This window comes from Chanodichthys erythropterus, chromosome 3 (assembly GCF_024489055.1).
Source record: "Chanodichthys erythropterus isolate Z2021 chromosome 3, ASM2448905v1, whole genome shotgun sequence".
NCBI lineage: Eukaryota > Metazoa > Chordata > Actinopteri > Cypriniformes > Xenocyprididae > Chanodichthys > Chanodichthys erythropterus.
Window position 1 is genome coordinate 34,578,113 of NC_090223.1, and position 62,950 is coordinate 34,641,062.

The window sequence follows — 62,950 nt, forward strand, 5'->3', positions numbered from 1 at the left end:
AAAGTTAAAATCAACCTAAACTGGTTGACCACTAGGTGAGAAAAGCAAATAAGCTTAGGCTGGTTAGGCTTTCTTTCTTTCTTTCTTACCCAGAAAGTTACACAAGCACAAGCAGTATTTATGACATAATACCGGAAAAACTAAATGGAATATTTAAAAATATAATTGTCAAGTCCCTCAACAAAGTGACTTGCATACAAATAAATGATGGAAAAACTGGGTGATCAGAATATAGAAAAAAAGTTCCCTATCTGTCAGTCACTTCGACGTTGTGTCAATGTGATGACACTAGAGGTCGCACTTGGGAGCCCCAAACACCTCTGATCATAGACATTCTCCCTGCATCCCAATGTGCATATATCCACCCTGTCTGCCCTAAATAGTATTGAATATTACTAATGTCACATACTATTTAGGATGGATATAATGCGCATTGATACACAGGCTCTTTCTTTTTTTCTCTTAGAGTGCATTATGGGTATTCTCTACCCATTGAATTTTCGGCTGCATCCGAAAACCTAGGCAGCTGACTTGTTGCCTCGTTGCCCTCTCAGACAATGACTTGTAATATATAACGATGTGCATAATGGCACCTCACGAAACTGATTTCAGACAGACTTCTGAGGCAGCGTAACAGTTTAATGATCTACAGCAAAATAGCGCGAGCTTTGGTGAAAACTAAACAAATATTTAATTACTACAGTAGTAATAAATGACATCAAAAGTGGAAAATGTTTGTCAAAAACATACATTTACACACAAACTGACCAGCAAACAACTTTCGGACGCCATCTTTATTTTTCTAGCTCAATTGTCACAGAATGGAAAGCACAGGATGGTGGGATATCAAAGGCAGTGAAGGATACATCTATCAAAGCCACTGGAAGACAAGCCTGCAAACTTTAGTCAAAAAAACATAGCGGCTAATAACGCTCCACTTCTGGAGGTACACAGTGAATGAGGACCAGAGGCCGTTTTTTGAATGGATGTCAATGGATGATATAGGCTTATGCTGATTAAACAGCTTTTGTGGGGAAATAGCTAATCATTTAATTAATCGACAGCCTGTTCGCTTCAGCATGTTTTACACTAAAAATTACTTTAGTTAGGAACTATATGTAGATTATGAGCTTGATAAAAGTGTATTTTTTAAGAGAAGACAAACTAGGGAATGTTGCGACAGGTAAGACTCATTTACGGCATTACCAACAGCAAATGTGCCACATTACTTGCGGCACATTGGCATTAATTGCTTAATGGCAGATAGAACAATAGATGTTATGTAAAAGCCACTGGAAGGCAAGCCTGCAACTCTTAGCCAAAAAAGTGTAACAGTCAGCTAATGCTAAGGCTCCGGCTGTGGCGGTACGCAGGGAGGAGTTTTGAACGGCTGGCAGTGATGTCACTGCCATTACAGAATAGGCCGAGGTGCCGCATGTGATTAAGTTAGCCGTAACGCTTTCTCCAATGGTAAGAGATACAGACCCTCTCATCTCCCTATAATAATACGATCTCTGCATCTATCCTGCCTTCAAAAATCAATCAGAGGAAGGTATCTCAGGAAACAGGAAGTGAACCTAACATTGGATTTGGATGTGCCTTGATGCCTACCTTGAAATGTGTGCTCCGAAGGCAGCATTTTCCAGTTTTCGGACACAGCCTACATCGGTTTTACACTCATTATTGCAGTGCATTGTGGGATTGAATTAGTGCACTCGATAATGTCCACTACAAATGGGTGTCCCATCAAATAGTGTCCTATTTAAGGGTATAGAGGGAGATTTCGGACACAGCTACTGTTTTAATGGCTGTGTCCCGATTCAGAGGCTGCACCCTTCAAAGGAAGTTGTTAAATGGTACGGTCAACATTTGAACTGATTTAAAGGTTGTTTTTTTTTGTTTTTTTACATTTGTATCATTAGATATTTGAGTTTTAGTTGAAGTTGAAACTCAATACAGTTTAAAAGATCCTGCTGTCACCAGTGCATAATGAATTCTGGGGTAGGCAAGGTAGAGAAGGATCCATCTGTTGTATCCTTCATTTCACAGGAAACGAAGGATCCATTTGGAGGCCACATTTGCAGAAACCTTCGAATTGGGACAACCTTTGTCATGCCGCAGTGACGCACTCAGCCTTCGAAGGATGGAGCTTCTGAATTGGGACACAACCAATGAGTGAGCCATTATTAATTCAGTAACAAAGCAATTGAATCATTCTCTTCATTCGTTTAAACATTGGAACTTTGCAAAATAGAGCAAACAATACTAACAATACTGTTTAAAATCTACTGTTTAAAATCGAATGATGCAACCGACCCTCCAGCCAGTGCTAAGAACCCCAGATGGGCTTCAAAGCACTCCTAATGTTTGACACACACATTGTCGATGCATCTGGCTCTCACCCTAACGACAGCCAAACATCGAGCGCTTACAGCGTAAGAATTATGAAAGCGAGCACCTCCTTAGGTGCAAAGATGGCAAATACAACGTGTCCTGAGGACTTGCAGCTTCCTCAACCATTACAGACAGATCCTTGGAACAAGGTAGGTGTCTCAACATCTTTACAACCTCAGCCACAAGATATGGAAGTGAAGTTTCCTGACGTGGTGGCCTCTGCTTCGCCTTACCACTATTCTTCCACCATAGGTATGTCAAAAACTGTTGTTCCCTTGGTGCCCCTTGGTTAGAGATAGGAACCTTGGTTAGCACTTCCAACCCATCACGCTGGCTCATCAGAACAATTTGACTTGGCTGTGTGGTTTAGTTTGACAGGTGCACAACCAGGTTCAAACTGCCTCCTTTTTGCCTTGGTGCAAAGCAAAGGCACTTCCATCAAAGCCTGTCCCTACTGGGGAGATAAAGGACGGGTTTCACAGCACTTACGTCATAATACTAAAGAAAGGTGGAGGGTTGCGGCCAATCTTAGATCTGTGAGCATTTGAGCCCTGCATAAACAGGGCCTACACAAGCTCCTTTTCAAAATTTTGACATGCGTTCAACATCAAGATTGGTTTGCGGACACATATTCTCATTTCTCCCTCAGTACAGACCATCCCTATGGTTAGGTCTCTTTGCTCCTCGGCACAAACCTGAATAAGTGGATGCAAGCCACATCCTTTCATGCCTGCATGTCCAGTGGAGCGGCATGTAAATACCACTCGCCAATTGCCATTTTTGAAGTATCAAATGTGTTTGGGGTTCCCCAAGCACCCTAGTGTCAGCACGTTGACACAACGTCTCATTCCCTCCATCTGGGAACAGAGGTTACAGCAGTAACCAAGATGTTAATTGACAGTATTTGTCTACTTATTTGTGTATATGCTATATTTTTATAAAAATACAAAATAAATATTAAATACATTGTATATATTTTATTTTTAACCATTTTAATAAATTAATTTGAAAAAAAAAAGAATAAATTTGAATTACAGTATACATAAAAGTAAAAAAAAATGAAAAGATACAAAAGAAAATAGACAATTCTCTTTTATTTCTCTTTTAGAACTGACAAGGTTTCAGATCGGTCACATTTTTACTTATAAAAATCTTGTAGTCATCTGTCACAAAGCTCAATCAATATAACAGTTAAAACCCAGTAAGCATTTAATTCAGTAAAGAAGGCAATTACTCAAATAAAAGTAAAGATAAAGACTTGCATAGGGAAGTTACGCAGGAAATATATTATCTGGTCTCTAAAGAGGTTTATTTAATGCTTTTCCTTATCCAGGGCAATGTAGTCATAATCACAAGACTGCATGATGTCAAGTCTGAAAAAATGTAACACGAAAACCAGAGAGGCCTGTGACATTTGTACATGGCAAATTATAATAGCCGGTGTGTAAATTCAGTCACTAAAGATCATCTAAGCGTCTTTATGTGTTACATCTTTACACTATTTCATAGTCAAATTAATCTTCTGATAAACTGAGCAGTAACCAAAAAACTGGAAACTATGCAAAATTATGAACACTGTGTACACACTTTACAATAAAATTCTATTCTTAAAATGTACAAATGGCTCAATGGCCAAAACATAGTTGGTATTACTGATAGACAATGGAAACAGATCTTAACCATCATAGTCAGCCCTCATCGAACTTTCCCCCGCTAATAAAATCAAACTTTTAGAGTAAACTGTCTGATTATCCCTGATTAGTACTTTGAAATGTAAAAAAATTTAAATCTGACACTTGGACACTTTATAAGTAACCCAGGTGTTTTTTTATAGAGTTGTAGCTCGTTTCTTTTTGGAGAAGAACACCCTCCAGCTGTCCCAGTTGTTCCACTCAAAGCCTACAGCTGGAGTACAAACTCCACCCGCGCCACATTTGTATCCAGCAGGGCAGCAGTGTTTCATATCATCACAGCACTCCGCCTTTAGAGAGTGATAACAGAGTAAAGAATGGAGTTAAGGTAGAAGGACAAGATAAACATTTACATTTTGACTGCCATTTGAATTTACAATAAAGTCAATAGAACTGAGATCAGTGTGCACATTTCCATTCATATATTCAAAAGAAATTCATTCTTCGATGCAGCTACTGTACACTGGAACTCTAAATGAAGATTTTTAACACATTCTTAATTATTTTTTTCTGAGACACTCGGATGTGGCTTTTGGCCACCAATGTGGGCAAGTGGGACTCTTTCCATATACAGCCAGGCTCATATAACCACAACCATAATATATATATGCTTATAAACAATGAACAACTATTTGCTAATGGGAAAAATACATTTAATTTAAGATTTATTCTCTTAAAATAAGTATTTTTATCTTCTCAAGTAACACATGAGGGTGAGTAAATGATGACAAATATTTGGGTGTCAGCTATCAATTTATGGTTTAATACTTTACCATAGAAGACGGGCAACAGCCCCAAGAGGTCTGGGAGGTTGGACAACAGGTCTGACCATCTTGGCAAGTATATCCACCACCACACTGAATGTCTTTTCCTGAGACATTTGGGTGTGGCTTTTGGCCACCAATGTGGGCAAGTGGGACTCTTTCCACGTACAGCCAGGTGGTCTTTATGCAGGAGTGTCTACGCAAGTCACACTTGTAGCCTCTGGGACAACAGTGCTGCTGGTCTGGGCAGCACACAGCCTATGGCATGTAAGAGGTGTATTAAATATATTAAACGTGATTAAATCTTCTTTAGCCAGTGCACATACACATATTTTTACCTGAGGAAGAGGGCAGCAGCCCCACTCTCCTGTGGTTAGACGGCAGCAGGTCGAATCTGTGGAGCAACTCGACTGCTGATCGCACTTATTGGTGCTGAGATGCGAGTTCGGAGTTAGTGAACTTTGAGCAGCAATTTTATTGTACCAGGGGATCACCACATCTCCCTTGATGCAAGACACACGGCTCACATCGCACTTATAGTAAGCCGGACAACAGTGTTCCCCATCTGTGCAACATACTGCCTGAAAATGAATGAGAAATACATTCAAGGTGAAAATACTGACCTTCACAACATTATCCTTTAAAGGGTTAGTTTACCCAAAAATTTAAATTCTGTCATAGTACTCATCTTCATGTCGTTCCAAACTAGCAAGACCTTAGTTCTTCTTCGGAACACAAATTAAGATATTTTTGATGAAATCTGAAAGCTTTCTGTCCCCCTCATAGACAGCAATGCAATCAATGCAGGTTGAACCAACGAAAATATTTTTTTTGTGCACAACCAACAATTTCTTCTCCTCCGTATCAGTCTCCGATGCTTTTCACGTTGTAAACACAGTGCAGTGCTTCCAGGTTCTACATCAGAACGCCGGCTCAGTATTGGCCGTTTCCTGCATCAGAATCACACGAATGCGTCATGCTGCTCACGTGAACAGAGTCCGAGACTGACACGGAAGAGAAGATATTTTTGAATACAGTTCTTTTTTTTGTGCACAAAAAGTATTCTTGTCACTTTATAAATTTAAGGTTGAACCACTGTAGTCACACAGACTATTTTAACAATGTCTTTACTACCTTTCTGCACCTTGAAAGTGGTAATTTCATTGCGGTCTATCAGAAAACTCTTGGATTTCATCAAAAAATATCTTAATTTTTAAGATGAACGAAGGGCTCACAGGTTTGGAACGACATGAGGGTAAGTACTTAAAGAAATTTCAATTTTGGGTGAATTAACCTTTTAAGACTGTTTTTGTTTTGAAAAAAGTCTTATTCTCATTTACTGCTGCATTTACTTGATCAAAAATACATTAAAAACAGTAATATTGTGAAATATTATTAAAATTTAAATAAACTGTTTTCTATTTGAGTATATTTTAAAATGTAATTTATTCCTGTGATGTAAGCTGAATTTTCAGCATCATTACTCCAGTCTTCAGTGTCACATGATCCTTCAGAAATCAGTCTAATATGATGATTTACTGCTCAAGAAACATTTAGTATTATTATCATCAATGTTGAAAATTGTTTTGCTGCTTAGTATTTTTGTGGAAACCATGACAATTTTTCATGGTTTTGATCACTGATTTTGATCACAAACAAACAAACAAAAACAGACCCCAAAACTTTCAACAGTATTGTATTTAGGATCTATTTTCTAGTCAGTGAGAAGTGTGCTTAATATCTGTTACAAGCACAAGGAAGTATCTGGAAATATATACACTCATCAAAACAAAGGGCCCTATTAATACTGTAGATGCAATGTCATGATAAAACCAGAAAAACAGGCTCCAGAGTAATATGTAACAGGCAACCTGCAGAACATGTTTTTAGCAGAATTTAGAAGATGTTTAGCACAACTAAACATCTCTATTTTGTATATAACAGAGTCACACTCACTTTAGGCAGAGGGCAACAACCCCATTTGTTGGTTTTTGCAATAAGACAGCAAGTGGTGTAATCTGGGCAGGAAGTATGTGCATCACATGGAACCCTGATATACTTCCCCACGTCCTCTTTCACTTCCTTGTGCTGTCTCTGTTCCTCCTTATCTGAGGCTGAGATTATGACTGACATAGGTACAGAGGTGGTGTTGCCATTACAGGTGAGTGTTACAAGGTTGCAAGTGGTGCCGTGTGGACAGCAGTGGAATTTATCCCTACAACACACACCCTGCAGACAGAACAACCTGTCTTTTAGTAATTTTTTAGATTAATTCATTATTATAATAATAATAATAATATGTGCACTATTAGTATTTGCTAATGAGAAAAACAATTCACGATATACATTACCTGTCAAAAAGTTCAGTACAGTCAATAAGATTTATTTTTTTAATTAAATGAATACTTTTATTCAGCAAGGATGTATTTAACTGATCAAACGTGACAGGAAACATTTATAAATGTACAACAAAATATTTATATTTCAAATAAATTACTTCCTTTTGAACTTTTATCAAAGAATCCTGAAAAAAGTGTATCACCGTTTCCACAAAACTATTAAGCAGCACTGATTTTCAACACTGATACCAAGAAATGTTTTGATCAACAAATCATCATCATAGAATGATTTCTGAAGGATCATGTGACACTGAAGACTGGAGTAATTATGCTGAAAATTCAGCTTTGACATCACAGGAATAAATTACATTTTAAAATATATTCTAATAGAAAAGTTATTTGAGATTGTAGTAATGTCACAATATTAGTGTTTTTACTGTATTTTGATCAAATAAAAGCAGCAGTGTGCATATAAGAGACTTCTTTCAAAAACAATCATAAAAAAAAATCTTACAGACTCCAAACTTTTGAATGGTAAAGGATTCTCAGAAAATTATGTCTGAAAGTCTGAATATAAATTCTGAAAGTCTCAAATAAATGTTGCTGGGCACTTGAACATCCTTGTAAAAGAGGGACTGAGGGATATCACCAAGAGCAATAAAATTCAAAGTTGAAAACAAGAGTTTTCTCATTTGGTTACTCATGCAAGATTAGATTAGTATTTATCCTCTGAGATAATACTCTACCTCAGGCAAAGGACAGCAGCCCCAGTCTCCATCGATGTTCTTACAGCAAGTGTTGGATTCAGGACAAATGTGACTAGAATCGCAATTCACGTTCTTAGTTGACCTTTGAACTGCTCTAGGGCGAGCAGGTACCTTCTCCAACCAGGGCGTAGAGCCTGAAGGATCATCACATGACCCGGCATCAACGTTACAAGTGGTGTCATGAGGACAGCAGTGGATGAAGTCGTCACAACACACGGCCTACAAAGAAAATGAACAAACACCTTTAACTTTACCCAGTACACATCTCTACATCAGGATTTGCTGTAGATGTAACTGTCGAGCTACTTGTCATTTTGTGATTTACCTCTGGAAGAGGACAACAGGCCCATCCTCCTTCTTTAGTCTTACAGCACGTGCTTCGATCTGGACAATAGGTGGTGTCATCAGCACAGAGAGCATCATAAGACGCTATAAATGATAGAAACAGTTTAAGAACATTTAAAATAGTGATTTAATATTGTGTTTGTGTACGATGTATTCAGTGCTTTGAACTACCTTGTGTAACAGCCACTTTTTGACTGCTGATCTTTTGGATGGGCAGCTTCTCCAACCAGGGCGTAGAGCCTGAAGGATCATCACATGACCCGGCAGCAACGTTACAAGTGGTGTCATGAGGACAGCAGTGGATGAAGTCGTCACAACACACGGCCTACAGAGAAAATGAACAAACACCTTTAACTTTACCCAGTACACATCTCTACATCAGGATTTGCTGTAGATGTAACTGTCGAGCTACTTGTCATTGGGTGATTTACCTCTGGCAGAGGACAACAGGCCCATCCTCCTTCTTTAGTCTTACAGCACGTGCTTCCATCTGGACAGGCCGCAGTGTCATCACAGCGAACATCTGAAGACACTAGAAATGATAGAAACAGTTTAAGAACATTTAAAATAGTGGTTTAATATGAAGAGTTCAGATGCAAAAGCCTCTAAACGCCATCTCTGTCAAAAATGAGATAATGACATTGAATGAATACTTACGGCACGTAGTACACGTTCAGCAAATCACATGCTTCAAATCCTCTAAATCGCAGAGTCAGCCCATTCAGAAATATCGGTTTGTTGGCAAAAGCCTCTAGACGCCACTTCCCTTTGGCAGCAAAAGCCGCTATATTCCGAGAACCAATCAGAAGGCGCGAATCGAATCATGATTCCGAGCGGTTTCAATATAGCGGCACGCTGAGGAGATTTTTTTAGATTCAGATTCAGATTGAGATTTTTAAAATAAAAGATGGAGTACGATGAAATGGATCAGACTGTCCTACTAATATTGAATGGCAGAAGAAAACGTTATTTACCTCAAAACTCCGCCTGTCTTAAGGCAAAATAGCCTACAGTGGAAATGGCTTGGTCGCAATTGTATCATGCACTCATAACAGTTCTTTGTGCAGTGCGTTACTTTGAAGGAATCGGATTTATTACACATCAAACAAAAGACAAACCAAAGACAAAGTCAAACAAGAAGCTATTCTTCTGTCTCATATGGAAGCTGTGCCACATAAACGGAGGAGGCAAAAAGTGGAGGCTGAATAGAAGAGACGTGTTAGATCCCTGTGTAAAGAGGTTTGTCTACTGTTTAGTTTTTAAGTGATAAGTGCTCTCATCTTTTTCAGGGTTTTTAGTTGCATCTTTAGTGATTTTTCAACTATTTACCATGTCTTGTCCCAAATAGGTGGATTTAGAGGTTTTTGCAAAAAAAGCACAAGTGGATTTAGCTGGTTGACGCAAAAGAAAATCGAACTTGTTAAAAACCAATAAATTGTCTAGAGTGACATTTTTGAAAAAAAGTTATTTTATTCACTAGCTCATAACCTCATCATTAGCTTTAAAATGAAACTCCTGAACTTGATCGTAAAAGCCTGGTCAAAAATGCTCATTTTAAAGAAAAGAAGTCTGATGGATTTAGAGGGTTTTGCATCTGAACTCTTCATATTGTCTCTGTGTACGATGTATTCAGTGCTTTGAACTACCTTGTGTAACAGCCACTTTCTGACTGCTGATCTTTTGGACGGGCAGCTTTTCCAACCAGGGCGTAGAGCCTGAAGGATCATCACATGACCCGGCAGCAACGTTACAAGTGGTGTCATGAGGACAGCAGTGGATGAAGTCATCACAACACACGGCCTACAGAGAAAATGAACAAACACCTTTAACTTTACCCAGTACACATCTCTACATCAGGATTTGCTGTAGATGTAACGGTCGAGCTACTTGTCATTGGGTGATTTACCTCTGGCAGAGGACAACAGGCCCATCCTCCTTCTTTAGTCTTACAGCACGTGCTTCCATCTGGACAGGCCGCGGTGTCATCACAGCGAACATCTGAAGACACTGAAGAAAAATGATAGAAACAGTTTAAAAACATTTAAAATAGTGGTTTAATATTGTGTCTGTGTACGATGTATTCAGTGCTTTGAACTACCTTGTGTAACAGCCACTTTCTGACTGCTGATCTTCTGGACGGGCAGCTTCTCCAACCAGGGCGTAGAGCCTGAAGGATCATCACATGACCCAGCAGTATCGTTACAAATCTTGCCATGAGGACAGCAGTGGATGAAGTCTGCACAACACACGGCCTACAGAGAAAATGGATTTATCCTCACAGCAGTTCTTTAAAATATCTTCTTTTGTGTTCCACGAAGGAAGAAAGAAAGGTTAACAGAATTATTCATTTTGATGAACTATTTTGTTAGTTCATCAACATAGATGAGGTGATTTACCTCTGGCAGAGGACAACAGGCCCATCCTCCTTTAGTCTTACAGCACGTGCTTCCATCTGGACAGGCCGCGGTGTCATTACAGGGAACATCTGAAGACACTGAAGAAAAATGATAGAAACAGTTTAAAAACATTTAAAATAGTGGTTTAATATTGTGTATGTGTGTGATGTATTCAGTGCTTTGAACTACCTTGTGTAACAGCCACTTTCTGACTGCTGATCTTTTGGATGGGCAGCTTCTCCAACCAGGGCGTAGAGCCTGAAGGATCATCACATGACCCGGCAGCAACGTTACAAGTGGTGTCATGAGGACAGCAGTGGATGAAGTCGTCACAACACACGGCCTACAGAGAAAATGAACAAACACCTTTAACTTTACCCAGTACACATCTCTACATCAGGATTTGCTGTAGATGTAACGGTCGAGCTACTTGTCAGTAGGTGATTTACCTCTGGCAGAGGACAACAGGCCCATCCTCCTTCTTTAGTCTTACAGCACGTGCTTCCATCTGGACAGGATTTGGTGTCATCACAGCGAACATCTGAAGACACTAGAAATGATAGAAACAGTTTAAGAACATTTAAAATAGTGGTTTAATATGAAGAGTTCAGATGCAAAAGCCTCTAAACGCCATCTCTGTCAAAAATGAGATAATGACATTGAATGAATGCTTACGGCACGTAGTACACGTTCAACAAATCACATGCTTCAAATCCTCTAAATCGCAGAGTCAGCCCATTCAGAAATATCGGTTTGTTGGCAAAAGCCTCTAGACGCCACTTCCCTTTGGCAGCAAAAGCCGCTATATTCCGAGAACCAATCAGAAGGCGCGAATCGAATCATGATTCCGAGCGGTTTCAATATAGCGGCACGCTGAGGAGATTTTTTTAGATTCAGATTCAGATTGAGATTTTTAAAATAAAAGATGGAGTACGATGAAATGGATCAGACTGTCCTACTAATATTGAATGGCAGAAGAAAACGTTATTTACCTCAAAACTCCGCCTGTCTTAAGGCAAAATAGCCTACAGTGGAAATGGCTTGGTCGCAATTGTATCATGCACTCATAACAGTTCTTTGTGCAGTGCGTTACTTTGAAGGAATCGGATTTATTACACATCAAACAAAAGACAAACCAAAGACAAAGTCAAACAAGAAGCTATTCTTCTGTCTCATATGGAAGCTGTGCCACATAAACGGAGGAGGCAAAAAGTGGAGGCTGAATAGAAGAGACGTGTTAGATCCCTGTGTAAAGAGGTTTGTCTACTGTTTAGTTTTTAAGTGATAAGTGCTCTCATCTTTTTCAGGGTTTTTAGTTGCATCTTTAGTGATTTTTCAACTATTTACCATGTCTTGTCCCAAATAGGTGGATTTAGAGGCTTTTGCAAAAAAAGCACAAGTGGATTTAGCTGGTTTTGACGCAAAAGAAAATCGAACTTGTTAAAAACCAATTAATTGTCTAGAGTGACATTTTTGAAAAAAAGTTATTTTATTCACTAGCTAATAACCTCATCATTACCTTTAAAATGAAACTCCTGAACTTGATCGTAAAAGCCTGGTCAAAAATGCTCATTTTAAAGAAAAGAAGTCTGATGGATTTAGAGGGTTTTGCATCTGAACTCTTCATATTGTCTCTGTGTACGATGTATTCAGTGCTTTGAACTACCTTGTGTAACAGCCACTTTCTGACTGCTGATCTTTTGGACGGGCAGCTTCTCCAACCAGGGCGTAGAGCCTGAAGGATCATCACATGACCCGGCAGCAACGTTACAAGTGGTGTCATGAGGACAGCAGTGGATGAAGTCATCACAACACACGGCCTACAGAGAAAATGAACAAACACCTTTAACTTTACCCAGTACACATCTCTACATCAGGATTTGCTGTAGATGTAACGGTCGAGCTACTTGTCATTGGGTGATTTACCTCTGGCAGAGGACAACAGGCCCATCCTCCTTCTTTAGTCTTACAGCACGTGCTTCCATCTGGACAGGCCGCAGTGTCATCACAGCGAACATCTGAGTCTGAATATTCAAAAAAGTAAACTGACAGTTTTATGTTAAATGTGTACATGTGTGTTTGGTTTCAGATCTTTGGATTGTTTGTTGACCTACTTTTTGTGTCAGTCACATTCTGACTGATGACTGGTTGGATGGGCACCTGCTTCACCCAGGGCACACCTGAACATGAAGGGTCATCACATGACCCAGCAGCAACATTACATATCTTACCATGAGGACAGCAGTGAGTGAAGTCCTCACAACACACAGCCTACAGAGAAAATTAAGGTGCTTTAACTTAGTACACAAAAATTTCAACGTTTACAAAAAAAAAAGGTGCTGGATGACTACTATATCTATAAACCATGGTATTTGCATGATACTCCAAGGTGTTTCAAAAAACAGTTATTTTAATTTATAATATTTCTCAATATTACTTTTTTTACTGTATTTTTTTTATCAAATAAATGCAACCTTGGTGAGAAAATGAGACTTCTTTAATAGAGAACATTACAAACTTTTGAACGGTAGTGTATACTGTCAAATTATTTACATTTTATCTAGAAAATATATTTACTTATTATAGGAATAGAGCAGGTGAGGTGATTTACCTCTGGCAGAGGACAGCAGGCCCATCCTCCTTCTTTAGTCTTACAGCACATGCTTCCATCTGGACAGGCCGCGGTGTCATTACAGGGAACATCTGAAGACACTAGAAATGAAAGAATCAGTTTAAGGGGGTCATGAAAGGGATAGTTCACCCAAAAATGAAAATTTGATGTTTATCTGCTTTTACCCCCAGGGCATCCAGGATGTAGGTGACTTTGTTTCTTCAGTAGAACACAAATTATGATTTTTAACTCCAACCGCGGAAGTGATGTCTAGCACTCATTGAAGTATATGCGCGAGACATCACTTCCGCTGTCAGAGCGTGATCAGACCTTACTAAGCGAGTGCTGAACGCAGTTGGACATAGTGGTGTTTTAAAGGTAAAAAATTATATAAATACTGTTCGGTTTCTCGCACAAACTGATCGTTCCATGTCTTAGGACATCAATGTGTCGTCACGAGCCGCAGGGTTTAATTTGGATTTGTCTATGCAAGGTTTTTCAACTCTTATTGATCCAAGTTCCCATCCACTCGCATTATTTGACTGACAGACGGCAGCGGTTGGAGTTAAAAATCATAATTTGTGTTCTACTGAAGAAACAAAGTCACCTACATCTTGGATGTGCTGGGGGTAAGTAGATAAACATCAAATTTTCATTTTTGGGTGAACTATCCCTTTAATGGCATTTTTAAATAATGTTTCCTAAGGTGAACTTATAATGTTTACATAAAAAAATTCTCATAATTTAGAAATTCAAGGCAATTTTCTGCCCTGATTTTAGCTGTGTGATTTGACCATTCTGTTGGAAGAGGCGTGTCTGCGGTGAAAATTCAGTGTAAAGCCCACTAGTACGATTGACTAACATCTTTGCATATGACATAATATTACATGTGGATCTCTCTCAAAAACTTTTACTACGTTTTTACTATTACAGCTGTTGAGATTAACGAATCATAAAAATTGTTGATTATAGCATCATACTACTTCCGTCACATGAAAGGTTGCGGCGATGAGCATTGTAGCCGATGACAGACATTATTTACCACCCAAAAAAGCACGTCTTAAACCAGATGCTTACAGGTAGATTGTGTTGTTCATTATGGAAATGATCTGGCTGCATCTGTGCTCTTTAATGCTCTTTAATGTGCCGAGCTTTCCAATCCCATCTGCGTTTTTTTTTTTTTTTTTGTCATTCGGCTCTCACGCTAATTTGCCCTGTTTAGTAAATCTGGCCCTTGGCATCGAAGCCAGTACTTTTGACAACACTAGAATCCTGATTCTGCAGAGGCGTCTTTCATCGCACTTTTACATCATAATGTGACAAATCCGAAAGGAGACATCTTTAGAGCTTGGTTTGAATAAAAGCTGTTTTTGGACTGACAAGTTTTTTTAGTTCTAAAAATTACAGGATGTTTTAATAGTACAATGACCTCTTACATGTCAATGAAACTTTGATTTCTCATTTCATGACCCCTTTAAGAACATTTAAAATAGCGGTTTTATACTGTGTCTGTGTGCGATGGATTCAGTGCTTTGAACTACCTTGTGTAACAGCCACATTCTGACGTCGGACGGGCAGCTTTTCCAACCAGGGCGTAGAGCCTGAAGGATCATCACATGACCCGGCAGCAACGTTACAAGTGGTGTCATGAGGACAGCAGTGGATGAAGTCATCACAACACACGGCCTACAGAGAAAATGAACAAACACCTTTAACTTTACCCAGTACACATCTCTACATCAGGATTTGCTGTAGATGTAACGGTCGAGCTACTTGTCAGTAGGTGATTTACCTCTGGAAGAGGACAACAGGCCCATCCTCCTTCTTTAGTCTTACAGCACGTGCTTCCATCTGGACAGGCCGCGGTGTCATCACAGCGAACATCAGAGTCTGATAATGACAGAAAGAGTTTGGGAAGTGTTATATTTTATGTGTGCATATAATGAATTTATTGTCATCTACAAATTTCAACATACTCTCTTGGAGTGCACCAGGCAATGTAGTCATTTGGTTTCCAGCAGTAGTGATTTGTCTGGTTGTAGTGACTTCAGCTTCAGCCCTCGTTTCTGCAGCTTTTGAATGAGAGGAGCAAAGAAATTAAAATGCTGAATTATATCAATATTAGACTCCATTAGAAATTATCAGAAAATGTATAAATCTCTTTTGGACAATAGCCTACGTTTGTGATCTTCCCATTCAGCCCTGAGGCGAGCAGGGAACTTGGCCCACATGGGCAGCTCCTGATTGGTGGAGGACATGCATTTAGAGCTTTCAACATCACAAACACTGTCCTCTGGGCAACAGTGGATTTTATCATCACAGCATACAGCCTAAAAAAAGCACACACGACAGAAAAAATAATGAAATGGAAAACTTTGGGAACTTTCTTTGATGAATAGAAAGTTCAAAGAACAGAATAACAGGATGTGTTTGAAATAGAAAGTTTTTGTATCAATGTCTTTACTATCACTTTTTCAATTTAATGTATTTATATATACATATTTTTTTAAACATGTTAGTGAATGTGAAGAAAACACATACTACTGTATCAAAACTGTACCCATACCTTTGGCATGGGGCAGCACGCCCATTGTCCATCTTCTGTCTCACAACACGTGGTGTCCACAGGACACTCTGACTTCCCATCTCCGCAAATAAAAGTCTCAACTTGTTCTAAAAACAATCACATGACAACACTGTTGAGGAAATACACAAAGGGCTTTTCACACTGCGCACAATCCAGGATTATCGATGATTAGCAATGTAAACTTTGCGGTGCCAGACTTGTGCAATGTGAAACGGAGCGGTGTTAGAATGTTAAGAGATGCTTAGCAAACGACAACCAATCTCATGCCTCATATTAACATGCTTTGGACGGTCACAAAAAATGCGACAACTGGAATGAAAAAGAGAGCTTCTTTCTTATCTTTATAGTCGGAAAAGTCCATTCAGGATTAACTTTATACTACAGTCAGTGTACTACAGTATTAGGATGTGCAATGCTAAAGCCTTTATGTAAACGTAAGAACCGCGTTCATCCAATCAGAGACAATGACACCGCAAATATCCAAATAAAGACTTTAACCTGGGGTTTAGGAATGTACAGTGTGAAGTAGCAGTTTATAAATACCCAGGATTAACTGTTAACCCTGGGTAAAATATAAGCAGTGGGAAATGTGAAGCAAGATAACCCAGGATTCCATTTACCCAGGGTTTAGTATGACCCAGGGTTAACTATTTCAAGTGTGAAAAGCCCTTGAGATGACGTAGATTTATTTCCCATCCAAATTACAACATTTAATCTTAATACTGTAAATTCTAATTGTAATAATTATAACCATAACTATATTAGCGTCTACACCAAGGCATGATAACGTTCTGTTTATTATAAGTGCCATCTGCCACTGTAAATGCTCAAGCTTTATGAAACAGGATGGATACTGATCTGCTGTCAATGTTTTATTGTTCATCAGATGATAAAAATTCTTCGGAAAGTGATTCCAATGACATTGTTCCTCTGTGTCGTTATATCTGTGGTATAGACTTCCCTATTCTCATAGAATTAGACTGATTATTAAAACTTCCTTGTCATATTCATTATATCATTCTATCGTTTTAGTCATTATATCATTAATAGTTATCGTTCTTGGTGTGTTCGGGCCTTAAAACCATAATATATTTATGTGGGATAATGTATGTTTTAATCATTAAACTCTCTGGTCAACATTCATTCCTTCACTCTCTTCCATACCTTTTTGTTTGACACACGAACTGCTGTCTGCACTGCATTCATGGCCTTTTGGGCAGCAGTGTTTCCCGTCTGAGCACACAAGGCCCTGAAACCACAAAAACCATTGTTAGCATCACAGTCAAATATTTAAACCAATCCTTACTCCATTTATACATTCATTTACATTTCATTGACTTTCAAATATTATTCTGTCTATATGGGTTTGTGTTTTAGCCAACCCTCCCCCCCTTGGGCCATTCATCACATCATGGACAGAAAGGCGATGGTAAGGACATTTCTATAATAATATAACATACCTGTGCTACTGGACAACACCCATAAGATGAAGCCATCAGCAGACAAGAGAACTCAGCAGGACAGAAAGAGCCGTCAGGGCAGGTGATGTCGTCTTCACTTGCAGGTAATGAGGGGATCATTCTGAATGACTGAAGAACAACAAGTATTACAAACAGCTTTGAATACTATTATTACATCTCTTTTCACAGTTTCTCACTTTAGGAAAGTCTGACTGTTTAGCCGGTATCCTCTCCACCAATGGCAATGTATGTGTGGCGTTTACACATCTGAAGTCCAAAACATTGCACAGCATGCCTTCAGGACAGCAGTGTATGTGGTCCTCACAACACTCTCCCTACACACACACACACACAATTATACACATGTATGAGCTGATCATACATACTGAAAACACTTCAGTGGGCATTACAGCACTGAAACTGATCATTTGACAGGCAACCACCTGATTACAGCTTCATTTCTTTGAGCTCTTTGAATAGTGAAGTCATTTGCATGTTGATACTATACGAGTGCCTTATCATGACCTTTATAGAAGGAACAGGCAATGTGGATGTGTCTAGTAAAAGGTGCTATTAAAGAATATCTGACAGAGCATAAAAAATGAGTGACCGCAGAGCACGTTGGCTTCCATATCAGAGTACAATTTACTTAGTCTTGTCTAATCTGATCTGCTTTCTACAACCTTTATTATATTTTAAGAAGAAACTAATGCTCTGAAATGAAACTGTCTTTATGTATCCGTCTCTCACGTGATGGAAAGGGCAGCAGCTGAACTCTCCGGTGGGATCCTGGCAGCATGACTGGCCTGCCGCACACTCTTCATTGTTGGGGCACTGCGAGCAAGCAACCAGGGTCACCAGAGCGAGGGCTACTGTCAGTCTCAACATCTGGATGGAAAAAGAGAGAGTTAAAATGTTAAAACTAACAGATTTGAAATGTGACTGATGGAAACATCATGCAAACAGTTGATTTTACAGAATGTAACCCATCAGGGTCACACTTTAATAAAACTATTAGGATGTGTAGTTCACTGTATGTTCTGGCATCTACAACAGTGCAAGTATACCGTTTTAACTCTTGTATCGTTTCCTCTTTCACATCTATAAATTTGAAGCAGATGCTCACCAGAAAATATATGCTGACCTCAGAAACAATAACTGAAACTAGGCATTATAAATGTCGTGGGGAAAGTGTTTCAAAGGACACAAAAGAAATTTGGATATGCAGCTGGTCAGTGTCTTTTTGTCTTATGACTGACTGTCATGAGGGCATGAGGGCACTCGTCAATTAAAAATGTGAAAAATGTTCTCTCCTTATCTAGACAAATATAAATTCCCCTTTGTTTGCCAACATACATTGTGCAACAAAAATGAGGAAGTTACCTGTTTTTTGTGTGTTTTTGTTTTTTTATACAGGCACTTATAAAGTTTGAGTTGCAATTTACCCTCAGCATTATGCTAAAATTTATAAGCAATTCATTTCAGAAACATCAGTAAACCTCTTCTGACATAAATAAAAAAAAGAGAAAATGCACTTTAATTCAACTTACCTTTTTATGTAATGAACAGGTGGATTTGTAAACATCTGAAAGTGAATGAGCAGTCCGTGGATCCGTGGGGTCCAAGTTACCGATCTGTGAGCAGACATAAATGTTTTTAATAAGGGTAAATACATAAATAAATAATCAAACAAATCTACATTCATCTTTCAATTTGATTATCTTTCACAGTTTGGCACATAAATTAACATAAAATAATGATAATAACAATAATAAAAATTCTAAACAGGCGAACATGTTCGAGTCAGCGTTTTATTTATGTGCCATTTCATTGTAGGAAATAAATCTCATATAGCAACGAGTGACGCTGCGGTATGAACCACAAAACTCTTGCACGAAACTTTTACAATGCACCTTGAAAACGCAGAAAGGACGTCAAAGACGAATGGAAGATATGCAAGACCTACCTTGTCTCCTCGCAACGTCCCCCCACACGACGCCGGAATGAAGAAACGATTACCTCTTAAATAAATACATTTCTCAACTCCGCCTTTCATAGAGGACAGCTTTTGGCTGATGTAACTGTCAGTCATTCACAGAGGCGTGTCATCCGTGTTTGATTACAAGGAAATGCGCATGGCAAGATAACTTAGAGTAGAGTTGAATAGAATAGAATAGAATAGAATAGAATAGAATAGAATAGAATAGAATAGAATAGAATAGAATAGAATAGGAATAGGAATAGAAATGACAAATTTTATTAAAATTTAAAATTAGAGACAAATGAATCAAGTAAATATTAAAATTGTAGCAAATACATTTAGAGTAATAAATCTAAGTATCAATGTATTGTATCTAACAGATAAAGACTGTGAATTAAAGAAGACTGTGAATTAAAGAAGAGGAAGTAAAAGCTGCAGCAGCAGAAGAAAAGAAAAGAAAAAAAACATTTCATGCCTGTGTAACAGGAAAGGACTAGGGAAAGTACCAGACATATTTTGATAACAAGGTACATCACATAATCAATTCTCATGGGAAATATAGCAGTTCAGCAGGATGAACCCTTCAATATTACGGCACAGAAGAGACACAAAAGATCTTGAGAATAATCAAACATATCAGAGTAAATGGCAGAATATATGTAAATGATTAAAGAAAATCAATAACAAAAGAATAATCATGCAGCATAAGGAATATATATAATGATTCATGTTGATTAAATGAATACATAGCAATCAATGAATAGAATTCATATAAAGAAAAGATAATAAGATTCATAAAAAGGAATAACTAATAAAATAAATGAATAAATGAATAATTTCAAATATATATTTTTTTGCATATACCAGCTACTAATTCATCAGACACACAAGTTGTAGAATAAATAATACCCTCCACTATTAAAATAAGCCTAAAAATGAAGTTTAAAATCAATTCATCATCATTAATAATTAATACCATAAGACCATTTCCTGGTGCAAGGTCCCTCATAATGCAGGTTGTTGCCCTCCTTCTGCAGCTGGTGATGTTACAGTTGGAAAACTATAATTGATAATATGGAAAGACCCAACTACCCGCTCGTGTCAGAAACAATTTCCCCACGCGAGCAACACGCTTTCCTACATAAACAGTTGAGCTCGAAAGTTTACTTACCCCTTGCAGAATCTGCAAAAATGTTAATCGTTTTAACAAAATAAGAAGGATCATAAAAATTGCATTTGTTTTTTATTCAGTACTGTCCTGAATAAGCTATTTCACATAACAGATGTTTACATAAAGTCCACAAGGCAAAAATAAATAGCTGAGTTCATAAAAATGACCCAGTTTAAAAGTTTAATACTGAAAAGATGTGTTAATTAATAACACATTTTTTGTGTTATTTTTTCTGACACATTTTGTGTCATTTTGTGTACATAATTGACACAAATTGTGTAAATATAACACATTAGTGTGTAGAAAATAAGCAGGAATAACACATGGTTGAGTTAAAAGTAACACAAAATGTGTTGTCCTTAACTAGACACACAGGTGTGTTAAGATATAACACAAGTTGTGTTGTTTTTAACACATCTGTTTTATCCGCGTACGGTTGATGATCCACGACTGTTTGTTTTGTGATGGTTGTTCATGAGTTCCTTGTTTGTCCTGCAGTTAAACTGAGCTCTGTTCTTCAGAAAAATCCTCCATGTCCTGCAAATTCTTCAGTTTTCCAGCATCTTCTGCATATTTGAACCCTTTCCAGCTGTTACTGTATGATTTTGAGATCCGTCTTTTCACACTGAGGACAACTGAGGGACTCAAACTCAACTATTAAAAAAGGTTCAAACATTCACTGATGCTCCAGAAGGAAACACGATGCATTAAGAGACGAGGGGTGAAAACTTTTGAACAGGATGAAGATGTCCAAATTTTTCTTATTTTGTTTAAAGATCATATTTTTTCATGGAGGCTACAGAAGCTTACATGTTTCCAGAGACAAATTAAGTACAATTTATCCTGTTCATTCAATTCAAAAAGTTTACACCTCCGGCTCTTAATGCATCGTGTTTCCGTCTGGAGCATTAGTGAATGTTTGAACCTTTTTTAATAGTTGTGTTTGAGTCCCTCAGTTGTCCTCAGTGTGAAAATGGACCTCAAAATCATACAGTAATAGCTGGAAAGGGTTCAAATATGCAGAAGATGCTGGAAAACTGAAGAATTTGCAGGACATGGAGGATTTTTCTGAAGAACTTTGGTCAGTTTAACTGCTCAGGACAAACAAGGAACTCATGAACAACCATCACAAAACAAACAGTCGTGGATCATCAACCATACGCGGATCATTCTCACAGTATTAAACTTGAGTTTGAGTCCCTCAGTTGTCCTCAGTGTGAAAAGATGGATCACAAAATCAGTCACTGCTGTAAAGGGTAGAAAAATATGCAAATGATGCTGTAAACTCAACGAATTTGCAGGACCTGGAGGATTTTTCTGAAGAACAGAGCTCAGTTTAACTGCTCAGAACAAACAAGAGACTCATGAACAACCATCACAAAACAAACAAACAGTCGTGGATCATCAGGTTACACGTATTAAAAATCAAGGGAAAGCTATGTAAACTTTTGAAACTGGGTAATTTTATTAATTTTTTCTTTTTTTTTTGTGGACTTTATGTAAACATCTGTTATGTGAAATAGCTTATTCAGGACAGTAGGCTACTAAAGAAAAAAATTATGATCCTTCTTATTTTGTTAAAACAGTTTTTGCAGATTCTGTAAACTTTCGAGCTCAACTGTATCTATAAAAGGATGTGAGGACTGTACTGCCAAGGTCAAGGCCAGCGTGCTTCAGCATTGGTACCTCAACATAAAGCTGCTCCTGCTTTATTTTCTTGTAGCCTGCAATTTTTGGGATATAATCAGATAGAAAATCTTAAATTTTGTCTCCACTATCACACTGATGATCAACAAAACAAAGCTCTAGATTTATGGCACAAATTTTAATAGGTAGACCTAAATATATAATAACGTCGTGGACTATACTGGCATACTGTTGCTATAAATATATGTTGAATTATAGATGTGATCAACACCACCCCCTTGCGACCTAGGCTATTCGTCGGAGCGCCACCAATATTTAGACCCATACCTGAAACGAAAGCGAAACTGCTCTCTAGCCTATACTGTTTGCTGCATCACGGTATGTGTTTGTCTCATCTGTTTATTTATAATTAGCACAATAAATTATCATTAGCCTTCACAACAAAAGAAAGCAGGCTAATACAGTGGCTGTGAACAGTAGCTAACGTTATAATGTTTAGTTGTTGTTAAAAAGCTAGTCGCGACAGACGCAGCGTATATCAGTGTATATCAGTGAAAGTGTTTCATGTCAGCATATTTACATTTTAAAAATTAAGAAAACAAAACAAATAAGTAAAAAAAAAAAAGTCTTTTCCTATTTTTTCAAGTGTTTCATAGCGTTTTTTTTTTTTTTTTGCGACGTCAACCAATCGTGCTGCCGTATCTTGTGTTGAACTTCATGAAGTTCATATAGCTAAAGTAACAAAACTGTAATAGCTCAGGTCTGACGGATAAAAATGTCCTAGATTTTATGAATCACATAGATTAAAAGAATGATCTTCTTCTGTCTTAGGTAACAGGGCTTCCTGTTTGATCACAGATTCTTGCGTTGGTAGAAATGTCTACTGAGGTAAAGGAAGTGATCTGCCAAAGGTTTTTTTGTATTAGATTCTGTATTCAATACATTGACCCTGTTTGTTATTTTGTCTGTTGACTCAGGATTTCTCACTTATTGCGGAAGGTGAGTCTTTGGACAGTAAACAGAAGGAGATCCAGAAATGCAAGGTTTGTGAATGGCTTGTAAAGCTATAGGCCTATACCTGTCAACCATAATTCAATGCATTAATTTTTATGTCCTCTCATATGTCCACAGAAACAGTATGAAGCATTATTAGTGGATCAGAAATTTCTAAGAGATGGCATCGATAGTAACAAAAACTTTGCCAAGGCATTTAAACAACGAGCTGAGAAGATGAAAGTGTCAGTTGAAGAAGAAAAACAGAAATGTAACAAGGCAATTCAGAAAGAGAAGGTCTGTATAAATAAATATACAGACACTCATTTTATCCCCTCATTTATATTTATATGTTAATGGGTTCCTCTGTGTGCAGGAGAAATGCAGAAATATACAGGAGGAGCAAAACATGCTGGAGAAGGAGATCATGGAAATAAAGGAGGAGTTGCAAAACCTGGACCATAAAAACAGCAATCTGAAAAAACAAACTGAGGTTTATAGTGTCAAAATATATAATATAAAATATATTCACAAAATTATTTTGACTAGTATCCTAAACATTTTCTATATTTTCTTTTATATTCATTTAAATCTGAACCTAAAATCTCAATGTTGATTTCGAAAAAATCCATGGAAACATTATGTATCAAATGTGAGATTAACACAGCTCTACATTGAATCCACAGATCTCCACAGCGGTGCCTGAGAGGAGAGTTGTTTTTCAAGGAAAGACAAAAGAGGGTGCACATGCTGTGAGTTTTGATGTGAATTCACGTATAGTTTTTCCGATGGAGGGGGGAACAGCACTGATCACCTTTGAGGAAGAGGATGGTATGTAGCATCATCACAATGTCAAAAGTGTTTAAAGAGTTCATCTACACAGCAAAATCTCCAGAGTTAAATCAACTCTGCTTAGAGTACATATGGTCCCTCTCTAAATAGTGTTAAAATAACACTGAATCAGAGTTAAAGTTTATGAGATAATTAAACAATTAATTAAGTGATGATTGTGCATTAGTGATGAACACCTGCTGTTAACAAGCAGAATCACTGAAGAAAAGAGAAACACAAGAACTACAACTGACTTCAGTCACAGCCTTATTAATTGCTTAATTATCTCATTAACTTGAACTCTGCTTCAGTGTTATTTTAACACTATTTAGAGAGGGACCATATGTACTCTGAGCAGAGTTGATTTAACTCTAAAGATTTTACAGTGTATGATAAAGAATATTGACTTTCTTTCTTCTGTGGAGCCCAAAAAAGGGTTAGTTCACCCAAAAATGAACATTCTGTCATTAATTACTCACCGTCAAGTTGTTCCAAACCCATAAGACTTTCATTCATCTTCGGAACACAAATTAAGATATTTTTGATGAAATCTGAGAAATTTCTGTCCCTCCATAGACAGCTACAGTACAGTCCAAAAGTTTGGAACCACTAAGATTTTTAATGTTTTTAAAAGAAGTTTCGTCTGCTCACCAAGGCTACATTTATTTAATTAAAAATACAGTAAAAAACAGTAATATTGTGAAATATTATTACAATTTAAAATAACTGTTTTCTATTTAAATATATTTCACAAAGTAATTTATTCCTGTGATGCAAAGCTGAATTTTCAGCATCATTACTCCAGTCTTCAGTGTCACATGATCCTTCAGAAATCATTCTAATATGCTGATCTGCTGCTCAAGAAACATTTAATGTGTACAATTGTACAAAATATTTGTGTACAATATTTTTTTCAGGATTATTTGATGAATAGAAAGTTCAAAAGAACAGTGTTTATCTGAAATCTAATCTTTTGTAACATTATAAATGTCTTTACTGCCACTTTTGATTGATTTAATGCATCCTTGCTGAATAAAAGTATTCATTTCTTTAATTTCTTTAAAAAAAAAAAAAAAAAAAAATTCTTACTGACCCCAAACTTTTGAACGGTAGTGTATAATGCTACAGAAGCTTTGTATTTCAGATAAATGCTGTTCTTTTGAACTTCCTATTCATCAAGGAATCCTGAAAAAAAAAAAGGACACAACTGTTTTCAACACTGAAAATAATCATAAATGTTTATTGAGCAGCAGATCAGCATATTAGAATGATTTCTGAAGGATCATAGTGGTTCCAAACTTTTGGACTGTGCTGTATGTGACTACCACTTTGATGCTTTCAAAAAGTTCGTAAAGAGATCATAAAACTACTCCATATGAATTGAGTGGTTTAGTCCAAATGTTCTGAAGAGACTCAATCACTTTTTATGATGAACAGATTTAATTTAGCTTTTTTATATATAAACATTGATCAGTGATACAGCTCAAACGTGCTGCTTATTACACAAGAATGAACCACATTGCTTACGCAGCACATTTGAGCTTCTGCAAGAGGTTTGTTCTCATGTATCATTCAGGTTCGGTTGAGCTTCTGTTTATGTTCGTGATCAATGTTTTTATGTTTGGGCGTAAGGAGCCCCGCACATGACATGCAGGAAAAAAAACTGTAGGCAAAAACATGCGCATAATCTACTAATTCGTTCCCTAGATTTATAAATTGTGACCTAACCCTTTAAGAATTTTCCACTTTTTTGACCATAGAATGAAAATCAATGGTGTCCATAACAACACTGAACCACATATGTTGCGTCCCAAATGACGCACTATACACTATGCACTTATATACTATGCACTCATCCATGTAGTGCGTGAATTGTATAAGGTTATTTTGTCATTTAACAACGGTGTCTGATCCTCCCTTCCCCTCCACTACGTAATTAAAGCTGCGACACTTTTTCTTTTTGGGGTTTTCTGTGTGAACGCACTACTCACACTATTTATACTTAAAAACGTCATAGAATAGTGCATAAGTACGCGAATTGGGACGCACCTATAGACCATTGTTTCTCAGCCTTTTTGACACCAAGGCACTCCATTGTGCACAATGAGATTCAGAGCACTCCAACCCTATTTTTATATTTAAAATGTATTTTAATGAAATAACTAAAATAATTATAATTATATTTTAAGTACATTTTCCAGTATTCCATACATTTTAGGAGCTGTTCTCCAGAGTTTTTACCAAAACATTTACATGACTCTTCCAGTCAATCGTGATTTACTGGATAAGGATTAAGGATAAATAAATATCATACTATAAATATTAAAATATTTTTTACTCACCATTTCTACCTGATTAAATATTTTAGACATTGGTGTAGATAGAAAAATAGTATTTTCAAGTATAAAAAGTAAATTTATTAGAAAAATGCCCATCGTGTTTTAAGATTTTATTAATTTACACATAGTTTTCCGAGACTAGAAATCACATTTTTAAAGCAACCTTATATATCTAGGTTTTCCAAGACTGTGAGAATCTTGGTTCTTCAAAGAAGAAGAAATAAAATAACAATTGTTGAGAGTTTAATAAAGTAAAAACATTTTGATTTTTTAGTTGTTTTTATTAGTATGTTTTAAAGCATTTTATACCATGGTCTGTCTAAATACCCTATTCTGATTGGCTGGAAGGTGTGCAATAAAACCATTTAATGCACAAGTAATTCCACATCAGTTAAAATCACCGTTCTATGTAAATCTTTGCCTACACGTTGTGCATTAAAATTATTTAATGCACAGCTAGTCGTGGATTAACCCTTATTTAATTAATCTCAAGGCCCCTTGGTTGAGAACCACTGCCACAGACTTTTGTGTGGCCAAAAAACAAAACAACACAGACATTTATTTTTGTAACCATTGAAATTGCTGTAATGCAGGCCTTTTGTGGACTATTGCTTTATTAACTTCTCTTTTTCATTTAAATCCCTTCTGATTAGTGGCTCAGAAAATCTTGAGCCAGAAGGAGCATAAGGTGGAGCTTGGGGAGTGTACCATCATTGTGCAGGCTAAACCCATTCAGTTCCTGGTACCTGAATATGTTGAGGTAATGGAGACAAGCTGACTTCCATTTACCTATATGGATTTCATTGTGTTCCTATATGGACTATCATGACATAAAACATTTCTCTCGTTCTCTCTCCATCTGTTAGATGGAAACACAGGTGTGCCCACGCAGAATCCTAGTCTCTAACCTGCCAAAAGAAGAACCTGAGGACCGAATACTAGACAAACTGGACATCCATTTCTCTAGGACCAAAAACGGAGGTGGCGAGGTGGAGGAAACAGACATGCTGCACGACTCTGGCACTGTGGTCATTACCTTCGTAGATGATAAAAGTGCGTTAACCGAATTCATGCAATCTGACATATCTCAGCGCAAGATACTTGAGGTATTTTTTTTTTCTAATTCTTCTATTTGTTTCTCATTTGTCTTCAGTTGCCAAACGTCTCTCAGACAAACATGATCATGAGGTAGATTTTGGTAAGAGGAAGTACAAGGTGAAGGTCACTCCATTCCTCAATGGCGAGATTTCACAGATGAAGGTATGTCACGTTAATTTAAACTGTTAATACCGGTGTTGTTTATCATGTAAACTGACTGTTGCTCCCTCTCAGATCTGTAATTCAGAGTGCATGCGCACAGTGCTGCTTACGGGCATCCCTGACATCATGGACAAAGACAACCTGCAGGACAACCTGGAGATACACTTCCAGAAGACAACCAATGGTGGCGGAGAGGTGGAAAGCATCATCTACAACCCTTTGGGCCACACCACCCTGGCTTTGTTTGAAGAAGACTCTCCTAAAGATAGCCAGATGGTGTGAGAAAGTTAATAAACTTCTACAGCCCAGATGTCTAATGCTGCCTGTAGACGACAAATTAGAGAATTAATTCATAATAGACTATGTGGGACTCTTTGTAAACTCTTGATTTGGGCATATTTTACAGAAAGACTTAATATAGATTTAGTCTTTACCTCATTATCCTCGATAGAATAAGCACATTATAAAATAATATACATTTTTTTTCTTATTTAAAATCCTTAGTTATATATTCTTTGTCATTTGATGATAAAAATGTGGTCAGATTGAGTTAAGGTGTGTGGGTTAGCCTGAATCAGAGGAAACAAAACAATTATTCGTATGTGAAAACAACAAAACCTTAAAAAGAACAGTCTTAAATAAATGTGAAAATTATTGTGTTTAAGACCATTTTTATTTTTTTTATTTTTTTTTCTCCATGACACGTAATCTTATCTGTTTCAATGTTTTAATTTTTTTGGTCACTCATTCTCACTGGTCATTCTCATTACTGTAACAAAATGGTTTTATAATTTACTTTTAGTGATTATTAGATTATATCTAATAAGATAGCTATAAAGAAAATACACTAAATTTTATATTAAATACATATATAATAATACCAATATGGAATCATCTTAAGCCAAGGAATCAGAGGAAAACAAGTATTTTGTTTCTAGCCCTTACTGTTCAAGTTATTAGCATAAATGTAAGTGAAAATTAGGACATGTGGTGGCACTCGAGTTAGAGACTCCAAAATTGGTGTGGCTAATGTTGGGACTGACCTCTATCAGTGTGCCAAATTTCATAACTTTCCCACAGGCGGTTTTATGGGCTGCCATAGACTTACCGAGTGGAAGAAGAATGCCAACGGATACAAATGTGTCATGACAGAATACAGGAAGCAATAGCAAGTTAACACGTTTATTGATATATAAAAGAGCAAAGTCCCTGAACAAAGGAAGCTGGGTGGCGCAGGGACTGAGATGGTCAGCGTAGAACAAAGTGAGTTGAAGTGCCAAGTGTGCTGGTGATGATGACGGCTGAATCCAGACATAGAACGAAGTCCACGAAGACACCGAACAGGAACAGGAAGCACAAGACAGGAAGCACAAGACAGGAAGCACAAGACAGGAAGCACAAGACAGGAAGGCCGACAGGAAGCACAAGACAGGAAGGCCGACAGGAAGCACAAGACAGGAAGGCCGACAGGAAGCACAAGACAGGAAGGCCGACAGGAAGCACAAGACAGGAAGGCCGACAGGAAGCACAAGACAGGAAGGCCGACAGGAAGGCCGACAGGAAGCACAAGACAGGAACGCCGACAGGAAGGCCGACAGGAAGCACAAGACAGGAACGCCGTCAGGAAGCACAAGACAGGAACGCCGACAGGAAGCACAAGACAGGAAGGCCGACAGGAAGCACAAGACAGGAAGGCCGACAGGAAGGCCGACAGGAAGCACAAGACAGGAACGCCGACAGGAAGGCCGACAGGAAGCACAAGACAGGAACGCCGTCAGGAAGCACAAGACAGGAACGCCGACAGGAAGCACAAGACAGGAACGCCGACAGGAAGCACAAGACAGGAAGGCCGACAGGAAGCACAAGACAGGAAGGCCGACAGGAAGGCCGACAGGAAGCACAAGACAGGAACGCCGACAGGAAGGCCGACAGGAAGCACAAGACAGGAACGCCGACAGGAAGCACAAGACAGGAACGCCGACAGGAAGCACAAGACAGGAACGCCGACAGGAAGCACAAGACAGGAACGCCGACAGGAAGCACAAGACAGGAAGGCCGACAGGAAGCACAAGACAGGAACGCCGTCAGGAAGCACAAGACAGGAACGCCGACAGGAAGCACAAGACAGGAACGCCGACAGGAAGCACAAGACAGGAAGGCCGACAGGAACGCCGACAGGAAGGCCGACAGGAAGCACAAGACAGGAACGCCGTCAGGAAGCACAAGACAGGAACGCCGACAGGAAGCACAAGACAGGAACGCCGACAGGAAGCACAAGACAGGAAGGCCGACAGGAAGCACAAGACAGGAAGGCCGACAGGAAGCACAAGACAGGAAGGCCGACAGGAAGCACAAGACAGGAAGGCCGACAGGAAGCACAAGACAGGAAGGCCGACAGGAAGCACAAGACAGGAAGGCCGACAGGAAGGCCGACAGGAAGCACAAGACAGGAACGCCGACAGGAAGGCCGACAGGAAGCACAAGACAGGAACGCCGACAGGAAGCACAAGACAGGAAGGCCGACAGGAAGCACAAGACAGGAAGGCCGACAGGAAGCACAAGACAGGAAGGCCGACAGGAAGCACAAGACAGGAAGGCCGACAGGAAGCACAAGACAGGAAGGCCGACAGGAAGCACAAGACAGGAACGCCGACAGGAAGCACAAGACAGGAACGCCGACAGGAAGCACAAGACAGGAAGGCCGACAGGAAGCACAAGACAGGAAGGCCGACAGGAAGGCCGACAGGAAGCACAAGACAGGAACGCCGACAGGAAGCACAAGACAGGAACGCCGACAGGAAGCACAAGACAGGAACGCCGACAGGAAGCACAAGACAGGAACGCCGACAGGAAGCACAAGACAGGAAGGCCGACAGGAAGCACAAGACAGGAAGGCCGACAGGAAGCACAAGACAGGAAGGCCGACAGGAAGCACAAGACAGGAAGGCCGACAGGAAGCACAAGACAGGAAGGCCGACAGGAAGCACAAGACAGGAACGCCGACAGGAAGCACAAGACAGGAACGCCGACAGGAAGCACAAGACAGGAAGGCCGACAGGAAGCACAAGACAGGAAGGCCGACAGGAAGCACAAGACAGGAACGCCGACAGGAAGCACAAGACAGGAACGCCGACAGGAAGCACAAGACAGGAAGGCCGACAGGAAGCACAAGACAGGAAGGCCGACAGGAAGCACAAGACAGGAAGGCCGACAGGAAGGCCGACAGGAAGCACAAGACAGGAACGCCGACAGGAAGCACAAGACAGGAACGCCGACAGGAAGCACAAGACAGGAAGGCCGACAGGAAGCACAAGACAGGAAGGCCGACAGGAAGCACAAGACAGGAAGGCCGACAGGAAGCACAAGACAGGAACGCCGACAGGAAGCACAAGACAGGAACGCCGACAGGAAGCACAAGACAGGAACGCCGACAGGAAGCACAAGACAGGAACGCCGACAGGAAGCACAAGACAGGAACGCCGACAGGAAGCACAAGACAGGAACGCCGACAGGAAGCACAAGACAGGAACGCCGACAGGAAGCACAAGACAGGAAGGCCGACAGGAAGCACAAGACAGGAAGGCCGACAGGAAGGCCGACAGGAAGGCCGACAGGAAGGCCGACAGGAAGGCCGACAGGAAGGGGATGGTACACACAGCACAGAGACATCAAACAATGATCTGACAAAGGAGATGAGAAATGAGTGAGCATATAAAGGGTGAGTGAATGAGCTGCAGCTGGTGCTGTGATGAGTGACAGCTGGAAGCACTGATCATCCACGTGGTTTGGGCACGCCCACTCACACACAACAGTAACACGAGACAAGCAGGAAACAATGCATTCAAATACCGTGACACAAAGGTGCTTACGGACCTATGGTGCTTGGCCCCTAATTTTTGTTAACACTTTATTTTGATGATCCCCTTTAGACATTATACTGATAAGTAACTTTGCAAGTACATGTCTACAGTCTACGAATACTCTAGTGAGAGTTAGTTGACATGTACTTGCAAAGTTACTTTTAGATGGTAGAATTGGTCCCACTTTATATTAAGTGGCCTTAACCACTATGTACTTACATTTAAATTAATTATTTGATCACTTATTGTGTACATACATGTTTTTACATTGTACTTATATTTTAAAAACACCGTATACCCGTATCCCACCTCAATAGCAGCAAAAGTGTTTTGCAATTCAATATGAACCCAATAAGTACATTGTACTTATTTTTTGATGTAAGTACATAGTAGTTAAAGCCACTTAAAGGTGCTAAAGAGGATCTTTTCGTCGACTGAGAATCCAAAGACTGTTACAGTTTTTGAAATGAGCGTATGCGTAAGAACAACCCCCCTCCTTCACAGCTCACTTCAAAGGAACGCCTCCCAAAACTCGTGCACGAGTATTGGAACACGAGTGTTTACCACCGGCATTCGCTGTGTTGTTAGTGGATTCATTATGTCGGACTCACCGCAGGTAACTCATAATCTGCAGTTGTTTCTCCTGTCTCCTGAGTCCTGACTAAAACATTGCATGCGGCGCCTGTGAAGTGTGGAAAGTTACTGGAGTGCAGCCGCGCTCGTCTCTCACAAGGATCGTCATGGCAGTGATTGACAAGCCAGAGGGCCAATCGTGTACGCGATGATCGCGTATACGATTGGCTGATATTTTAAGGCCCTACCTCGTGCACAGATGATGTATTTTAATATTATTCCTTTCAGTGCTCCTAATAAATAGTCTTTTATCAGTTAGTAAAGACAGTTTCAAGTAATATTGCAAAAATGTATACAACAAAACATCCTCTTTAGCACCTTTAATATAAAGTGGGACCGTAGAATTTCTAAAATGGATCATCAAAATGGAGCGAAACCTAATTTTCTTTTGATTACTTTTGGGATAAAATATGAATCAGACATATTTTTGACAAGTGACATTCAGCCAATAATGTGTGCAAGTTTCCAAACATTTTACAGCCACAAAATATACATTTTTAATAACCACACATGAAAGCAAACTAGAGCTGCCGAAACAGATACGTGTAGGTGGTTGAAGCAAAAGGCATATTGTATATTTGGACACAAATTGAGTTTATTTGTAAAAATATAGTAACAGAAAAAGTAAAGACATCTACTCCAAAAACCACCGAAACCAACCAATCATGAACACAACAGCAGCCCCCCTCAGCACAGTAATGACATATGTGAAAGATGGTGAAATCAAAGAGAAAGTAACAGTCAACTCCATCAGGCACTTAGATAGAAAACAGATGTGGAGTGTACGGATTAAAATGCAAGTTTAAAAATATGAAATAAGGGGGTGTTCACAAAGAGTTAAAACAAAAAATAAACAAACACAGCCGATGGGTATTCTAGCCATATAACCTCTAAAACAACACCAGAAATAAGTTAAAACCGATACATTCTACATGTTCAGCGAACATTACATATTTCACACACATGTACATACAGGTCACATTGTAGTTCCAGATATCAATTAGATAACACAAACACAGCCTAGCGATGATCACCTACGATTATCATGTCAACATTTTTCTAGTGGTCTCTAGAGCTGCTATGTCCGGGCTGTCATGAAGCCCTTTGTGCGTGCATCAGTTCAGCTCATGGTTTTAAATCATCTAAATCTGGCGAAAATATATTGCCTTTGAAGTAGCATCCTTCTCTAGACAGACAAACATTAATTTACACTTTGTTTACATTTGGACATATGAAGACAAATTTAGTGTATTTTAAAAGAAAACAGAACTGTTTAAAACATGATGGATAAATGTATATCCCCTTGAGAGTAAAAAAAAAGCATGACATCTGTTCTCTTACATTACACAAAAAGAACAAGCAGCTCAGTAAATGAACATCTACATTAAAATCAATATGTGCTGAAGACTGATCCTTCTCAACTGCCTGATTTCTTATCACCATTCCCTCAATATAAAAACTGAAATGTTAGTACAGTTAAATGTTGTAGTTTTCAGCTATTTTTGGAGACAAAACAGAAACAGTGAAAGCATGACTGGCTGGAGAAAAAAAACTACTGAAAGGAGAACACATTTGCTTGTGCCTTTGTTATTACTTATATATGGCTTATGACGCTTGTGCTCGACAGGTTTAAGGACGATTTCTAGTGCTAAAAATTGTGCCATTTGCATCTCTAAGCAAGCAGGATGTAAGGTCATTTGGAAAGAATGCATATTTTTATATATAGGTGATTTTCATTTAGAAAGGTTGTTACTATAGAATAACAGCCCTGTCTGTTTAGTCCACACACAAACTCATGAGATGATAGGTTTTAGACATGAAACCTGCATCAGATCAGTTAGACGACCAGCGGTGCCCAGTCCCTCTGAATGCGGCCATACTGTACATGGAGAAACAACAGAGGTTTAGGATGGAATCAAAGAAAATTTGATTTTATTATGAATTCAGGAGAAATTCCAAAAGTAACAAGAATTACTGAAGTAACAATCTCTCTACCTGGATGTCAGTGAGCTCCTTATGGAATCTCTTGGCAAGGTCTGGACCGTTCTTCATTGTAGGAATTTGGTAGGTCTAAAAGATAAAAAGTTTTCAATAAATGTAGTAATATTTATTTAGCTGTAAAAATGCTTTCAAATGGATATTTGCATTAGAGAACTGAAGTGTGTATTTCCTGGTTACCTTTCCTCTGTAGAGCAGACTGCCAACTGGACACACCACACATGCAGTACCAGAACCGAACACCTCCAGAATCCGTCCATCATCTAAAGCGCCTATCAGCTCCTTCATTAATACTCGACGCTCTGTTACTTTGAAGTCCCCCTAAAAAAAAAAAAAAAGACAAAACCCTTATAAAAAGGACCATGGTGGAATCATGATACAGTTATGGCAACTGACATCTTGGTACTTGATATATAACATGTTATGGAACATGTCTTTAATGTGTCATATCATTGACATTATTATTAATGTTATTAATTATATATTAGTATTTATTATGGTTCTGCATTCAAGCAAACATATTATATATATATACATGGGCGACATCTTGTCCCCTACTACACATCGTTATAAAAGTTCACAATGCTGTTGCAGATTAAATATAATGTGGATAACATTATGTGGATAATGTGGATAAATATCTTTTTGTCAGGTTAGACACTGCTTATTAATCATTCAAGCCCCTTTATCTTAACCGTCGTACCTCGCACGTCCGTCATGTTTGTAGTTTTTAAACACTTTTTATTCATATTTGTAGTTCTAATCGAATCCTCGTCCACAGCGCAATGTGTTATGGGCAATATTAGCCGTTAAGTGTGCACGGATCTGCACTTCGAATTCTAACCGGAAAAAGTACACCATCCGGGTATCTTTGGAATACTCATTTCAACATACTACGATTTGGGACATACTAATTCTTTTTTCGAATACTATTTAGGACGCATAGTATGCGAATTGGGACGCAGCAATTATTTCATTTCCCGGGTACCGCTCCGTCTCGCGCACAGTTGAGCGCGAGCCTTATTGCCCGTGAGCGCGGAAAGACAGTCTCAAAAAACGCGGCCACTATTCAGAGAGTGTGGATTTGGATAAAACAGTAACGCTTTGATGCCGTGCCTGAACACCGTTTATCCCTTCACAGTGGCGTAGCCTATATCGGACGGGGCACGCAGAGCTATTAAATGCATCTTATTATTATGCTACTTTTATTATTAAAATAATATTGATAATTCATTTGCTCTGCAATACCATAGCGCATATCACTGCAACCGATGCGCTGACTGTGAGTGAGGATAATAAAAGATTAGTTGGATACTCCTCGTTTAAAAAACAACTTGTTTAACACGAAATATTTTCGTATAAATTTTTTTTTTTTTCTTTCCTCACTATGAACCACAAGAGAAATATCAAGAAAATAAATTAACAGTCTCTAAGAGGATATGCGCCGTTAACGCAGTTTTTACTTTCAGTTTCTGTAGCAGCCGCGGCTCGTCTGGGTGTGGCAGAGCCTCACCAAAATATTCATCCTAAAATATAGGCCTACCTCTATGTACACTGAATTAATAATAAATTATAAATGTGTTCAGCATTTTGCAACAAATATTTTTCAGATTTGAGTCGTAAAGTGAGCAGGATATATTAATGTAGCGCATGGATTCGACAGGCTTGTATTCATAATACTAAGCGGGGCAGCCGGTCTCAGAGCCCGTCCCAGCTCTACAGCGCCACCACAACTTTCCTATGAAAATCTGTGGTGTAAAATGGAACTGCAGCACCCTCTCATAGAGAGCCATTGTGGCAGATTTCTGCCTGCCCCGCTTATTTCCACGTTAAACACACCTCACGTACACCTCCAGACCAAGACGATATAAGTCACACTTCAGATATGTGTCTGCATCAGGTCAGTAACTGTTTGGCATGTCTGTTCTTCCTATGTGGAGTAGCGTATCTTTAATTTAAACGTGCTCATGTTAATAGCTTTTATAGTTGTAGTTCTGTTGTTTATGTTTGTTCTGAAAATAGACATGACTTTTTTCCTCACATGAATTCCTACATAACTATTCTAAAACAAAATTCGGAAGCAGAAATACTAAAATTCTAAGATTCTGTGTGTTGTGTGTACTAAAGTCTGTCAATCATCATTAGAGCGCCACCCTCAGGCTGAATAACGCAAAGACATTCGAATTCTGCCTAAAGTGTGTCTGATGTGTTCAGCGATTAGAATATAAAACTTTCAAAATGGTTATCATAAACTAGCGCTAAGACCCAGAATCTGCCCTACATATATTTATGGCAAGGACCCGCTCCTGTCCTCTAGTGAGATTTCACCTGCGTAACTCTCACGCAAAGTTTTGCACATTGTATGTGTGATATCAACTGGGCTCGCCTTCATGGTTTAAAATGGTAATATTTTAAAAATTGCGACATAACATTTTTCTTTATTACCAGTTGCTCGCAAAATGACGGACACTGATTCAGATATCGTCCGCATCATTTCCTGTGATAATAAAATTTAGTGTATTATTAAATATATGAGTAGATAAATGAGTAGTATTATTAAATAAAAGAACAAGCTACTTAAACTTCTGCTAATAATTTGCTGATGCAGGTACAAAAAAAAAAAAAAAGACGTTTACCAGCAAAAAAAAATAAAAAATCTTGCCCCCCCTAACTCGAGAGTCAAATGTCGCATATAAAAAGATTGACAATTGATAGAGCTAATCTTCATTTCCCTGCTCACAATGCCTTTCACTTTTTCTTCTTTCCCTTTTCCGTCAGTGTTTCATATTTCTGTTTCTCTCACCCATTCTCTGGCGAGGTCCAGCAATGACTGCCTGGTGACTCCTGGAAGAATGACGCCATCAAGTGGAGGGGTGACGAGCTCTTTCTCTGCAAAGACACACACACATGTCCACAAATAGATTAAGATACGTTAATAGGCATCACCAGCAGGTGGAGACAAGCATAATCATTCCACATGGAATACTGAACTATCAACTAAATGTCAACCTCTTGCCAAAATATACAACAGGGCTCAATGCATGAGAAACTGTATCCCATAATGCAATGCCCTTGACTTGACCTTGCTGTTCTGAGAGTGAGAAATTAATCAAATGCAATATCTGTTATGTCTTTAACAGTTTTTATCTCTTCAGGGCTCCTACACCATTTGATAAATGAATTTCCATGGCTTTTCCATTCCTTCATGATTATCTAATAAGGATTAAAAAAATAAATAAATAAATAAAATAAAAAAAAAAACACCTTATAGATTTTAAACAAAGAACAATTTCTAGCCAAGTACATATTTTAGAGAAGAGCACTGCACAACTTAACTTTTAAAAATTATATTCTTTATAGAAATTCCATAACTTAAGATTTTAATCATTTTCAATACTTTGCTGGGCCTGCATATCTCAACTCACTGAACCCTGTAAGGTATTTTTACACACTTACAGTTGAATGGCTAGTATGCCAATGTATTATTCCCAACATAAAAATACAAACAGTAGCAACAACTTGGTCTCCATATTTATCTACAAAAAAACCCCAAACTTAAATAAGCACATTTTAGATACTAAAAACACCCTTTTTGCGCACACGTTAGGACTGTAGAGTGTTTTAATTTAGGGTTTCTAGAAGCTACTCTCACCTCCTTTCTCTGTGGTCCAGTAGATGAAGAGGTTCATGGTTCCGACCTCAGTGATCTCCTCATTCTCTCCGTACAGCCAGAGGACCTGCTGACAGCCCTGTTTGGCCGCCTCGCTCTGAACAGCGATCGTCGGTCCGTAGTTACTGGGAAACAAAATCATAATTACAGAGCTGCATTCGAGTCAGGCCACAAAACAATGGGTTACTACGTTTAAACCAAACATTTGAAAGGAAGAGTTTTATAATGAAGAATAAAAACACTGCGATTCATAAAATAAACAGACATACACAGTCTACACATGATCTGAATATTATGGGACAGCAGCAAAAGCTTTGCTGAAGTGGACCTTAAATGCTTAATGGGACAGTAAGACAAGGACTGATAGGAGAGGCGAGTAGTGACAGATACAGCACATGAACAGAAGCCAGAGCTGCATTAGCGAGAAGGGTCAGCAAAGCGCTGAGGATTTACAACAATACACCGTTGCACATGACTAGCCTAATGCAGCCTGTGCAAGCTAGTGAATTTCTCTGAATAACCTGAAAGTGAAAATCTACTCATAAGACTACAAAATGGTGCAAAACAACAACAGCGTTTGCCTTGAATCATTCAAAGGGTAATGGAGGGTGACAAACAAATAAGCTCTTCTGCCATTCATTATCTCAGATCTCACTATTAAAACAAACAAGAAAATGCATCTCTATCGAGAAACTGGATAAAAGTTTAATACAGTTAAGTAACCGGCTTACCAGCAAAAGCTTCGAAAGGCTTCTTTCTTATGCAACACTACAGAATGGTTAACATTTGAAATGCTTTTGCTTAATAACTTGAGGAAAATACAAACCAGTGAAGATTGTTCCAAACAGTTAAATATAAAAGGTTTATATATAAATATAAAAGGTCCCACTTTATATAAAGTGTCTTAATATAAAACTGCTATGTGTACTAACATTTAATAATTAGAGCTATAATTCATTTCTGTAATAACGTCTATAATTACCCTGCTGACCCTTCCCTTACCCTTTAACCCACCCTTAAACCTTACCCAGAACACCAAACCTAAGCTTACCTGTATCCTACCTCAATAGCAGCAAAAGTGTTTTGCTGTACAACATTAGGTACACTGTACCTAACATTAACTTAGTTATTAAAGACACCTAATATAAAGTGTGACCAAAAAGAATCATTTCGGTGACATATTTCTGCTCTAAATTAGCAGTTACCTAGGCAAATATGTCTTTATTAATACCAAGAACATATTACACAACTTATTGCAGCAATAACGGAAAAATACAAGCATAAAAAAGAGCCAAGGACAGGAAAAGTTAAATTGACTCTTATAATGTTTTCTCATATGTTTATGAGGAATGTAGATATGACCAAGCCTTTGTGAAAACTCACCCTCCCATCTTGTATTCTCCAACGCCACCCCTCCAGGCCCGAACGTATCGAGGATCTGCCAGCAAAGACACTGGACTAAAGCCTCCAGTGGCAAAATAAGGTCCAACAGGTCCAACAATGACAAAGAGCAAAGCGTGACCTGCTCGAGACACACCTAGAGAAGGCTGAAAAAAGAAGAATGGTCAATCAAAAGATAAGACAAAAATCATTCAACAGATTACACTCACTGGCCACTTTATTAGGCACACATTGCTAGACCTGGGTTGGACCCCCTTTTGCCTTCAGAACTGTCTAAATTGTTTGTGGCATAGATTAAACAAAGTACTGGAAACATTCTTCAGATTTCGATCCATATTGACATAGCATAGCATTACGTAGTTGCTGCAGATTTAATGGCTGCAAACACATGATGCCAATCTCCCTCCATATCCCAAAGGTGCTCTATTGGATTGAGATCTGGTGACTGTGGAGATTATTTGAGTATGGTGAACAGTGTGATGTTCAAGAAACCAGTTTGAGATGATTTGAGCTTTGTGACATTGTGCGTTATCCTGCTGGAAGTAGTCATCAGAAGCTGGAAATACTGTGGTCATAAAGAGATGAACATGGTCAGCAACTATACTCAGGTAGGCTGTGGCATTTAAACAATGCTCAATTGATAATAAGAGCCCAAAGTGTGCCAAGAAAATCCCATACACCATCACACCACCATCAGCAGCCTGAACAATTGATACAAAGCAGGATGGATCCATGCTTTCATGTTGTTTAAGCCAAATTTTGACCCTACCATCTGAATGTCGCAGTACAAATCGAGACTCATTAGACCAGGCAACGTTTTTCCAATCTTCTATTGTTCAATTTTGGTGAGCCTTTGTGAATTGAAGCCTCAGTTTCCTGTTCTTAGCGGACAGGAGTGGCACCAGTGTGGTCTTCTGCTGCTGTAGCCCATCTGCTTCAAGGTTCAACATGTTGCACGTTCAGAGATGCTCTTCTGCAGATCTCGGTTGTAACGAGTGATTATTAGGAGTATTATTAGAGTAACTGTTGCCTTTCTATCGGTTCGAACCAGTCTGGCCATTTCCCTTTGACCTCTAGCGTCAACAAGGCAATTTTTTGCACACAAAACTGCTGCTCACTGGATATTCTCTATTTCAGACCATTCTCTGTAAACCCTAGAGATGGTTATATGTGAAAAGCCCAGTAGATCAGCAGTTTCTGAAATACTCAGTCCAGCTCGTCTGGCAACCCACAACCTTCCCCATTCTGATGCTCAGTTTGATCTTCAGCAGACTGTATTGACCGTGTCTACATGCTTGAGGTACTGCCATGTGATAGGCTGATGAGATATTTGCTTTAACAAGTAGATGAATAGGTGTACCTTATAAAGTGGCCGTTGAGTGTATATTTTAATATTTAAGGTTTCTTACTTCAGTTCCTATAAACGTTGGTCTAATGTACAGGCTGGCATCTGTGGAGTAAGGAACCCATTCTTGGTCGATCTCAACCAGCTTATTGATACACTTCCACAGTTCGACCTTATCAAACAACTAAAAGAGACAGACAGGGAGAATATGTTAATGGCAACAGAAGGAGATACAGTCCACAGATTGGCTCAGTTGAAATGTGATAATATAAATCACAGAGCATCAGTCAATAAACTAAAGTAGGTCTGTATAGGATAAGATGAAGACTAACAGGTAGGCAGCTCCTTTCAGTGCTCCGGTACATGCGCTCCATATTCAACATTGGCCTGAAGAGACGAATGTGGTTATCTACTCCCCGGAAGGCCTTCATGCCCTCAAATAACTGAGAATAAAACAGAAGAAGAGATCAGAAAAAAAAAAAAAAAAAAGACAACTGAAAAAAAAAAAGAAATTGCCAATAATGTTGGAAATTTGTTTTAAACATCATTACGGTTCATTCCAGTTCAAACTGGATATTATTAAGTAAAACTATATTAAGACATGTACATAACTGTGCAGAACATTCATAAAAATACTAGGTCTAGCAATAGTCAGGAATAATTAAGATTTTGTTCATGTTTTTGAAGTCTGTTATTTTCACCAATGTTGCATTCATTTGATAAAAAAATGCAATAAAAACAGTAATTTTTAAATAATAATAAACTTTTTTATGCTAATATATTTTAAATGTAATTTACTCCTGTGATGGTAAAGATGAATATATTATAGTTAAGCTCAAATATTATTGGTGCTCAATTATTAATAACAGATCTTATTATTATCAATGTTGAAAACATTATTTGCCGATTAATATTTCTGTTTAAACTATGATACATTTTTTCAGGATTCTTTTAATGAACAGAAAGTTTGAAAGAACAGCATTTGAAATAGAAACCTATTGTAACATTATAAATGTCTTTACTGTCACTTGAATACATTTATTGTATCCTTGCTGAATTTGCTGAAAAAAAAAAACAAAAAAAAAAAACTCTTCTTTTTGTCCCCAAAGTTTTGAGTGGTACTGCATATACGTCATTGTTGAGCTGCATAATTAACTAAATATAAATCAAGATTATTTAATGTAATATAATTAACATTTTATAAAATGTATAAAATTATGATACATACATTAAATAATAAATATAAATGAAGATAATAAATGAAGATATGTGCATTTATAAATTATTAACTGCAATTACAATATAGAGGAGAAAATTGTGCAGCCATTTTATTTCTACATTTTTACACTTCTCGCAGAATAGAATTCAGGTAAAAACAGCAGACTTGGAAAATAAAGTCTAGTTGCTTTTGGCTAAATGAGAAAAGGATTCTAAATAATTCCCCCGACATAATTCAAGCGAAATCGAAGAACGAACTGATGTGACGTCATTTCGAACAAAATCAGGCCAAACAAAGTTTGTTTTGGGAGTTTGAAACCGACTTTCCGGAAAAAAGTTCGCTAGGGCTGGTAAACACCTTTGTAAAATCATTGGTCCATTGCGATTACGTGATAGGTAGGTGTGCGCAGAGGCTCCGCCTTCTTTCACATGGAAATCTTTTCCGGTTCATTTCTCCTGTTCAGTCTGTCGAGGTTAGACGTCCGCGAGTAAAGACAAACACAATAGAGTACGTCTGTACGTCTGATGAAACGAGACACTGACACTGTTTTTCATGTTTAATACAGTAAAGCTGTTTGATTTTAAGCAATCTATAGTATAAAGTGCTATAAATAAACGCAACGTGGCTTTACTAGAGTGCCGCATTGCAGAGCTCGTGCAAACATATCCACATTTGTATGATTAGATGCTTGCTGTTTTCTCAATTTTGTTGTGTGTTTATTTTGTTATTGAGAGGAAACTGCACATCACATATTTACATATTCATCTAAACGCCACTCTCCGCAGCGTGGGCAGCGTTGGATGTTTGCTAACAGTATATTGCAGCTCACATATTCTTCTTACCCCTAAGTGAAGAACAAAAAAAAAAGAACTTTGCCGTGAATATATCGGGACCTTAAGTACCATGTGGTTCACACACTACCTCTATGGAGTAATGTAGGGCTGAGGAAGCAGGGTGAAGGGACAGATTCTGGAAGGGCTTGATCTGTGGTGCCTCCCATCCTCCTGCAGCAGACCAATTGATGGTCAGCATGTGGTCTGAAAACTGCTTGCCAAACACAAGAGTTGAAGGGTCTGGCTTTGGCTTCAGTACAGGGTTCCTCTCTATGGTAAGATCTGCAGCCTGACACAAACAAACAGGGAGAGAAAGACAGAAAAAGAGAGAGAAAACGAAAAAGACAGAGAGGGGCGGGGAGTAAAGCGGGCATGTGGAGAGGTTTTTATTCATTATCATTGATTGCACATGCATTTGAAAAATTAATCTGGATTCATCATGCCAGTCAAGCACTTATGGAAATTGAATTCAATTAAAATGCGGTGAGAAGAAAGGAAGGGGGTTGTTGAAAGAAAGAAAGTGTGCAAGAGGGCAAAGGCACAAAGAAAAGAGACGTCAGAACCCACAAGGTGACACCGTGGCCTGCTTAACAATTCACAAAGTGCAACTCAGGATGAGCCGTAAACTTCACAGGTCTGGAAAAGATCTGCATTGCCCCCAAAACGCAAGTTAAAACTCAAACAATTGCACAAATTCACCTCCAGGCTGACTAGTAGTGGAATAGAAAGAATGAATTAATCTGGCTCGACAGGTTTGTTTCAGTACCTTGAAGGAGGAACTGACGAACCGCAACGACCCACATGACAGGGAGAGAGGATGAAGAAAGCGTCCATTTAGAGCCTTAAAACACAGAAACAGAGTGTGACTTCAATCATTCCCTTTCATAGCACACTCAGACACAGGGCATGTCGTTCTTGACAGCTGTTGTTTAGCCCTCAGATGTGAAGGTTGAGTATGTACCAGCTGTATGTACCTGCATTTGTGCACTAGGAGACAGCTGGGTCACGCAGTAACAGTGCTTTTAATAGCTAAAAACCCTGAGTGAATGAGCAAAGCAAAGGAAGGTAGTGTGTGTTTGCCTATAAGACACACACCAATCAGCTCCTGTTTTAATTGTTTTCTTTTTGTCGTATTAGGCATTTGTTTACATAATAAATAATGTAGCAGGGCTACATGATAGCTTGCTGCTTGATCCGTTGGGTGAACTCTCTTAACTCTTGTGCATAATTTGGCAAAAAATGCGTCTTATGTTTTTACCGTTAGTTACTAAAAAATTAACTAGCATATATTATTGTAACTAGTATTTATTTTAATTATTAGCAAGTAATCCAATAGTTACTAGTATCTTTTTTTCAATTTCACTACAATAACTATTCATTAAAATACTAGCACTTACTATATAGAGTCAAGTAACTATAACACCACTGGTACTGGTAACAATTTGAAATTTGGATATAACTCAAAAGGTAAAAGTTGCAACTACTCACTTCTCACTAGTATTCCAATTATAACCGTATTACTATTAAAGGGTTAGTTCACCCAAAAATGAAAATAATGTCATTTATTACTAGGGGTGTTGAAATTAATCGTTTCTACGATGGATTGTGATGCAAACATGGACGATTCTGCATCGATGCAGTAATAGACCATAATCGATTATAGCCTACTGACGTTTCGCTGACGTTATTCGTCACATATGCGCTTCTCACGTTAACATAAAATAGCGGAGGGAGTGCATGCATTCAAAGCAATGACATTTCCTCTCTCAAGATCCATAAAGCTACTAAATACATATTTAAAACAGTTCATGCGAGTTCAGCAGTTCTACCTTAATATTATAAAGCGATAAGAATACTTTTTGCGCACTGCTTCCGAGCTTTACGAATCGAATCAGTGATTCGGATCTCCTATCAAACAGCTAAACTGCTGAAATCACATGACTTTGGCGCTCCGAGTGACTGATTCGATTCGTAAAGCTCCGAAGCAGTGTTTTGAAATCGGTCCATCACTATATTGATGAAAAGTCGTTATTTTGTTTTTCTGGCACACAAAAAGTAATCTCGTCACATGAACTGATTAAAATGTTTTTAGTACATTAATGGATCTTGAGAAAAGAAATGTCATTGCTGTGAATGCAGGCCTCACGGAGCCATCAGATTTAATCAAAAATCTCTTAATTTGTGTTCCGAAGATGAATGAAGGTCTTATGGGTGTAGAACGACATGAGGGTGAGAAATTAATGACATTATTTTAATTTTTGGCTGAACTAACCCTTTATCTATCGATTAGTGTAGTAGTATGCTTTTCATACTAGTAGTATATATTGGGAGACTACTATCAAACTCATTTTGTTAGTAAGATTTCTTATCTCACTAGTTAAAATAGCTTTTTACTTATAATGTAATCTAATGACTACTACTAGTCAAAACTTTATAGTCCAATATTAAAAATCTTAAAATCTAGTAACATTAAACATTTAGCTAAACATAACTAATGAATACCAGCACCTAAAGACAAGTTGCAAGTAAAACAGGAACAGGTCCAGCACCAACTGGAAATGAGAATACCACATATCCATATTGACTTTATTTCCAAAATGTAACCAGTGAAAGTGTAATAGTTACTTGTTGAATAGTGACTAGAATCAAAGGGTGTCACGCGAATAAGTAACTAAATGGATCAGGTCACTACAAGTATCTATATATTTAATAAATCGTTACAAGTAAAATATCATAAAATAATTTATAATATAAAATAACGCCTCGTAGTCATCATAGTGTTAAAATACTAGTAATTTAAAATAATTTAATTTAATTTTCGATAAATAAATGTTAAGGCGGCTTGCCATATGCGTCCACACGGAAATACGTGGAAAGCTAGTCATTCACAATGCAAGCGTTCATCCATTATTTACAGACAGTTTTGTGTATGAACAGAAATTCAGAGTGAGAACAAATGGCGTCTTATCCTAACTATAAAATCAAACACTTAAAGATGTGCATCCCGCTGCTGTGACACTTGAAACTTGCGTGTTGTCGATTTGCAACGTCGATAATCCGCAGTTTTAAGCTGCTAATTGCTGTTCTGTTAAATATAACGTTACTCCAGACACGCCGAGCGTGTTCACATAGACCTGTTAAACATTGACAGCAGGATTTGGAGATGTGGTGGCGGAGATAAGTGAAATGATCTTTGAACTCACCGTCCTGAGCGCTGCCATTGCTGCTGAAATGAAATGAATGGTAAACTAGTCCGAGTAGGAGCAACAGCCCCAAACTGTGGGATCGCTGCGTTCCGGATTGGACCTCCCAAGAAATAGCGGCAATGTGCTCGGGGTTTGAAACAATAAACCTACTTTTTTATTTTCAACACAAGCCAGTGTGATATTTGCATCATGAGGCTTGTTTGAAATATCTAAAATGTTGTTATTTGTGATGCCACTAGGATAGATAGCCTAACTGGAAACTTTCTAAATGAGACTTTTATATTTCTGAGCACTCATATGATAATCTTTAATAAATAATTATGGCTCGATTACATCATTACATCTTTATATTAATTTTAAAAGGTATTAATATTACAAACTAAATAGTTCCCATCCATCAAAGGGTTAATAATAACCCGCGGGTAGGCGTGACGGATCTCTCGCTTCTGATTGGATAAAAAAGAGTAGGGGTCAAACTATATGGTTCTGGGTTAAACAAGGTCATGAGAGAAACACTCCATTCATTGGTCAGGATATGAGGCGTTGGTCCTATCCGGTTAAATGATTGGCTTTTCGAAATTTGAAAAAATATGTTTCATGTCAATACCATAGACTGTGGTCAATACCCTCAGCTGATGATCATGTGACACAAATAAAAATAGGCTGGTCGCTATGGTAAACAAGAGTGTGTGGCTTTAGGTTGCACAGAAGACTGAAACACAGTTTATATTTGCATATTTAATTGATTTGGGTTTTGGTTTTGTTTTTTATTAATTTTTTTTTGTCTGAAACTTTCTTTTTATGGCCATATTAAAATTTTGAAATCAAAGGACTCATGTCAGTATGAACACATAATTTGTCTTACATTGTCTCAGAATAATCCCATGAGTGGCACAGCCATGTTAAAGACGTTCTGTCACACTTTTTCTAGTTAATATTTAGTCAAATAATTCCACAACACATGTGTACAATAATTAAGCTTTTTAATTGGTACAAAAAAAAAAAATAAAAAAATCAGAAATACAATGTATGAAACAAATCACAACCTATCAAGAGTCATTCATTAAGATTCCAAAAATCACTAAATTACACAACATAAAATCAAATGTGACAAACTGACCTGGGAATGTTTATTTGTAAACATCAATCTTCCCAGGTGAAAAAAAGTACATTTTTACAATGTACTTAAAGTGCTCTATTTTCGTGCACTAATTTTGTACTTAATATGTTAAAAATTCTTCTTTAGTACTACTTAAGATAATCTGAAGAACATCTAAGTGTACTCAACTGGGCTATTTTGAGACACCGTGAAATATGAACTTTAATGTGCTTTTAATATACTATCTCTGTATTTAGATACCACTTATAGTACACTATGGGTTCAAATGCACTATAAGTGGTAACTTCATACATTTTTTAAAAGCACATTTTAGTTCATATTTCATGGTGTGTCAAAATAGGCCAGTTGAGTACACTTAGATGTTCTTCAGATTATCTTAAGAAGTACTAAAGAAGAATTTTAAATATATTAAGTACGAAATTAGTGCACAAAAATAGAGCACTTTAAGTACATTATAGAAATGTATTTTTTTTTTCACCTGGGTTTGCAAGCATTTTCATGGTACTGTAATTCACAGTGCAGGTCCCTTACATATAATATTTAACTACTATAATTTTGTATTAATAAAAAAAAGGAAAACTCAGCATTTAGATTAATTAATTAAGATTTCACAGATACCCTACAAAAATTCCTATTACTCTTAGAAATGCGAACAATTGCAGATGGCTTTACCATTTACCTGACCATGAGGTAGTGTGCAAGTGCTACATGGAAGGTAAAAGAAAAACTATTTCTGAAATTCATTAAACTTGAAATAATTTTTGTTTAATAGTAAACTGAAACTCATTCAAATAAAAGTTGTGCAATGATTTTAAATGGTGCAATGATTAAAAAAATCAGTTATTTTACAGTGTCTCTGTTACACATATTGTATGTACTTACTATAGTAATAACAGTAAATTATGTACATAATTAAACCCTAAACCTAATTATATATTAAGTACATGTTGTTAATTAATATTATTCAGAACTCATTTGTATAATTACACTGTAACAAAGAATGTAACCAAAAAATGTAACCAAAATCACATATTTGCAAAGTCTGCATACAGAAGTAGCACTGTCTCATAAGCACCAAACAAGCTGTCTGAGAGGAGGAATGAAACCATATAATTATTTAATGGTCCTTTCACCTTTCCATCACTGCTCAGTTAAGGAACTTGGCTTTTGAAGCCGTAGTTCAGTTCGGCCCCTCCGCTTAGAAACAAGTCTATCCCAGTACAGAAAGTGGCATCAGCTGCCAAGAAAAGGGCAGCTAATCCACTCTCAGCCTCCGTTCCCATTCGACCAATCAACTGTTGAGGAGAAAACTGTTACTGTAACATATCCAGCAGAACACCAGCTTCTTCTATTGCTCATTTACCCTTATGACCACTTACCTGAGCATTTTCTCCCCCCTTAATAGTAGCAGAAGGGTTTTCGGTTTGGCCTGCAAGCTCCTCCCACAGAGGTGTCCTTATATTGCCTGGAGAGATGCTATAAAAGAGTTTGGATTTGAAGGCTGGTAATAAACATAATTAACAAACAATGTTCACAGGTGGGAATTCAGTAGGATCAAAGAAAATATAGTCATAGAGAAAATAAATAGTTTAGATATAAATATAAAAGGAAGGAACAGCTTAGGCAGGGTGATAATGTCACTCACCAGTTCACTCTCACTTGATAGCGACTCTCATCCACAGCCATTGCTTTAGTCATCGCGGTGATCGCCCCCTGGTGGATATATGGAAGTATTGCTATTACTTTCAAGATGATCTTGAGCATTTGGCACATGCAGAGAAACTCACCTTGGTTGCCACATAGGGAGCTGCGTCTTTCTGACCTATTGAGGCGACAAGGCTGGCCAAATTGATGATGTTTCCTTGTGTTTTGCGCAGGTACGGCAGTGCATACTGCCCAGAGGTAATAAAAAGAGGTTTAAAAAATAAAACAAAAGATCAGTCATTCTGCATAAATAAAGAGACCGGAGTGTTATGTTGCTTGAGGTGTTACCTTGGAAGTAAGGAAGTAGCTGATGAGGTTCAGATTAAGCAGGTCTCTAAACTCCTCTGCAGTGGTTTCATCTGTGGGCTTGTGAGGGGGGTCTGGTGTGTCATTCAGGGATTTTAATTGAAATCAGTATTATTAGACAATTTATTCATTTGTATCATTATTTTTATATTATGTTCAAAATAAATGTAAAATGTTAAAATAGTGTTCACAAAAGAGTGTAGAACAAATAACAAACAAAAAATGTAAAAAAGGTGAATAAAACTTTGACTTACGCCAGCCAGCGTTGTTCACCAAACAGTCGATTTGTCCAAACCTCTCAATCGTCTCACTTATTAAATGCTTTAAGGTAAGATATGATAATATATAAATAACAATACATTTGTTTTGAAAGTTCAATTATACTGAACTGACTTCAGCTGAACAATGACACTATTTTCTCTTAGAGATGTACAGTCAAAATGAACCCTCTTTGCATTACTGATCATCATGTACCTGTTATCACTGCAAAGCTGCTTTGACTAAACTATACTATACTATACTATACTATACTATACTATACTATACTATACTATACTAGTATCTGTGTAGTATAAATTGCAATTGAAATAAAGGTGACTTGACTTGATTTAGGCTGGACCCAACATGAAGGCCTGATGCTAAAGCAGAATGAATCTCTCACTGACTCTGAACTTTGTTGTTGTTGTTGTTGTTTTGTGTGTGTGTGTGTGTGTGTGTGTACTGTATCATGCTTTTCATTTAGACCTTTTAGTCATTTGCATTTAGACTGCTGTATGTTTGCAGTATGTAAGTACTGTATATACAGACATTCAATACTATATTGAATATAATACTGTACTTGCAGTACATACAGTATACTTTAAATTCACATTACTTGTGATTTCTATACATTTTATGTAATGGCAAAATGTGTTTACTGTGTTACAATATACTTTTTTTCTGTAACCATGTTCTGGATGTTGTGTTTTCCATTTTTTAATGTAGTGTCTAATGAATGATCTGTAGTGTTTACATATTGTTTAATGTGTGTATGATCTGAAAGCTTTGTTTGATTTTGCCATAAGAGTCAGAGGTTTTGTGAAATTAGTTTGAGGATTGGATTTGTGTTTAATGTTTTGAGAAAATGAGTGATGGTTTCAAGAAATTAATTTCGGTCGATACGATATAATTCCGATATCGATATGAACTATATAATAGCCTCAGAAAAACTGCCAAGAACGGCCACAACGGATGTCGGTACCTACAAACGTCTGAAAAATGAATTTGCCAAATCTATGAAATTTCTTCCTATATAAAAATATTTAATATTTTAGAAATAAAAACAGTACAAATAAATTTATGTTCAGCTTTTATTTGTATTTAGCCTTCATATGAACATAAAAATAAACATAAGACTCACTCACTTTAGTAATATTAATATCTTTAACATTAAACTATAACGTAGGCTGATTTTATTATTCTTAAAGGGTCATGAAACCCCAAAACACGTTTTTGAGATGTAAACAGATATGTATAGGCTGCACATCATTGAAAACACTAAAGGTAGCCTGCTCATTAATGTTATTCATAAGTGAAAAATAGTTATTTTTGCATTTTTCAGAGCGATTTCTGTCTTCCTGTTTGAAAAGCTGAGTCAGAGCAACGTCACAAAATCTGACGTAATCGTGTACTTTCGGCCCAAGTATGGGCATGGTCGAACAAGCTGACGCAGACCGTTTCGAGCGAATCTCGACATATATTCATGACATAAAGCTCATTTAATCCAATCACTGCGCTGTAGTATGCATAAGATTATAATTGCAGTATTATGCATGAGGAAGCATCACTTCTCTCGGAAGTGGATTGTTTTGCTGTAATCTACCAGCACAAATGGAAAATATGTTCGCATGAGATCGCATTACAGCGGAGAATCCAACTGTCACAAAAGTGCTGCTCATTCACCTCTGCCTGCTCTAGATGCGTTCAAACACGAGAGCCGTAGGCTGTTTCCCTCAGCACAGCAGCACGTGTGGTGTTTGTATTTTGCTCGCAATGCGGTCAGAACTGGAGTTTGAATACGAACACATGGAAAATACGATTGTTTTTATGATACACAGGCGGAGCGCGCATATGTTCGGTTTCAGCTCGGAGCTCCGCGATGAGTTTAACAACACTAGCCACGTGACACATAGCTCATACAGAATAAAGTATCCGTGTTTAAAGTTTTTATTTCACATATTCTCCTGCACCAAACATTAACCAGCACGGTGTAGTTATGCACACATATTTTCATCAAGTTGTGGAAGCTTGTTCCGTCGCATTTGCATCAGGTGTACTCATTTTGTAAAACTTGCCGCGTTCGCGTTTGATCTGAGCACTGGCTGGTGGCTGCATGTCTCTGTGGTGTAAGTCATCACGCAAATAGCCAATCGCATTCTGCTCTTAAATGTGCTGTAATATCGAAATACCGGAAATGTGTTTAAAAATCATATCACCGTTATCAAAAAAAATTATATCGCGATATATATTGATATTGAATTATTGTCCAGCCCTAGTTAAAATAACACTGAAGCAGAGTTTAATTTAATGAGATAATTTTATTAATTAATTAAGTAATGATTGCGCACTAGTGATGAACACCTGCTGTTAACAAGCATAATCACTGAAGAAATAAGAAAAAACACAATAACTACAACTGGCTTCAGTCACAGCCTTATTAATTGCTTAAATATCTCATTAAATTTAACTCTGCTTCAGTGTTATTTTAACACTATTTAGAGAGGGACCATATGTACTCTGAGCAGGGCTGATTTAACTTTTTAGAAATAGAAATCAGAATTATTTGATTATTATATTATTAATATCATAAAGAAGCCTTTATACATGATATCATGATAATGTCAAGTTGTAGGCTAAATGGAAACCTTTTTCAAATGTGGGGGAAAAATTTACCTCAAAACCATTAACATCAAACTGCTAAAGCTTTATACAGCATATATGACACAGTAATGAGTTTGAGAGGAACAAGATAAAGGTGAGGACAGAGGCTGAGGTGAATGACACAAGTTAAGAAAGCAACAGTGCTTACCTTGATGTCATCCTCTTTCGTCACGTCACATGACAAAAACATGCTTGATCCCGGTCCTTCCTCATTCAGCACAGACTCAAGAGACTGGCCAGCTGGCAACTCAGCTGACAATTACAGGAAGCAGAAGGAAACGTTATTGCATTCATTGCTGGAACTAAACCTATTTCAAAGTATTGAAATCAAGTACATACTCTCTTTAGCGCAGAAGACAACTTTGGACCCATTTTGCACTGCAAGGCAAACATGACGGTTTTTATTTAGTTCTCTTCCTTTACTTTCGATTTATTCATGGAAAGATACATTCTATAAATCCTTACCAAACGCTTTAACGATACCCCTTCCAATGCCTCTAGTGCCCCCAGTGACGATGACAACTTTGTTGACATATCGCTGAGCACAAGCCATGTTACAACTCTACCTTATACGTCCACTTATGTGTACTAATGCAGGGAACGCAACAAATGTCTGCGCACGACTGCTCGAGCAAGCGGTTTCTAAGGCACTAAAATCATCTGACAGAGAAGTACCACCAGATATCACGTGTGTTTGTGTGTCTGTGTCCTGTGGAGATGTTCGCTTCCTGGATGAATCGTTATGCGAGTCGCTTTTAGCGAACTGGGTGAACCGGTTTACCTGAATGAACCAATTCACCGTGTTCGACAGCGTCCAAGTACGGTGAAACTCTCTGAAACTCAGAGGGTTTTACACATTTGGTTCGCAAAGAACACCGATAAACACTAGATAGCTAAATCCTATAGTATTTTGTAACGTAAGTTACTTGTTTAATTGTATTTTTGATTTTTTTTTTTAAAGGATGTTGTATATTCCATACTTTGTCCCAAACGATATGACCAAATAATGAAACATACTTACTATCAATATAAAATGGTTAAATATTTCCAAATGTTGACTTTCATTGAACAAGAGCCCATTTTATACAGTCTATGGCAAGAGTCGCTGATTGTCACGATCAATGCCCGTTCCTGTTCACTCCGGACTACATTTCCCATGATCCTCCATTGCTCATCACCTGCACTCACTTCACAATCACTCCACACTAATCACCACACCCAGCTGCCACACATTACCTGGACTATAAAGGACTCATACACACACCACCTCACCACGAAGTCTTGATTACCATTGTATCATTTCTGAGCGTTTCTATCCTGCCTGCCTGCTTGTTATCGTTCCTGCCTGTTTCTTGTTTTTGACCCGTTGCTGCCTGTCCTGATCTTTGCCTGTCCCTTGACTACGACTCTGCCTGTTCCTCACTGCTCCTGTTTGTTCCTGTTTTGACCCTGCCTGTACGACCACTCTACTTTAATAAAAGCTTGCACATGGATCTCTGCTTGAGTCCCGCTTCGTTACAGAAGACTTCACCACCACTACGATCCAGCAGCTTTCCCGGAAAACGTTTACATGGTATGGACATTACTCAGTTGTTATTATGGAGTTCGCAGGGCACGCGATCGTTAGAGGAATATGTGCAGGAATATTTGGATATTGCTCACCTCTCTGATCTACCGGACTGTGCTTTGATTGACTTCTTCTGTGATGGCGTCAACCAACCTCTCCAGGATAAACTAAGACGAGAGGGACCGCGTTCATCACTCAGCAGCTTTATTGACTTTGCTTTGTTGTCGGTTGGTTCTCTGTTTACTGTGGGGGTCGCAGAGGAATGTGACACCATGGTAGATCACGTAATGGCCGCCGCGCCAAGGAACATGCACGAAATGGCGGCTACCATCACACCAGAGCAACGTCACGCCTCCGCTGATCGCCCAGAGTCACGTCACGCCTCCGCTGATCGCCCAGAGTCACGTCACGTCTCCGCTGATCGCCCAGAGTCACGTCACGTCTCCGCTGATCGCCCAGAGTCACGTCACGTCTCCGCTGATCGCCCAGAGTCACGTCACGTCTCCGCTGATCGCCCAGAGTCACGTCACGTCTCCGCTGATCGCCCAGAGTCACGTCACGTCTCCGCTGATCGCCCAGAGTCACGTCACGTCTCCGCTGATCGCCCAGAGTCACGTCACGTCTCCGCTGATCGCCCAGAGTCACGTCACGTCTCCGCTGATCGCCCAGAGTCACGTCACGTCTCCGCTGATCGCCCAGAGTCACGTCACGTCTCCGCTGATCGCCCAGAGTCACGTCACGTCTCCGCTGATCGCCCAGAGTCACGTCACGTCTCCGCTGATCGCCCAGAGTCACGTCACGTCTCCGCTGATCGCCCAGAGTCACGTCACGTCTCCGCTGATCGCCCAGAGTCACGTCACGTCTCCGCTGATCGCCCAGAGTCACGTCACGTCTCCGCTGATCGCCCAGAGTCACGTCACGTCTCCGCTGATCGCCCAGAGTCACGTCACGTCTCCGCTGATCGCCCAGAGTCACGTCACGTCTCCGCTGATCGCCCAGAGTCACGTCACGTCTCCGCTGATCGCCCAGAGTCACGTCACGTCTCCGCTGATCGCCCAGAGTCACGTCACGTCTCCGCTGATCGCCCAGAGTCACGTCACGTCTCCGCTGATCGCCCAGAGTCACGTCACGTCTCCGCTGATCGCCCAGAGTCACGTCACGTCTCCGCTGATCGCCCAGAGTCACGTCACGTCTCCGCTGATCGCCCAGAGTCACGTCACGTCTCCGCTGATCGCCCAGAGTCACGTCACGTCTCCGCTGATCGCCCAGAGTCACGTCACGTCTCCGCTGATCGCCCAGAGTCACGTCACGTCTCCGCTGATCGCCCAGAGTCACGTCACGTCTCCGCTGATCGCCCAGAGTCACGTCACGTCTCCGCTGATCGCCCAGAGTCACGTCACGTCTCCGCTGATCGCCCAGAGTCACGTCACGTCGCTGGTCCTGTCCGAGAGCGGAGAGGATTGCGTTCCAGCATGAATGATCCTCCACTGACTACAGCACGAGCAGCTGGCATTCCGAAACCCACGGCTGCTTCCCTCTCAAGCCTGCCGGACGCTTCGCTCTCAAGCCTGCCGGACGCTTCGCTCTCAAGCCTGCCGGACGCTTCGCTCTCAAGCCTGCCGGACGCTTCGCTCTCAAGCCTGCCGGACGCAACGCTCTCAAGCCTGCCGGACGCAACGCTCTCAAGCCTGCCGGACGCAACGCTCTCAAGCCTGCCGGACGCAACGCTCTCAAGCCTGCCGGACGCAACGCTCTCAAGCCTGCCGGACGCAACGCTCTCAAGCTCGCCTGTTGCAACGCACTCAAGCGCCCTGGACGCGATGGACAAGATGGCTGCTTTGCCAGTGCCTACGGGCAAGATGGCCGCCCCTTCGGTGCTCACGGAGGTAGGGGGCGTTCCAGCCATTGAGTCCGCTCCAGAACCCGCTTCAGCCAGTGAGTTTGCTCCAGAGACCGCTCCAGTCGGTGAACCATTGCCTCACTCTCGGAGGAAGAGGAGGAGGAGGAAGAAGGCGTCCTCCTCTCCTCAAGACGCAGACGCCGTTCAAGAGGCCGCTGTGGGCCTGGAGACCACTCCAGAGGTCTCTCCTGCTCCGCCCAAGCGTCATGCTCTACCAGCACCGCCTAAGCGTCTCGCCCTGCCGGCGCCACCTGTGCTCCTCGACCTGCCGGCGCCACCTGAGCTCCTCGCCCTGCCGGCGCCACCTGAGCTCCTCGCCCTGCCGGCGCCGCCCACGCTTCCAGCCCTGCCGGCGCCGCCCACGCTTCCAGCCCTGCCGGCGCCGCCCACGCTTCCAGCCCTGCCTGCGCCGCCCACGCTTCCAGCCCTGCCTGCGCCGCTCAAACTCCTTGCGCTGCCGGCGCCATTCAGGCGCCTTGCCCTGCCGGCGCCATTCAGGCGTCTTGCCCTGCCGGCTTCACCCACACGCCTGGCCCTGCCGGCGCCACCCGAACTCCTTGCCCACGAACCTGCGACGGGCCCCGCTGAAATCCCCAAGAACTTTTTTGGGGGGGGCAGTATACCTAGGGGTGGGGAGCTGGTGGGTGGGGACCCGGTGGGTGGGGACCCGGTGGGTGGGGACCCGGTGGGTGGGGACCCGGTGGGTGGGGACCCGGTGGGTGGGGACCCGGTGGGTGGGGACCCTGGCCAGCCACTGCTGTCAGGGCCATTTATGGACTGTAGCCCAATAGGGCCATTTATGGACTCATTGCTGCGGCTGCCAAAGCCACCTGACCTGCCGTGGTTGCCCAAGCCACCTGACCTGCCGTGGTTGCCCAGGCCACCTGACCTGCCGTGGTTGCCCAGGCCACCTGACCTGCCGTGGTTGCCCAGGCCACCTGACCTGCCGTGGTTGCCCAGGCCACCTGACCTGCCGTGGTCGCCCGAGCCACCTGACCTGCCGTGGTCGCCCGAGCCACCTGACCTGCCGTGGTTGCCCGAACCACCCGACCTACCATGGCTGCCCAGGCCATCTGACCTGCCGTGGCCGCCTGAGCCACCTGACCCACCGTGGCTGCCTGAGTCCCTGGGGCTGCATTGGAGATTCCGTCCCTGTCTGCCGTTAGATCTCCTATGCACCCACCCCCCCTCCCTAGCTGTTCCTTTTACGGCGCGAGGACGCGCCTTCCGGGAGGGGGGCGTTATGTCACGATCAATGCCCGTTCCTGTTCACTCCGGACTACATTTCCCATGATCCTCCATTGCTCATCACCTGCACTCACTTCACAATCACTCCACACTAATCACCACACCCAGCTGCCACACATTACCTGGACTATAAAGGACTCATACACACACCACCTCACCACGAAGTCTTGATTACCATTGTATCATTTCTGAGCGTTTCTATCCTGCCTGCCTGCTTGTTATCGTTCCTGCCTGTTTCTTGTTTTTGACCCGTTGCTGCCTGTCCTGATCTTTGCCTGTCCCTTGACTACGACTCTGCCTGTTCCTCACTGCTCCTGTTTGTTCCTGTTTTGACCCTGCCTGTACGACCACTCTTACTTCTAATAAACGCTGCATTTGGGTCCCTGCCTGTGAGTCCCCTTCGTTACACTGATGAGCTGATGATAGACAGAGAGCAACTTATGCTGAAAAGCTAGTTCATGTATTCATGACCTTTAAAGTGTTAGTTCACCCAAAAATAAAAATTATGTCATTAATTACTCACCCTCATGTCGTTCTACACCCGTAAGACCTTCGTTAATCTTCAGAACACAAATTAAGATATTTTAGTTGAAATCCGATGGCTCAGTGAGGCAGGGCCGGATTGGGACTCATTTTCAGCCCCGGAGTTTCATGCCTTAGACCGGCCCACTTTAATTCACGACTGACTATTAAAATAATTTAATGAAAACCTCAGTATATAAGTCTGCAATAGTGCACTGTTCTCTACAGCCTTGTTATTATTTTTTTGTACAAGAAAATATTATAGTACAAAAAATGCTAAAATTTGATATAGAGTTATTTTTATAGTTAGGCCTATAATAATGATTCACGAGTTCGTTTCCTCATAAAATCTTTAAGCTAATAAGGTTAAGCGTATGTGGCTTGCTGTCCGCTGTGGAGGGGCTCGAGGAAGCAGCTTCAACTCGAGCTTGGATATACCCCCCAGGGACTACTATTGCATGATGCTTATTTTATGTGGTGGAGTTGGGGAGGTGGAGGGATATCGAAACAACTGATGCCAGAGCAGGATGAGTAGCTGCTTATATGCTCTGGATGTAATTGAAAGATTAGGGTTCCCTCCTCTTGAGATTATGTTTGAGTTTCACTAATTTAAAGATTAGATGGGTTCACTCCTCCCGAAATTACGTTGTGAACTTCACTTAATGTGAACCACTGATTAATTCTTTAGCCATCTAGTGGCTGTAGTTAAAAATTCATGTTATTTTAATTTTAATTTAATTAAGTGTTTGCTTTCCAGTAGATGGCAGCAATCGTCCACTAAACCCAGGCACATTTTTCATGTCTATCACTATGAATGAAATTGAGAAATGTAGATCTTTATTAAAGTGTATTTAACATAAAAATGTTGCTATTTTATATAAATGTAAATACTTAGATTATAACAAATTGAGGCAAATAAAATAGAATTCATGCACTCTAAAAAATGCTGGGTTAAAAAAACCCAAGCTGGGTAAAATATGGACAAACCCAGCAGGTTGGGTTAAAAGGCACCTATTATGCCCTCTTTCACATGATGTAATATAAGTCTCTGGTCTGGTCAAGTTTCAGCTTAAAATACCCCACAAATTTGCCCCTATTTGGGGGTGAGCAAAAACATGCCTTTTACTTTATTAATATATTGCTGGCTAAAAAAATAAATCCAAAATTGGTTGAAATGGCTGGGTGAAAACAACCCAATCCCTGGTTTTGTCCATATTTAACCCAGTTTTTAGAGTGTGAGACTTATAGTACAACCTCTGATGAACATCAGCATTAGCTTATGGTTGTGGTTTCATTCTCACCTGTCATTTCATACTGCAGAGCTTGTTGAAATTTTCTATAAATGTGCTATTTTATAAATTCTATAAATTTTGCTATTTTATATAAATGTAAATACTTAAATTATTACAAATTGAGGCAAAAAAAAATAAATAACACAAAATACCATAAATACCCCAAAACTGCACAAATTTACAGTAAAATATTAAAGTATTATGTTTGTTTAAAAAAAGCTACATTATGTTACAAAAATCACATTTTACTGTCTGGTTATGTAAGCTAGTTGGACAGAAAAATTTATATTGTTGGCCAATGTGTAATAGCATAACAAGCAACATAACACAAATGATTGGCCCTATATTTTATTATTTGCCTACTATTAATACTGTATGAGAAATAGCATGCCTTTATCTTTTGCATGTTTCCCCTCTTCCTTTATTTAGGCTACCTAAATCGGTCTCCAGTGGCTTAGATCTTTTGCCTTACCATAATTTAGTGTTTATTTAGAACTTGTCCCGCTGTCCCTACAGACGTCACCTCATCCCTTTTGAGTGAGTTGTCTTCTCCGGACGCACACTCCGAGTCCCTCCCGACCAGGTTAATTTACCCACAAAGTGACATGATATCATTCTTCCGGTGCTCCCGATTAGCCAATCCGGGCCTGCCGTGAGGCCTGCATTGAGAGCAATGACATTTCCTCTCTCAAGATCCATAAAGGTACTAAAAACGTATTTAAATAAGTTCATGTGAGTACAGTGGTTCAAGCTTAATATTATAAAGCGACAAGAATATTTTTGGTGCTCCAAAAAAATAAAATAAATAATGACTTATATAGTGATGGCTGATTTCAAAACACTGCTTCAGGAAGCATTGGAGCACAATGAATCAGCGTATCGAATCAGCGGTTCGGAGCGTCAAAGTCACGTGATTTCAGCAGTTTGGCGGTTTGACACGCGATAACAATACTCTCCGAATAATCATATCACTCCGAAGCTTCCTGAAGCAGTGTTTTGAAATCAGCCATCACTAAATAATTCATTATTTTGTTTTTTTGATGCACCAAAAATATTCTCGTCACTTTATAATATTAATGTTGAACCACTGTACTCACATGAACTGATTTAAATATGTTTTTAGCACTTTTATGGATCTTGAGAGAGTGTCATTGCTCCCTATAAGGCCTCACGCAGCCTTCGGATTTCAACTAAAATATCTTAATTTGTGTTCAGAAGATGAACGAAGGACTTACGGGTGTGGAACAACATGAGGGTGAGTAATTAATGACATTATTTTGATTTTTGGGTGAACTAACCCTTTAAGGTCATCACAGGGCAACTTTTTGAGCAAAGTTGCCGAATAGGCAACAAATTTCTATCTGTATAATTTAGATTCAAAAATTTGTTGCCTATTCTCAGTGGGAAAGTGCTCAAGCAGCATCGCTCAGCAACATTGCTCAAAAAGTTGCCCAGTGTATCATCACTTTTAGACCGGATTATTGTAATGCATTAGGTGGTTGTCCTGCATCCTCAATAAACAAGGTACAGTTAGTCTAAAGTGCAGCTGCTAGAGTTCTTAACAATTCTATCATCTCTGCACTGGTTACCTATTAAGTTCTGTACAGTTCTATGACCTATAAGGCCCTAAATGGCTTGGCTCCTTTAACTGAACTTCTATCACCCCACAATCCATCATGCTCTTCAAGGTCAAAAAACTCTAGACTTTTAGTACCTAGGATATATACAATGTTTCCTGGTAGCTGTAACCTTCATGAGTTTCATGCCCATGCCACTCCTACCAATTCAAGTCCATGTTTGTTTATTTTTAAGTCATTGTTTTGTTTTTGTACGTTTGGAATTTGGAATAAACTACACTTGGGTTCAGAACTCTGACTCGACTTATAGTACAACATCAACATCAGCTTATGGTTGTGCTTTCATTCTCACCATGTCATTTAATACTGCAGAGCTTGTTGAAATATTCTATAAATGTGAAATATGTTGTTATCATGTTAAGTGAGAGTATTAGTAAACACCCTTTTGTGTTTGTATTTGTAAGACAAGAGAAAGTTCTGAGAAAACAAGGGAAATTAACTTTGAACTCTTTCTTGCCAAATTAACATCTCCATCCGAGATGCAATCACACTGAGCTGATCATCTCAGTATTGTCCCAATTTACATCTTATTCCCTTCACCCATCTCTCACATCTCACATGTTGAAATAAACTGAAAATCACCCAAAATCTACATGGTTTAATGTGAACAATTATCACACAACATTATACATGTTTGGTATGATTTCAAATGTCTAAGTGCAACTGGTACAAAGGTCGCATTCCCACAGAAGTAAACCAGAAGGTAATAAAGGTTTTAAGAGATATTTTGCTGCTTACTGTAGTGGGTGTGCCCCCTTTCATTGCAAATGGATTTCTGTCCCCTAAAAGGTGTAAACTACCCAGTCTGGGACCCTGATTAATGCAAATTCCCACTGAGAACTCGTTTCCATTTGAAAAAGAAAAAAAAAAAGTTTCTGTCTTGGTCTGAGTATTTAAAGAGATGTTGCAGGAGGCTCAAGGCGCGATTCTGTAGCAGTATCAGCCCATGATACTGTGGGCCCTTCAGACACTCAGCATTATGTATCTTTCAAATATCAGGCATGCATCTTTTACTCTTTATTTCTTAGCATTGGATGCTTTGTATCAATTATCATTGAATTGATTATGTAATTGGCATGATACATTTACCTGACAAATAAATTGTAAAATTTGGATTTATTCTGACTCTAGTATTATGTTGCATCCATTGTTACCGCAAATCAGTGTAAGGTTAGTAACCTTGATTGGAGCATAGGGCACACCAACTGTGATTTTAGAGCTCCTGCTAATGCTTGGCATTAGTTTAAGTGAACTTTAACTGTAAAGACTATAAAGAAAATTTCCGTTTAGGACAACAAAATGTTGATCGGCTAACTGAAGTGTGAGCCTTATCTCTGTTTAATGTAATATTACTCTAGCTAAACATACATGACCTAGTGGTCATGACCTCTGACTAGAGATAGTGTTACTTTAATTCAAATGATTGGGCTGGCATATTTAAATTAGATTTTGACATATTTAGAAATGGATAAAACTGCTTCACCTGTGCAGGTGATTTACACACGCCCAACATTCCTGTCTCACAGGTGAAAATATATAAACCAGCTTAACCCGTTTGTCAAACAGATTCCAGTATGCAAAAGGAAGAATATGAACATCATCAAGTGAGAAAAGCTGTTTGTGAATAGTGTGAATCAGTTTAAAAACATATTAGTTTAATGCTTTGCTGCATGCTATCTAAAGAGAGAACGATTGGATTTATAAACTGAATTAAGTTTTTTCACTGTTGAAACAGAGGTAGGTTTGAACCAACACTTCTGGATTCATTCTTATGCATTGGTAAATCCATATAAATCTGCTTATGTAAATACATATATTTCTATCCTAATGTAAAGTATTTTCAGATTCATTAGTTTCTCTCCTGAGTTTTTCTTCTTTAGTTCTTCCTGATCAAATTCAGTCTGGCTTTTGCAGTCATAATACAGAAACAAAAACAGAACTATCCTGGGACATTGTTTTACTAAAGCCATAAATGATTCAGACACTCAGAATTATTTTAGGAGCCATTTCTGGAGTAGTTTGTTTGGTCCTACTTTATATTAGGTGGCAACTATGTACTTGCATCAAAAATAAGTACAATGTAGGCCAACTTATTGTGTCCATATTGTATTGCAAAACTATTTTGCTGCTATTGGGGCACGGGTAAGGTTAGGGACAGGTTTGGGGGTATGGGTAGGTTTAGGGGGGGGGGGGGGGGGGGGGGGGGGGGGGGGGGTTAAAGTATACTACGAGCATGCATGAATCAACACTGTAAAAATAATTGTTGGTTTAAACTAAAAAAGTAATTTACCTGGTTGCCTTAAAATTTTGAGTTCATTGAAATTAAAAATTTGAGTTAATACAATGAAGGCAATTTGTTTAATCAACAGAAACTCAAAATATTATGTTATCTGAACCACATTAATTATTGAAGCTGATTTGACAAAAGAAAAAAACGACGTGATAAATCATGATTTTTTTTTTTCACAGTGAAAGACTTTGGGCGAAATGTAAGTTTGTTTTGTTTTTTAATGAAATTTAGCCAAATTAGCCAAAATTGCGTATTGATGACGAACTAGTGAATTGTGTTTTTAAAAGGCTCATTGAAACTGTTCAAATGAACCAGTTCAGGCCAAAAAAATAAAGTCTGACTTCTTATCACTAGTGTCAACAGGGAAGAAAACATGTGGGATATGGGACTTGTAGGACTTGTTGGGTTTATCCTGTAAAGAAAGGTATTAAACTGAATTGAAAAAATATGCATTTCCATTCACTATATGTCTATATATCACTATATGTACAGAAATTATTTCTATAAATAATAATTTAACATTCAATTTTTATATTGTTATATTAATGGAATATTTGTGTAGGCTACATATAGCCTAATTTTAATTCATTATCATCTGATCAAGAGCCTACGGAAGAGGATTAGGGCCATGCAATAATAATAATAATAAAAAAAAACATCTCGAGATGTTCTTGTTCAATTTCGAGAAAAAGCTCGTTAAATTT

General features: G+C 39.1%; 3 protein-coding genes across 10 annotated transcripts; 1 reads left to right on the forward strand and 2 right to left on the reverse strand.

The window, feature by feature from the left end:
* Positions 1-3,446: 3,446 nt before the first annotated feature.
* Positions 3,447-19,456, reverse strand: grna (granulin a). 4 transcript variants are annotated; one of them, XM_067381918.1, is made up of 29 exons: positions 19,321-19,456; positions 18,905-18,988; positions 18,105-18,242; positions 17,552-17,689; positions 17,355-17,483; positions 17,059-17,143; positions 15,874-15,980; positions 15,487-15,637; positions 15,284-15,379; positions 15,100-15,197; positions 14,849-14,993; positions 13,308-13,408; positions 12,811-12,967; positions 12,623-12,741; positions 12,363-12,516; positions 11,146-11,246; positions 10,886-11,039; positions 10,697-10,794; positions 10,399-10,552; positions 10,207-10,307; positions 9,947-10,100; positions 8,732-8,832; positions 8,472-8,625; positions 8,281-8,384; positions 7,935-8,174; positions 6,806-7,078; positions 5,188-5,430; positions 4,859-5,107; positions 3,447-4,375 (listed from the first exon to the last, which is right to left on the reverse strand). In XM_067381918.1, exons 1-29 carry the CDS (start codon positions 19,444-19,446, stop codon positions 4,223-4,225), a joined length of 4,107 nt encoding a protein of 1,368 aa, XP_067238019.1. In that variant the 5' UTR covers positions 19,447-19,456; the 3' UTR covers positions 3,447-4,222. The 4 variants fall into 4 exon arrangements, with proteins under 4 accessions (XP_067238019.1, XP_067238020.1, XP_067238021.1 ...); XM_067381919.1 differs by having other exon boundaries at positions 12,623-12,720; positions 19,321-19,455; XM_067381920.1 differs by lacking the exon at positions 6,806-7,078 and having other exon boundaries at positions 3,450-4,375; positions 19,321-19,448.
* A 2,981-nt stretch (positions 19,457-22,437) lies between these two features.
* On the forward strand, positions 22,438-28,230 carry ifi35 (interferon-induced protein 35). Its single transcript, XM_067381922.1, has 10 exons — positions 22,438-22,531; positions 22,985-23,041; positions 23,131-23,196; positions 23,285-23,443; positions 23,523-23,639; positions 23,833-23,977; positions 26,970-27,076; positions 27,183-27,369; positions 27,470-27,576; positions 27,649-28,230. The coding sequence occupies exons 2-10, from the start codon at positions 23,030-23,032 to the stop codon at positions 27,856-27,858; spliced, it is 1,110 nt and encodes a 369-aa protein (XP_067238023.1). The 5' UTR covers positions 22,438-22,531; positions 22,985-23,029; the 3' UTR covers positions 27,859-28,230.
* Positions 28,231-31,656: 3,426 nt separating this feature from the next.
* Positions 31,657-52,515, reverse strand: bcat2 (branched chain amino-acid transaminase 2, mitochondrial). 5 transcript variants are annotated; one of them, XM_067381928.1, is made up of 18 exons: positions 52,256-52,515; positions 52,130-52,168; positions 51,939-52,042; positions 49,126-49,192; positions 48,854-48,945; positions 48,649-48,753; positions 48,507-48,574; positions 48,241-48,337; positions 43,302-43,376; positions 42,624-42,824; positions 40,816-40,926; positions 40,548-40,667; positions 39,121-39,284; positions 37,720-37,862; positions 36,871-36,956; positions 34,248-34,388; positions 34,065-34,139; positions 31,657-33,948 (listed from the first exon to the last, which is right to left on the reverse strand). In XM_067381928.1, the coding sequence occupies exons 1-18, from the start codon at positions 52,341-52,343 to the stop codon at positions 33,907-33,909; spliced, it is 1,818 nt and encodes a 605-aa protein (XP_067238029.1). In that variant the 5' UTR covers positions 52,344-52,515; the 3' UTR covers positions 31,657-33,906. The 5 variants fall into 5 exon arrangements, with proteins under 5 accessions (XP_067238029.1, XP_067238024.1, XP_067238027.1 ...); XM_067381923.1 differs by lacking the exons at positions 48,241-48,337; positions 48,507-48,574; positions 48,649-48,753; ... (3 more) ...; positions 52,130-52,168; positions 52,256-52,515 and adding an exon at positions 45,739-45,982 and having other exon boundaries at positions 31,662-33,948; positions 42,624-42,988; XM_067381926.1 differs by lacking the exons at positions 48,241-48,337; positions 48,507-48,574; positions 48,649-48,753; ... (3 more) ...; positions 52,130-52,168; positions 52,256-52,515 and adding an exon at positions 45,739-45,980 and having other exon boundaries at positions 31,663-33,948; positions 42,624-42,817.
* Between the last annotated feature and the right edge of the window lie 10,435 nt (positions 52,516-62,950).

Bases quoted from the DNA above. Each gene is read 5' to 3' on its own strand.
- ifi35 (XM_067381922.1), top strand. The intron at 23,640-23,832 runs GTTTATAGTGTC...TTGAATCCACAG, and splicing joins ATCTGAAAAAACAAACTGAG to ATCTCCACAGCGGTGCCTGA. The intron at 23,978-26,969 runs GTATGTAGCATC...CCTTCTGATTAG, and splicing joins CACCTTTGAGGAAGAGGATG to TGGCTCAGAAAATCTTGAGC.
- grna (XM_067381918.1), bottom strand. From the start codon at position 19,446: ATGACTGACAGTTACATCAGCCAAAAGCTGTCCTCTATGAAAGGCGGA. The intron at 18,989-19,320 runs GTAGGTCTTGCA...GTCTGCTCACAG, and splicing joins GGACGTTGCGAGGAGACAAG to ATCGGTAACTTGGACCCCAC. The intron at 10,308-10,398 runs GTAGTTCAAAGC...ATTTTTCTTCAG, and splicing joins GAAAGTGGCTGTTACACAAG to TGTCTTCAGATGTTCGCTGT.
- bcat2 (XM_067381928.1), bottom strand. From the start codon at position 52,343: ATGGCTTGTGCTCAGCGATATGTCAACAAAGTTGTCATCGTCACTGGG. The intron at 43,377-48,240 runs GTAAGTGGTCAT...CTGTGTTTTAAG, and splicing joins AGGGGGGAGAAAATGCTCAG to GCTCTAAATGGACGCTTTCT. The intron at 34,389-36,870 runs GTGAGAGAAACA...TTTTTTTTTTAG, and splicing joins TGGACCTCGCCAGAGAATGG to GGGGACTTCAAAGTAACAGA.